We start from the raw sequence: 72,089 nt of genomic DNA, 5'->3' as shown, positions 1-72,089 counted from the left end.
ATACTTTTTAACATTGTGGTTGATATGTTAGCAATTTTGATAGGAAGGGCTAAGGAGAATGGTCAAGTAGGTGGCTTGGTACCTCATCTTGTTGATGGAGGTGTATCCATCCTGCAGTACGCTGATGATACAATCATCTTTATGGAGAATGACTTGGCCAAGGCGAGAAATATGAAGCTGGTGTTATGCCTTTTCGAACAATTGACCGGGTTAAAGATTAACTTTCATAAGAGCGAGTTGTTATGCTTTGGTAGAGCCAAGGATGAACAGGACGCTTATAGGCAATTCTTTGGGTGCGAGTTGGGGGAGTTACCTTTCTCTTACTTAGGTATCCCGATCCACCATCGAAGGCTGACGAACAAAGAATGGAAGTGCGTCGAAGACTGATTTGAGAAAAAGCTGAGTTGCTGGAAGGGCAACCTAATGTCATACGGTGGCCGATTAATTCTGATAAATTCGGTTCTCACGAGTATGCCTATGTTTCTCTTATCGTTCTTTGAAGTCCCAGTTGGTGTCAGGAAAAGACTGGACTTCTATCGATCGCGTTTCTTTTGGCAGGGTGATGACTTAAAAAGAAAGTACCGGCTAGCTAAATGGGATATCATCTGTAGACCGAAAGACCAAGGGGGTCTCGGGATCGAGAATCTTGAAGTTAAGAACAGATGTCTTCTTAGTAAGTGGCTGTGGAAACTGTCTTCTGAGACTGATGCCACGTGGGCGCAAATCCTTCGTAGCAAGTACCTCCACACAAAAACTTTGTCCCAGGTTACAGTCAGGCTGACCGACTCGCCTTTCTGGAGAGGACTGATGAAAGTCAAACAGTCCTTTTTTAATAGGACAAAGTTCATTATTGGCAACGGTGCTACTACACGTTTCTGGGAGGATACTTGGCTAGGAGAGACACCCTTGGCCATTCAATATCCGTCTTTATATTGTATTGTTCAACGACGTGAGGTGTTCGTTGCAACGGTATTTCAATCTATCCCCCTTAATATTCAGTTCAGACGGTCGCTAGCGGGCAATCGTTGGGAAGCTTGGCTTCGTCTAGTTAGGAGACTGATGGAGGTTCAGCTTTCTCAACAACCCGATGCATTACGCTGGAAGCTGGCTAGGTCTGGAGTATTCACAGTTAAATCAATGTATATTCATGTTATTAATTCGTCCTCCATTCCTACCTCTAAACATGTTTGGGATGTTAAAGTGCCTTTGAAAATAAAAGTGTTTATGTGGTTTGTCCATAAACAAGTTATTTTAACCAAGGACAACTTGATAAAGTGTAATTGGACAGGACCTACTAGGTGTAGTTTCTGTGATCGGGATGAGACGATTAAACACCTCTTTTTTGATTGCCCGTTAGCCACAGTTCTATGGTGGACGGTCCACATTGCTTTTAAGATTACTCCACCAAATTCTGTCAATGCGCTATTTGGGACATGGCTTAATGGGATTGAGCCTGACTTAGCGAGACATATTCGTGTTGGAGTTTGCGTCTTGTTGTGGACTATCTGGAATTGCAGAAATGATTTGGTTTTTAACAGAATATCACGTATTCACTTTTTGCAGGTTATTTTCCGAGCCACGACACTGATTCGTTCGTGGTCGTTACTCACTCAGACGGAGGCCGGGAGCATTTGGTTACTGGATCTCTCCGCTGGGAGATGGTAGCTCGGGATATCTTCAACCGGTTTGGATGGCGGTCATGTAATAGGATAAGCAATTAGTTTACCTATCTATCTTTAGCTAGCCGGTTGTGGCATCTTTTCTTGGCTAGTTGGTGTTTCTAGCCCTTTTAGCTTTGTGTGAGCTTTCCTTTTTGTTTTGTCAGTTGGAGACTTTGAAACCTTGTTGAAACCTGTTTATGTGGTTAATAAGATGGCCGTATGCATCACTCTGATGCAGAGGCCGGGGAGCCCCCCCTTTTCGAAAAAAAACGCGAAAGAGGGACCAAGCATTTGCTGGCGCGCTTGCTAAGCACTAGACCACTCCAGTATTCTTGTCAAAGCTGAGATAGATGGACCCTTTCATCCTTCGAAAAAACCTCATAGCCTTTTCACGCTCTCACGAAACTAGTTCTAATAGTTTGGACATACTTGTTGGTTGTCATATGGTTTCAACTTTAAATAGTTTAATATGTCAGCTAACAACATCTGTTTGCAAATCCAGTTTGATTAGATAACTTAATACAACATTTTAGTCTTTTTTCACCCAAAAAACGGTTATTGTTTTTTGGAAGTTGGATATTTTGAAAACCTATTAAAAATAGAAAATATATTTTAGAAAATGTGTTCAGTATTCGGTGTCGGCTAGTTTCCCGTATAAACTGGTCAATTCTATTCTTCTTAATGAAAAGGCAGAGCTCCTGCCGGTCGCTGGAAAGAAATATGTTCCATATGTGTTTTATAAAAAAAGTCCAGTATATATTAAAAGTTAACCGTATATTAAAACAATATTTAGTGTGTATCAAAAAAATGTTCTTCGTATAATTTAAAAAGTTCATTGCATATTAGAAAATGTTCAATGTATATAACAAAAATGTTCGACATTATATAATATTGTTCAGTGTGTATGTATACAATAATTTTCAGAGTGTACTTTTGAAATCTTCAATGTATAGTAAAAAGTTCAGTGTGTATTTGAAAAATATGTTCACCATATATTTAAAAAAAGTTTATCATATATTGCAAAACCTACATAAAAATAGAAGTGTGCAAAAATAAAAGAATATGAAGAAAACCAAATATCTGAAAAGAAGATAAAAACAAAACAGAAAATCTGGCATAAAGAAGCGAAACAGCTGAAAAAGTCCGGTTGGTCTGGAACCGAACTTCAGCAAAGCTGATCGTCGACCGGGCATTATGTGTCTGAAGCTAAGAGATTAGAAGTAAATCTGGCTCTGCTTAGACACAAGAGCTATAGTGGTGTACTGGTCGGCACGTGCGTGCTGTCCGTGATTGGTCTCAGACGGGTTGGACCAAAAGCTCGTAGCTCGCGAGTTTAATGAACACTCGATAGCTCGGCTCGTTAAGCTCCTGACTCGCTCTTGAGCAGAGTCAGTTATAAGTTTCAACTTGTTAAACTTAGCGAGCTTAATGAGCAAGTTTCGAAAAGGGTATATTCGGGAAAAAATAGAAACACCCCCGCCCTCCTCTGGCGACACGGGGGGGGGGGGGGGGGGCGGAGGGGATTCCTCCAGCGCCGCCGCCAGGTTCTCTCCCTCCCCCCTTCTCGTCTCGCCGCCGCCGGCGAAGCCCGGGCGGGCTCTAGTGAGGGCGGCGGCGGGCGGCTTCCTGGGCAACCTCCACCCCTCTCCTCTCCTCGTTGGGGCGCGGTGGCACGCGCCAGATCCGCGAGGCCCAGTGGTTGGGAGCGGCGGCGGTCCACGGCGGGCGGCGGGCAGGGCTCTGCGGCGGCGTGGAGGCCCAGGCGTTGTCGGCCGGGGCTGGCGGGCCAGATCTGGCCGCCGCGAGCCTGCGGGCTGTTGTCGTGTTCATCCTCGCCGCGGGTGGTGCAGCACCCGCAGCTCGTGGCGGGTGTGGCGGTGGTGGATGGGGCTCCCGGCGGTCTTCCGGCGGTGGCGTCGATCCGAGTGGCCTTCGATCCCTCTCCTCGTCGTCTTGGCGTTATTTCCGTCGAAGAGTTGGCCTCTCCCAGTTGTAGTCCATCATTGTATCGCGTCCGGTGCAGCAGGACCGAGCTCGTCGAGCCCGTGCAGCAGGACCGAGCTCGTCTCGCGATCGGTGCGGCAGGACAGTCGATGGAGGCCAGTTTTGGCTGACCTATTGGTTCTCGACGCTGAGGACCGGCCAGGGGTGCGAAAGACGGGGCCTTTTAGCTTGTCTCTTTGGTTGGGTAGCGGCGGGTTTCGGGTGAGGGGTGTCAAGGTCTTGGTTGCCGGGGCGGCGGCCCTGGTGGTGATAGCGCGGTGCTCATGGGCAGAGTGTTGGGGATCGTAGCAGAAATTAAAAAATTTCTACGCATCACCAAGATCAATCTATGGAGTAACTAGCAACGAGAGAGAGGGGAGTGCATCTTCATACCCTTGAAGATCGCGAGACGGAAGTGTTGCAAGAACGCGGATGAGGGAGTCGTACACATAGCGATTCAGATCGCGGCAGAATCCGATCCAAGCACCGAACAACGGTGCCTCCGCGTTCAACACACGTGCAACCCGGTGACGTCTCCCGCGCCTTGATCCAGCAAGGAGGAGGGAGAGGTTGAGGAAGAGGGCTCCAATAGCAGCACGACGGCGTGGTGGTGGTGGATTGACAGTTCTCTGGCAGGGCTTCGCCAAGCTCACGCGGAGGAGGATAGGTGTTGGGGAGGGGAGGGGCTGCGCCTTGGATGTGGTGTCGCAGCCCTGCCCTCACCCCTCTATTTATAGGGAGAAGGGGAAAGGGGGCCGGCCCCTCTAGATGAGATCTAGAGGGGGGCGGCGGCCAAGGGGGAGGTGGCTTGCCCCCCAAGCAAGGGGGGGTGCCCCCTTTTAGGGTTCCCCCCAAACCCTAGGCGCATGGGCCCTAGGGGGTTTGGCGCCCAGCCCACTTAGGGGCTGGTTCCCTTCCACCTACAGCCCATAAGGCCCTCCGAGGCAGGTGGACCCTCCTGGTGGACCCCCGGAACCCCTTCGGTGGCCCCGGTATAATACCGGCATACCCCCGAACACTTCCGGTGACCGTATGATGACTTCCCATATATAAATCTTTACCTTCGGACCATTCCGGAACTCCTCGTGACGTCCCGGATCTCATCCGGGACTCTAAACAACATTCGGTAATCACATACAAACCTTCCTTATAACCCTAGCGTCATCGAACCTTAAGTGTGTAGACCCTACGGGTTCGGGAATCATGCAGACATGACCGAGACACCTCTCTAGCCAATAACCAACAGCGGGATCTGGATACCCATGTTGGCTCCCACATGTTCCACGATGATCTCATCGGATGAACCACGATGTTGAGGATTCAAGCAATCCCGTATACAATTCCCTTTGTCAATCGGTACGTTACTTGCCCGAGATTCGATCGTTGGTATCCCAATACCTCGTTCAATCTCGTTACCGGCAAGTCACTTTACTCGTTCCGTAATGCATGATCCCGTGACTAACTACTTAGTCACATTGAGCTCATTATGATGATGCATTACCGAGTGGGCCCAAAGATACCTCTCCATCATACGGAGTGACAAATCCCAGTCTCGATCTGTGCCAACCCAACAGACACTTTCGGAGATACCTGTAGTGCACCTTTATAGCCACCCAGTTACGTTGTGACGTTTGGTACACCCAAAGCATTCCTACGGTGTCCGGGAGTTGCACGATCTCATGGTCCAAGGAAATGATACCTGACATTAGAAAAGCTTCAGCAAACGAACTACACGATCTAATGCTATGCTTAGGATTAGGTCTTGTCCATCACATCATTCTCCTAATGATGTGATCCTGTTATCAATGACATCCAATGTCCATGGTCAGGAAACCGTAACCATCTATTGATCAACGAGCTAGTCAACTAGAGGCTCACTAGGGACATGTTATGGTCTATGTGTTCACACATGTATTACGATTTCCGGATAACACAATTATAGCATGAACAATAGACAATTATCATGAACAAGGAAATATAATAATAACCATTTTATTATTGCCTCTAGGGCATATTTCCAACAGTCTCCCACTTGCACTAGAGTCAATAATCTAGTTACATTGTGATGAATCGTACACCCATAGAGTTCTGGTGTTGATCATGTTTCGCCCATGGAAGAGGTTTAGTCAACGGATCTGCGACATTCAAATCCGTATGCACTTTACAAATATCTATGTCTCCATTTTGAACATTTTCACGAATGGAGTTGAAGCGACGCTTGATGTGCCTGGTCTTCTTGTGAAACCTAGGCTCCTTGGCAAGGGCAATAGCTCCAGTGTTGTCACAGAAGAGAGTCATCGGCCCCGATGCATTGGGAATAACTCCTAGGTCGGCAATGAACTCCTTCATCCAGATTGCTTCATGTGCTGCCTCCGAGGCTGCCATGTACTCCGCTTCACATGTAGATCCCGCCACGACGCTTTGCTTGCAACTGCACCAGCTGACCGCCCCACCATTCAAAATATACACGTATCCGGTTTGTGACTTAGAGTCATCCAGATCTGTATCGAAGCTAGCATTGACGTAACCCTTTACGACGAGCTCTTCGTCACCTCCATAAACGAGAAACATATCCTTAGTCCTTTTCAGGTACTTCAGGATGTTCTTGACCGCTGTCCAGTGTTCCATGCCGGGATTACTTTGGTACCTTCCTACCAAACTTACGGCAAGGTTTACATCAGGTCTGGTACACAGCATGGCATACATAATAGACCCTATGGCCGAGGCATAGGGGATGACACTCATCTTTTCTTTATCTTCTGCCGTGGTCGGGCATTGAGCCATGCTCAATTTCACACCTTGCAATACAGGCAAGAACCCCTTCTTGGACTGATCCATATTGAACTTCTTCAATATCTTGTCAAGGTATGTGCTTTGTGAAAGACCTATGAGGCGTCTTGATCTATCTCTATAGATCTTGATGCCTAATATGTAAGCAGCTTCTCCAAGGTCCTTCATTGAAAAACACTTATTCAAGTAGGCCTTTATGCTTTCCAAGAATTCTATATTATTTCCCATCAATAGTATGTCATCCACATATAATATGAGAAATGCTACAGAGCTCCCACTCACTTTCTTGTAAACATAGGCTTCTCCATAAGTCTGTGTAAACCCAAACGCTTTGATCATCTCATCAAAGCGAATGTTCCAACTCCGAGATGCCTGCACCAGCCCATAGATTGAGCGCTGGAGCTTGCATACCTTGTCAGCATTCTTAAGATCAAAAAAACCTTCCGGCTGCATCATATACAATTCTTCCTTAAGGAAGCCGTTAAGGAATGCCGTTTTGACATCCATTTGCCATATCTCATAATCGTAGAATGCGGCAATTGCTAACATGATTCGGACGGACTTCAGCTTCGCTACGGGTGAGAAGATCTCATCGTAGTCAACTCCTTGAACTTGTCGATAACCCTTAGCGACAAGTCGAGCTTTATAGATGGTAACATTTCCATCCGCATCCGTCTTCTTCTTAAAGATCCATTTATTTTCTATCGCTCGCCGATCATCGGGCAAGTCTGTCAAAGTCCATACTTTGTTTTCATACATGGATCCTATCTCGGATTGCGTGGCTTCAAGCCATTTGTTGGAATCTGGGCCCGCCATTGCTTCTTCATAGTTCGAAGGTTCACCGTTGTCCAACAACATGATTTCCAGGACAGGGTTGCCGTACCACTCTGGTGCGGAATGTGTCCTTGTGGACCTACGAAGTTCAGTGGTAACTTGATCATGATCGTCATCATTAACTTCCTCTCTAGTCGGTGCAGGCACCACAGAAACATTTTCTTGTGCTACGCTACTTTCTGGTTCGAGAGGGGTCATCTCATCAAGTTCCAATTTCCTCCCACTTACTTCTTTCGAGAGAAACTCTTTCTCCAGAAAGGACCCGTTCTTGGCAATGAAGATCTTGCCTTCAGATCTGAGGTAGAAGGTATACCCAATGGTTTCCTTAGGGTATCCTATGAAGACGCATTTTTCCGACTTGGGTTCGAGCTTTTCAGGTTGAAGTTTCTTGACATAAGCATCGCATCCCCAAACTTTAAGAAACGACAGCTTAGGTTTCTTTGCAAACCATAATTCATATGGTGTCGTCTCAACGGATTTTGACGGAGCCCTATTTAAAGTGAATGCGGCAGTCTCTAAAGCATAACCCCAAAATGATAGCGGTAGATCAGTAAGAGACATCATAGATCGCACCATATCCAATAGAGTGCGATTACGACATTCGGACACACCATTACGCTGAGGTGTTCCAGGCGGCGTGAGTTGTGAAACAATTCCATATTTCCTTAAGTGTGTGCCAAATTCGTGACTCCAATATTCTCCTCCATGATCTGATCGTAAGAACTTTATTTTCCTGTCACGTTGATTCTCAACCTCACTCTGAAATTCCTTGAACTTTTCAAAGGTCTCAGACTTGTGTTTCATTAAGTAGACATACCCATATCTACTCAAGTCATCAGTGAGGGTGAGAACATAGCGATATCCACCGCGAGCCTCAACGCTCATTGGACCGCACACATCAGTATGTATGATTTCCAATAAGTTGGTTGCTCGCTCCATTGTTCCGGAGAACGGAGTCTTGGTCATTTTTCCCATGAGGCATGGTTCGCACGTGTCAAATGATTCATAATCAAGAGACTCCAAAAGTCCATCTGCATGGAGTTTCTTCATGCGTTTGACACCAATGTGACCAAGGCGGCAGTGCCACAAGTATGTGGGACTATCATTATCAACCTTATATTTCTTGGCATTCACACTATGAATATGTGTAACATTATGTTCGAGATTCATTAAAAATAAACCATTGACCAACGGGGCATGACCATAAAACATATCTCTCATATAAATAGAACAACCATTATTCTCGGATTTAAATGAGTAGCCATCTCGCATCAAACGAGATCCAGATACAATGTTCATGCTCAAAGCTGGCACTAAATAACAATTATTGAGGTTTAAAACAAACCCCGTAGGTAAATGTAGAGGTAGCGTGCCGACGGCGATCACATTGACCTTGGAACCATTCCCGACGCGCATCGTCACCTCGTCCTTCGCCAGTCTCCGCTTATTCCGCAGCTCCTGCTTTGAGTTACAAATATGAGCAACCGCACCGGTATCAAATACCCAGGAGCTACTACGAGCGCTGGGTAGGTACACATCAATAACATGTATATCACATATACCTTTGGTATTGCCGCCTTCTTATCCGCTAAGTACTTGGGGCAGTTCCGCTTCCAGTGACCGTTTCCCTTGCAATAAAAGCACTCAGTCTCAGGCTTGGGTCCATTCTTTGTCTTCTTCCCGGCATCTTGCTTACCGGGCGCGGCAACTCCCTTGCCGTCTTTCTTGAAGTTCTTCTTACCCTTGCCTTTCTTGAACTTAGTGGTTTTATTCGCCATCAACACTTGATGTTCCTTTTTGATCTCCACCTCCGCTGATTTCAGCATTGAATATACCTCAGGAATGGTCTTTTCCACCCCCTGCATATTGAAGTTCATCACAAAGCTCTTGTAGCTAGGTGGGAGCGACTGAAGGATTCTGTCAGCGACTGCGTCATCCGGGAGATTAACTCCCAGCTGAGACAAGCGGTTGTGCAACCCAGACATTTTGAGTATGTGTTCGCTGACGAAACTATTCTCCTCCATCTTACAACTGTAGAACTTGTCGGAGACTTCATATCTCTCGACCCGGGCATGAGCTTGGAAAACCATTTTTAGCTCTTGGAACATCTCATATGCTCCGTGCTGCTCGAAACGCTTTTGGAGCCCCGGTTCTAAGCTGTAAAGCATGCCGCACTGAACCAGGGAGTAATCATCAACACGTGTTTGCCAAGCGTTCATAACATCTTGGTTTGCTGGGACGGGTGCTTCACCTAGTGGTGCTTCAAGGACATATACTTTCTTGGCGGCTATGAGGATGATCCTCAAGCTCTGGACCCAGTCCATATAGTTGCTACCATCTTCTTTCAGCTTGGTTTTCTCTAGGAACGCGTTGAAGTTGAGGTTGACACTAGCGTGGGCCATTTAATCTACAAGACATATTGTAAAGATTTTAGACTAAGTTCATGATAATTAAGTTCATCTAATCAAATTATTAATGAACTCCCACTCAGACAGACATCCCTCTAGTCATCTAAGTGATACATGATCCGAGTCAACTAGGCCGTGTCCGATCATCACGTGAGACGGACTAGTCATCATCGGTGAACATCTTCATGTTGATCGCATCTTCTATACGACTCATGTTCGACCTTTCGGTCTTCCGTGTTCCGAGGCCATGTCTGTACATGCTAGGCTCGTCAAGTCAACCTAAGTGTATTGCGTGTGTAAATCTGGCTTACACCCGTTGTATGCGAAACGTTAGGACCTATCACACCCGATCATCACGTGGTGCTTCGGAACAACGGACTTTAGCAACGGCGCACAGTTAGGGGGAACACAATTCTTGAAATTTTAGTAAGAGATCATCTTATTTAGGCTACCATCGTTCTAAGCAAATAAGATGTAAAACATGATAAACATCACATGCAATCAAATAGTGACATGATATGGCCAATATCATTTTGCTCCTTTTTATCTCCATCTTCGGGGCGCCATGTGTTGGAAATATGCCCTAGAGGCAATAATAAAATGGTTATTATTGTATTTCCTTGTTCATGATAATTGTCTATTGTTCATGCTATAATTGTATTAACTGGAAACCGTAATACATGTGTGAATACATAGACCACAACATGTCTCTAGTATGCCTCTAGTTGACTAGCTCGTTGATCAATAGATGGTTATGGTTTCCTGACCATGGACATTGGATGTCATTGATAACGGGATCACATCATTAGGAGAATGATGTGATGGACAAGAACCAATCCTAAGCATAGCACAAGATCGTGTAGTTCGTTTGCTAAGAGCTTTTCTAATGTCAAGTATCGTTTCCTTAGACCATGAGATTGTGCAACTCCCGGATACTGTAGGAATGCTTTGGGTGTACCAAACGTCACAACGTAACTGGGTGGCTATAAAGGTGCACTACATGTATCTCCGAAAGTGTCTGTTGGGTTGGCACGAATCGAGACTGGGATTTGTCACTCCGTATGACGGAGAGGTATCTCTGGGCCCACTCGGTAATGCATCATCATAATGAGCTCAATGTGACTAATGAGTTAGCCACGGGATCATGCGTTACGGAACGAGTAAAGAGACTTGCCGGTAACGAGATTGACCGAGGTATTGGGATACCGATGATCGAATCTCGGGCAAGTAACATACCGATAGACAAAGGGAATTGTATACGGGATTGATTGAATCCCCGACATCGTGGTTCATCCGATGAGATCATCGTGGAACATGTGGGAGCCAATATGGGTATCCAGATCCCGCTATTGGTTATTGGCCGGAGAGGTGTCTCGGTCATGTCTGCATGGTTCCCGAACCCGTAGGGTCTACACACTTAAGGTTCGGTGACGCTAGAGTTGTTATGGGAAATAGTATGTGGTTACCGAAGGTTGTTCGGAGTCCCGGATGAGATCCCGGACATGACGAGGAGCTCCAGAATGGTCCGTAGGTGAAGATCGGTATATTGGACGAGGTTTCTGCTCCGGTGCTCCCCCCTGGGCTGAACGCGGGGTGGAAAAACACGTCGACGGCCAGGATGAACCAAAAACGGTTCATAACGAGGGGCACGATCGTCTTTGTTGCCCCCGCGTATAGCCGTCGAGGAGCCCTGGGAGGCCCATACGGGCCCGGTTAGGTCGTATGCCTGGCCGTATACGTATGCCCGTCCGTATACGTATTTGTTTGTATGCGGCGGCCTTTCGTGCACGCGTGAAGCCGCCCGCGCGTGGGGCAGCACGTGTCACGGGTAGTTGCCAAAATTGTCCCATCATATAAATGTGGACGACAACCACCTCCGGCCGCATCACCCACCATTTCCCCCCGCCGCATCGTCTCCCTCTCTCCACTCTCCACTCCCCACTCCCTCTCCTCTCCAACCTCCTCGTCTCCCTCACCGCATCCTTTCCATCGCCATGGCGGACGCAGGAGGCGAGCGCCCCGATTGGGGCGCAGATCTGGTGGAGCAGGCGCGACAGGTCACTGCGGGCACCTTTGTGAGGGGGCGTGCCGGCGTCCAGCGCGGTGCTCCCTCCGCTGGAGATCTGGAGAAGGCGGGGGCGGGCCGCAGCGGCGTGGTCCAGCCAGATGCGCCCGCTCTGGCGAACTCCGGCGAGGCGCAGAAGGTGGAGGCGGGCTCTGGCGAGGCGCAGAAGGTGGGGGCGGGCTCTGGCGAGGCGCACGAGGTGGAGAAGGTGGAGGCCGGCTCCGGCGAGGAGGAAGCGGAGCAGAAGGTATCTGCGGCTAACTTTTAGTTGGTAGTTTTTAGATTGTAGGGTTTGTGGCCAGAACTTTGTTTGGTTAGATTTGTTAGAGGTAGGGTTTTCTCTGCATTAGGGTTTTTCTGTATTTGATTCGTGCAAGAATGGTGGACCACATATGATTATTAGATTAGGTTAGAAGTAGCCAGATTGAGGGATGGGGTTTTTTCAGATGCTTATTAGATTAGCAGTGGAATTTTTGCAATTCTTTAGGTGTTTGGAGTCAAATATATACTTCTGTATTGGTTTGGGTTGGTGCCTGCTTTAGTTCTTTGGCTTGATGATTAATTAAATGGATGCTTAGTTCTAGGGATTATGGCTGTCATAGTTGCAATTCTTAGATGCTTGATTGATGCATGTTGTCATAGTTGCAGTTATTTGAGGCTTGATTGATGCCTGTCAGGCAGAGGCTATGAGATGGGTTGTGCATGGCCTTGTGTTTTTGGAAATTGTCTACGTGAGGTGATTAGCTGGTGCATTAGTTTGGTTGTAAATATAGTGAAGGATGTGCTCTTGTACTGGGTGTTGTCATGTTAATCAAAAAGAGCTTCTCAAGGGCTGGATTTTTGTGTGCTGGATTGGGGCTTCTGAAGGAGAGGGGAACCATGGTCGAGGGGAAGGGGCAGTCTAAGCTTATTTAGTTTGTGTTAGTAGTGGAATTTTGTCGTTGCTTCAGAGATATTGACAGCATTGAACATCCTCTGCAATGCCGTTGCTTCAGAGATAAAAGCATCTTGGGGTTTTTTCAGATGCTTATTAGATTAGTAGTTGAATTTTTGCTTGTTAGAATTTAATTAGTATGAGGTTGAATACCTTATTTAAGGGGGAATTTAAGGTCAGATAGATGTCATATGATTATTAGATCTGTAGTTCAATGCTGCTGACATTTATGATTATTTGATTTGATCTGTGGTTCAATGATACTGGATGGAAACATATTTGATTTGGAATGCATTAATTAAGATGTGCCAATGAATTGATTTAGATGATACAAGATTCATCTATAGTATAATTTGTTGTTGTTTAGGTAAGTAATGAAATTTTAGATGTTTGTTGGAGATGTATGCATTTATAGTTGAAGTTGTACCTAATTAACTACTGCATTATGTTAATATGTGTAGGAGCTTTGCTGCATTATCCCAAAAAACAGTAATTTGTGCATATTAAAATTTGTAGTTGGCTTCTGTAATTAGTATATACTATATGTAAAGAGTGAAGTAAACATTCCAAGGCAGGATCCTAGCAACAAAATATACTATATGTTTCCATTAAGTAGTGTGTGGGGGGGGGGGATTCCCTCAAAAGAAAAGTGTTGGGTTAATCCAGGGAATGTCAAGAATCCAGCTTGGATTTTCATTAGCATTTATGAAGGAAAGCATTTGTCTGTTGATTGATTGCTTAGATTCTGTATTTATAAGGAAAGCATTTGGTCACTTGCAACATACCAATGTGGTTCACATTCACAATTTTGTGTGTAATGACATTCTTTGAACTGCAATTCAATTCATTGTAATTGATGTGCTTGTTTGACAATATAGCAGGAGGAGGAGGATCTTGTGGTTGTGGGCAACAAGAGGAAGTGGGACAAGACTGGGTTCTACCCATATGACTCTGATGAAGATGAGCCGTATGAGGTAAGGCCTAGTTGAAATGTTATTTGTGCATTGAGTTAGTGTGTTTATAGTATTTGAATGCATAATGTATTAATGTCAGTCATTAATGTGTGCAGTATGAATCTGGAGATGATGTGGACGAGGGGAACGTCGAGTCGTTTGAAGAGAAGGTGGTGTTGAAGATCAGGACCCAAGGACCTGGTATGTACCACAACTGGAGGACGGAAAAGTACCGCTGCCCCTTCTACAGCAAGCCCAAGCCCAGGTCTGGGTTATTGGAGCATCTGATGGAACATTGCCGGGCTACATCGATCTCCAGTGACGAGTACAAGATCAGGGCTGAGCATTCTGCCCTCCTGAAGGTCCTGAGAAACCCTAACCTCTAGTCCTACATCATGTTGATCATCAGAAGCTGGAAGCCGTACTCATCATCAGTATATTTGATGATGTTTTACTTTTGGAAAGCTGCATCTGGGTCTGAACTGGTTAAAAACTACCTCTATTAATGTAATGTAATGTATTGTGTGTCTTAACTGGATCTGTTGTGAACTGCCTGGTACCTAATGCTATCTATATATGTCTGGCCTTAACTTTATTGGTGGTGAATGCTTCCTTCATGTTTACTTGTTGTTTCGATGGTGCAATGATCACAAATGGCGCTTCAGTGTTGCTTCAGACATGCTGCAACACTTGTCTATGCTGTGCGCAAGTGCAACTTGCTGTGCGCATGTGCCAATTATACCAAATATTGAATCTGGCAATGTTCCAAATTGGCTGTCATGAATTATATTACAAGGGGTTTCGTAAAGTTACTGATAATTGTTCATCCTCACACATTCCATCAATGCGTAATTTGAATAAGCAAAAAGATCAAATGTTCCATCATTTGAACCAATGTTGCAATAACAGAGCAAATATTCCATCATCAAAGTGTGAAGGAATTAAATGTAAATTTACAAGAGTAATGTAAAACTAGTTAAAAATAATGTGTGAAAAAAAGGAATTTGAAATAAGATCAACCTTATTTTTAATAAAGTTATATAAGAGGGCATTAAAAAAATAAACTGAAGGCATTAAACAAAAGGAAAAGCATGGGCCAACCTAGCCATCTTGGAAACCTTACTTTATAAATAAAAAAATACAAAAAAATAAGAGGGCATTGAAAAATAAACAAATATAAGAGGGCATTATAAATAAAAAAAATTGAAAAAATAGAAAGAAAATATAAGAGGGCATTATAAATTTCAAAGAAAATATAAGAGGGCATTATAAACAAATATAAGAGGGCATTAGAAATTTCAAAGAAATTTTGGAAAAAGAATATTTTACAATGCCCCCCCAGAGTTATAGACCGATGTTTTGACCAGCCAGTCTAGAGGCCATTATAAATTAATAAAAAATTCAAAAAAATATAAAACCTTGGAAACCTAGCTTTGTTTGTGCAAGATATCATGTGTGCCAAAATTGAGGTGATTTGGAATTGGTTGAGAAAATGACCGCATTCCGAGGGGCCATTTGGTCTAACTTAAGCCAGTTTTTGAACATACGTGATTTTTTCCACCACCTCCAAATCACCCAAATCTTCTTGTACATGGTGACCCACATGTGCCAAACATGGTTATGAAAGAAAATTTGGAAAAATAATACTTTACAATGCCCCCTTGAGGTATAGACCGATGTTTTGACCAGTCAGTCTAGAGGGCATTATAAATTAATAAAAAATTATAAAAAAATTAAAACCTTGGAAAACTAGCTTTGTTTGTGCAAGAGATCATGTGTGCCAAAACTGAGGTGATTTGGAGGTGGTCGAAAAAATCATCGCATTCCGGAGGGGCCATTTGGTCTTAACTTGAGCCAGTTTTTGAACATACGTGATTTTTTCCACCACCTCCAAATCACCCAAATTTTCTTGTACATGGTGACCCACATGTGCCAAACATGGCTATGAAAGAAATTTTGGAAAAATAATACTTTACAATGCCCCCTTGAAGTATAGACCGATGTTTTGACCAGTCAGTCTAGAGGGCATTATAAATTAATAAAAAATTCAAAAAATGTAAAACCTTGGAAAACTAGCTTTGTTTGTGCAAGAGAACATGTGTGCCAAAATTGAGGTGATTTGGAGGTGGTCGAAAAAATGCCCGCATTCCGGAGGGACCAACTTAAGCCAGTTTTTGAAAAAAGGTGAATTTTTCCACCGCCTCCAAATCACCCAAATTTTCTTGTACATGGTGACACACATGTGCCAAACATGTGTATGAAATTTTTTTTTGAAAAAAATTATTTTACAATGCCCCCTTGAGGCATAGACCGATGTTTTCAGCAGTCAGTCTAGAGGGCATTATAAATTCAAAAAAAATCAAAAAAATACAAAAACTTGGAAACCTAGCATTTTTTGTGCAAGAGATCATATGTGCCAAAATTGAGGTGATTTGGAGATGGTCGAAAAATTGCCCGCATTCCGGAGGGACCATTTGGTCTTAAGCCAGTTTTTGAAAAAAGGTGAATTTTTCCACCGCCTCCAAATCACCCAAATTTTCTTGTACATGGTGACACACATGTGCCAAACATGTCTATGAAAGAAATTTTTGAAAAAAATTATTTTACAATGCCCCCTTGAGGCATAGACCGATGTTTTCAGCAGTCAGTGTAGAGGGCATTATAAATTCAAAAAAAATTAAAAAAAAATACAAAAACTTGGAAACCTAGTTTTGTTTGTGGAAGATATCATATGTGCAACATGTCTATGAAAGAAATTTTTGAAAACAATTATTTTACAATGTCCCCTTGAGGTATAGACCGACGTTTTGAGCATTAAATCAGGGTGTGTACAACTCTAGCTTGTTCTTGCCAAAATGCAGCATGATGGACAGGCTGCAATGGAAATAATGGTGACAAATGAAAAAAATGAAATAGACATAAAAAGCCCGCCTACTTGCCCGCTTTCACAATTCAACGGCCTGCATACGACTAGTAACCCAATCATTTATTGGGCCAGGATGCAGAGGCCCGCCAATTGTGAAAACAGGTAGCAAGTAGGCCCCACAGGGCAGGGACGGAGACAGTTAGGCAATGTGCTGCCCGCTTTAGAAAGGAACTTGAGAGGGAAAGCTTAGCCCGCTATATAAACCGGTGCTAGCTCCCCTCGCTCGGCGAGGTGGGACTAAACTCCCTGCACCCCTGGGATGTGCCCGGCGCGAAGCTCGCTTGGGCCTAATTCGGGTGGGCCGTCCCATGCCAGCCTCACCCGCTGGGTCGCTGGATGGACCGTTGGGCCATCTCGTTGTCTGCGCCTGAGGCCTGCATGCATGGGAAGGGTGGCGACGTGGGTTTGCATGCGCGGGTGGCGGACGTGCATGCATGCGAGCGAGGCGATTAAAACCTTGTTTTCACACTTTTCGATTCAACGTGGCAATTAAAACCTTGGTTTCACACTTTTTTGATCCACCCGCATGTATTCAACGTGGAAATTAAAGCCTTGGTTTCACACTTTTTTGATCCACCCGCATCTATTCAACGTGGCAATTAAAGTGGCATATGGATCGTTCGACGCGGCTAGTTTGAACGTAAGCGCGGTAGGTTCCCTTCCCTTCCCCTTTCCCTATTTAAACCACCAGCCCTCACCTTCTGCACACATCCATTTGCGCCGCCCTTCTCTTCTTCCCCAAACCCAGAGCACTCTCTGAGCGAGCCGTGAGGATGCAGTACAACGGCCCCACCTACCGGCTCCCACCGACCGTGCTGGAGAGACAGTATCCGGCCGGCGTCGTCGTGGAGAGCACGCTTCGCGTGTGGGCGTTCTCACGCTGGAGGGGTGCAAGGGGCTTTGCCCAGTGGTTCCTCCGTGCGGGCTTCGCCCACCTCCCGGCGGGCTCGCCGGTGATGTTCCAACTGGATGAAGTGCGTCCAAACTCCTGGTCTCCGCCGATAGGGCTCACCGTCACCTTCACCAACAGATTTGATGCGTACTACCTCCTCGGCAAGGTGTTTTGGTGTGGATGCGAATTCATCGCATTCACAACCCACAACATCTTCACAAACTTTGACTGTGTCTTCCCCACCCGCGACGGTATGCACACCCTCCCCTACTACATCGGCGAGGACGGGATGGAGAGGAGCACTGGAGAGGAGGCGCAGTGAAGATGGTGGTGAAGGCGCGGTCTCGTCAGCTTGACTTGCCCTAGCATGTTAGGGCAAGTTTTTTATCTTTTAAATATTTCTATTAAATCATGTTGTTGGTTCTACCGTGAACTTTATCTATCCGAACTATGTTATGATTTCTACCCGTCTATTTGATATGTTGTTGGTTATCTGTGTTTTGCTTGCTATTTCTATCTTCTTCCCTTGATATTTCTATCTTATTTGACGTCAAAACCAGCAAGTTTTGGGGTTAGCTCAGATTTCACGCGGCCCACGGGGGTGTGCTTGCGCGCTTGATGGAAAAAATTGGTGTCATTCAACTTAGCCGTTCGGGTAGCAGGGGATGTTCCGTCTGGGAAGACGGATTTTTTCGGCATGCTTGAAATGGACCCAAAAAAAATTTGAAACCCTTGTACCAACATGACAAGCATCCATGCCAACTGGAAATTGTTTTGCGACGTTGTATGGTTTTGTAGGCTATAATGATTACACGTGTAGATGAAAGGCACGAAAAAACAGTTTCAACAAAGACAACATAAATGATTTTTTACAAGTTTTATAGATGGAAACTTCTTTAGATGCAATGCCATCTCACAAACAACTCAGAAACAACTGTATGATTGATCATAAAACACATGCATTGTTGTTCAAAGAACTGTCTCATGAATAAATTGTACCATAATTGCGAACATAGTGTGAAACAGAAAAAAAATGTTTGTTTGCAACAAAATAATCCTGGTTTGGAGCTTAAACTGGTTGAAAAACAATTGAGCCTACTCCATATGGTCTTCTGCACTGCCAAAATCCAGTGACCTCTTGCGTTGCGACGTTGGAGATCGCGTCGGGCTTGGCGATGACCCATGTGCTTCAATCTTTTTCTCTTTAACATCAATGTAACCATACAACTGAAGTTGTTCTTGTTCTTTCTCCGCAAACTCTCTAGCAAGACCCTCCGTTTCTTGGATTCTCACTTCCTGTAGGAAACCATAGGAATTGTATTAGGAAGAACTTAAAAATGACGTAGCCATAAACTAGATGCATGTAACATGTAAAATTTGAACCTCTGGATCAATGTCACCCTCGGGAAAACAACCCGTAGTTCTATTGTACACAATGTATAGGTGACATGTCTTGCTGCCATTCAGATCAGAAAGCATTTTTTCTACATCATCTGGTCCTGCAATCAAGAACATTCCTTCTGGCAGCTTCCACGCAGACCCGGGTAAGAAGTAGTACAGTTCTGCTCCCAGTTTGCAACCAAAAGTATCTCTCATTTCACTCATAATGAGATCGTAGGTCACTTTGGCGGGTTCAAAAATTCTGACTTCTCCCGGGTGTTCGTCAAAGTATGCTCTCGGGACATGTGACATCTCATCATCCCTACTAACAAAAAATTCCATGACCAGCACCTAGTATCTCACATCAGAGTTAATACATTCAATGAGTAAAGGGGCAAACACAATTTTTTATGTGCATAGCAACATTGCGGTGTTGTTACCTGCTTTTGTGGAATGTATCCTTCATGTGGAGTGACTGGGTATTGTGCCATCTCAAACCTTCTCACCTTGTTATGTGGAATGTATCCTTCATGTGGTGTGACTGGGGACTCTGCCATCACACGTTTCTTATCCTGCGTATGAAACGTCGACAGTGGGTTTACACACAAATTTTAAAAGGTCATACCATATCTTGGGTATGGCATCATTGGGAGGTACTTACAAGGGGAGAATTGAAGATATGTTGTTGGGGTGGAGTGATGTGGCATTGAACGGGTGACTCTATCGCAATGTCTCGAGTGGATGGCGACTGTGCCGTCTCATGATGCTTAGCCTACATACAATCGCCGACATAAGGTTGCCACAAATTGAAGATGTTTGTATCATAGAATACGTAGGTCCTTAATATATACAATCGGTGCGAGATACTTACAGGGGGAGAAAAATTGAAGACATGTTGTCGGGGTGGCCGTGAGATCGCACGGGCTTCTAACATATGTCCTTCCAAACGGACCTTCTCCAGCATGGCCTTATAATCCATGTCCGACCGCTCCTGTAGCAGCCTGCTGTCCATATCCGAACGTGCCTGCAACACATAGGCATCCATCCTGACTCGCTCTGTCTGTATAATACTGTCCACAAGCTTCCGGTCCTTCTGCAACGTTTGATGCATTTCCTTGTAGCCAAGGAAAAACTTTTTTTCCATGTCCTCACAGTCCCGCTTATACTTTTCTTCAATCTCAAGACGCATCTTCGCCATCTTACGGGAAAACTCCTCACGCTCCTCCTTTATCATCATGTCCACGTATGAACGTTCTTTTTTGAGTTTCTTTTCTACCTCAGCGCGATCCTTTTGCACCTTCAACTCGATCTCTCGGCGCGCTTCATGCAAAGACTTGTCGTACTCCGCACGGTTGTTATGCGCCTCTGAGACCATGGTCCCTACAACAACACATATACCCATAGTATGAAAACTGTATCCACAACCTCATCCAACTAATTCCTAACAATACCACCGAGAAAATATATTCATAACCAGTTCGTACGAACAACTACTACAAACTATCAATCAAAAAGCTCTTGCATGACATCATGTACTCCAATTACACCAGAACTACTCAACTATGGCAAAGGCTGTATTTTCTAATCTCTTCGGAAATGACTTCTTGGTCGAATCAATGGAAAAAATAATCAGCACTGCAATCGAAGATGGGAGGAGCCGTGGAGGAGACCTTTTTAATCCGGCGTCGGCGTGGTCGCTTGAGAAGCGATGGCGCGATCCCGGCGATGGCTATGTGAGGAGAAACAAGGTAGATGGGGGTTGTTAGGATAGGGTTGATATGCGGTAGAATGGGAAGGTATACATCCGTGATTGTAGGGTTAATTAGTTATTTTGAAGTAATGCGCTTCGATGCAAGTTTTTTTTAACGAGCACGATCTTTTGGGGGCTTCCAAAACATGTGCACTGACCGCGGGTCCAACCACATATCACAGAAGCCCGAGCCAGAAACTTATTGTTCTCTAAAAAAGGAAGAGCAATAAATTCCTTCCAAGAATTTCCAGAAATAATTGTCAACCCATTTTCGTTGGTAATTACGTGATATGTTTGGCGCAATTAGTGGCTAACTGGTTTTTTTTGACGAATAGTGGCTACTTGGTTTGATACATGCCAAACGTTACGTTCAGATTAGTTGCATTATTTCGTTCATTTTTTACCCAAAAAATCTATACAAAGTGTTAATTGGACAATGTGAACAATGTGGCATGTACCCTGAACCCTAACCCCCCCCCCCCCCCCCACACACACAAAACCGTAAAAACATTCAAAATTTTGTCCCACATGGAAACCATTATGCATGCATTCTCTATGGGGTCATGGGATGCCATGAAGAAAGTTTGGGATTATACACGCAAGTACGATCTCTGACACGTGCATTTCCGGCCTAGCATGTCAACACCCCGAAAGCCCCCTTGAGGTATAGACCGATGTTTTGACCAGTCAGTCTAGAAAACTAGCTTTGTTTGTGCAAGAGATCATGTGTGCCAAAACTGAGGTGATTTGGAGGTGGTAGAAAAAATCATCGCATTCCGGAGGGGCCATTTGGTCTAACTTAAGCCAGTTTTTGAACATACATGATTTTTTCCACCACCTCCAAATCACCCAAATTTTCTTGTACATGGTGACCCACATGTGCCAAACATGGCTATGAATTTTTTTTGGAAAAATAATACTTTACAATGCCCCCTTGAGGTATAGACCGATGTTTTGACCAGTCAGTCTAGAGGACATATTTTGTTTCAAACTTGTGTGCAAAATTAGACATTTGACATATGCAAAAAATTGAATACAAATTTAAAAATTTACTTTGGGTATCCTCACATGGTGGAAATGTTTGGTCCAAATATTTTTAATATTTTTAAATTTTAAATTTAATTTATAATTTGAAAATTTAATGATTCAAACTTGTTTGCAAAATTTGACATGTGACATATGCAAAAAATTAGACATTTGACATATGCAAAAAAATTAAATAAATAATAAAAATTGCCAACTTGTTTGCAAAATTTGACATGTGACATATGCAAAAAATTAGACATGTGACATATGCAAAAAAATTAAATAAATAATAAAAAATGCCAGCCTACACCAACAACATTTATATGAAACCCCACGGCGTGCATACGACTAGTAACCCATTGGGCCAGGATGCAGGCCCGCGGTGAATGTATATAAGTTGCCGGTAGGCCCAACGGGGCAGAGAGAGACTGGTTAGGCAATGATCTGCCTGCTTTAGATAGGAACTTGAGATGATTAGCTCAGGTGGGTTTATAAACCGGTGCGAGCTCCTCTCCGTTGGCGAGGTGGGACTAAACTCCCACCACCCCGAGACAGTGCCCGCCGCGGCTTTGATTTGGGCCTAATTTGGGTGGGCCGTTCCAGGCCGGCCTCACACACGGTTATCAGCTGGAGAGGGGAAAAATTCCCCATTTCATCTGGCAGATACGAACCCTAGGTCTTTGCTTCTGTTCCCCATTCACTCCGTGTGCTCAAATCTCACATCTGGCGTCGCCGGCGATGGGGGACAAGAAGGGAAGGAGGTCGCGGTCGGCAAGTGATTGCCGCCGCGCTCAAGAAAAGTGGGAGGAGGCAGTTGGGAAGTTCTGTCAGGGTGATCTGGAGAAGAGGGCGAATGTGGAGGAGATCTGCAGCTGGTTTCCCAGCTTGCAGATGTTCATCGACCACGGTAGGGGTCTCATCAAAGTGCTTACGGGCAATGAGAAGAAATCGTTGTTTGGTCCTGCTCGAGGAGTTGTTCCAGTCCAGGTTTTCCTCTGGGCTATGAACGAAGCGGAGAACTCCCCGGATCCGCGTCAGCGTGCGAGGTGGTACATGTACCGCTCCCGCCGCCGCGCCCCTCCTATTCCAGTGCCAGATCTTGTCGGAGTGTTGCTCGCGGTGCCTGCTCCGGTTGATCAGTCCAATGTTCACTCTGACAGTGATGTGGAGCAAAGAAAGGATGACAGTGATAGTGAAGATGTGGAGCATAGGGAGGATGAGAGTGATAGCGAAGATGTGGGCCAGAGCAAGGATGAGAGCGGGGAAGAGGAGGTTGTTCTGCTGCTGGACGACAGTGCTGGAGAGGAGGAGCAGGATGATGTTGTCCAGGAGCAGCCGGCGGACGTGCAGATTGTGGGTCCAGGGATCCCGCAGCTCGGAGACAGGATCATGCCGATTGAAGCGGAGACCTACATCCGTATGGGCATTCGTCACTCAGAGCGCATCAGCAAGTTGAAGGACAAGAAAACAGAGTGATGGCATGTCAGTGTCTTCAGTTAGTCTATCTGTGTGAGTCAGTTTGGACCCGTTTGATAGCATACTATGTTCTAAGTTCTTTGAGAATACTTCAGTATTTGAGATTATGTTAGTTTTATTTACAGTGAGCTGTTTGGTTGCCCCTAATAAATGTGATTTTAGTACTGCAGTATTGGGAAAACTATAGTTATTTCTCTGCATGAAAAATGTAGCCCCTAATAGGATTGTTGATTGATCTATTTTGCAGACAAAGGAGCCACAAAAAAGGTGCTGGAGGTGGGAGCAAGACTGCTAGAGCGAGTAGCAAGTGAAGTGTACACAGCAAAGCAGGGGTGGAGAATCAACGTGGCAAGACTGGAAGGATAAAAAAGAAGACTCTACTTCCTGCTGAAGATGTGGCCTTTACTTTGTTGCGATGTTTTAGTAGTTGTTGCTGTTATTTTGCGGTGCTCATGAACTTTGTAAGCCTAGGATGATGGGTTAGGCAGACTGCGGGCCATGCTGGCTTTTGGTTATATAGGTTTATGCTGGCTTGAAGTGGAAATAGAGCATTATTAATGATATATGGATCAGCCAGTTCTTCAACTCTAAGGTTGCGTTAATTTGGTTCTAGATTCAAATACATAGCTTAACCCTGCAAGGTTAGCGATAAAACCCTAGAACAGTGCCCCGACATGACGCAACGTGTGTATTGTGTCCGAATTCGTGCACACCTTGCCTGGGGGACCACATTGGCCATGCCCACATGCTCCGAAAAAATTGGGGTCATCTCATGCATGCCTCCACATGAACCATGTACAAGCCGGCAAGTTTGAAAGAGGTTTTCCTTGCCGGTCCCACCAAATGATCCCAAACTTTATGCACACCCTACCATGACCATGGCATGCATGTGGGAGCAGAATTCATACACCACGGCCTCATTTTTGTTGAAATCCCATTAATAGCCATGTGTATTACATGTAAGTGAGCATGTGTAAAATTTATTAGGTGATTTGAAGGTCAAAACATTAACTTGTCATATATGCAAAAAAATGTGTATTGAATGCAAGTGAGCATGTGTATAATTTAGTGTGTGATTTGAAGATCAAAACACATGGCAATATGCCAAAAAAAAGTGCCCACCTACCAGAGCAGGAGGATTCATACACCACGGCCTGCATACGACTAGGAACCCAGCCGTTCATGGGCCAGGATGCAGGCCCGTGGTGCAGAATATCTCTGCTGCTAGTAGGCCCCACGGGGCAGAGGGGCCGAGAGTTAGGCAATGTACTGCCTGCATATGATAGGAGCTTGGGAGGGGAGTCGCAGCCGGGTATATAAACCAGTGCGGCGCTCTCTCGCTTGGCGAGGTGGGACTAAACTCCCACCACCCCACGGTTGTGCGCTGCGCTGTGCCTTGCGCGGCTCTGCCTTGGGCCCAATTCGGGCGGGCTGGCCCAGGGCAGCCTTACCCGCGCACTGATCTGTTTTATATTCTCTTTGTTTTTCACTTCTTAACTCCAAAATTTATTTTTCTTGTTTATATTTCTAATATTTAAAATCAAATCTCTTTTTTCTATATTATTTCTAACAGTGTTTACTAAAATTAAAAAAATATGCCAAATTTTGTTGTGTTTTATTTCATTTGTTTGTTCTCGTTTTTATATTGATAATATTTACGAAATATAAACTAAAATGGTGTGTTTTATTTCAATTCTTCATTCTAATATTTCTTATCTTTATTATATTTGAAATGTTTTTAGTTTGTAAAATAAAATGTTCTGTTTTATTTCACTTCTTCATTCTAATATTTGCTCTCTTCTTTATATTTGAAATATTTTCAAAATGTAAGATAATATGTTATCTTTTATTTCACTTCTTCATTCTAATAGATCTTATCTTTTTTACATTTGAATTGTTTTTTAAAATCCTAGTAAATGCATCGAGTGTCGGAAATCGATGAGAATTGGCATGCATGATGTCCATGGTCATCCCGTTGTGTGAAAAAAAATTGGGGCCATTTGGTTGAGTCCAGAAAAACAACGTCCTTCGGGCTCCCCCTACGGCAGACCCGAATGATGGTGATTGCACATGTGCTATGTGCTGGCCTGCATGAAATGACACCAAACTTTGGCACCATGTGAGGATGCCCAATGTAGGCCCCCATGCAACATGTGAGCCATTCCTGACACCAAACGAACGTTGCGTCACGTCCGGGCAGCGTTTCGGGTTCTTTTCGCCGGCAAAATCCTAGTAAATGCATCGAGTGTCGGAAATCGATGAGAATTGGCATGCATGATGTCAATGGTCATCCCATTGCGTGAAAAATTTTTGGGGCCATTTGGTTGAGTCCAGAAAAACAACGTCCTTCGGGCTCCCCTACGGCAGACCCGAATGATGGTGATTGCACATGTGCTATGTGCTGGCCTGCATGAAATGACACCAAACTTCGGCACCATGTGAGGATGCCCAATGTAGGCCCCCATGCAACATGTGAGCCATTCCTGACACCGAACGAACGTTGCGTCACGTCCGGGCAACGTTTCGGGTTCTTTTCGCCGGCAAAATCCTAGTAAATGCACCGAGTGTCGGAAATCGATGAGAATTGGCATGCATGATGTCCATGGTCATCCCATTGTGTGAAATTTTTTTGGGGCCATTTGGTTGAGTTGAAATAATTATTTGATATCAAAATTTTCTAATATGAAAAAGAAAAGAAAAAAAGTACATGAAACGAGCCACTCATCGCTCAAAGAGAGGAGCAGCTGCGATTTGTTACATAATTCCCGGATCGGAATCTACAAAAAAAACCTCGAGCGTGGGAAGCCTATCCCTTTAATTTAGGAGCACGTACTGCCTCTCCTCAACTAAGGAAGGCAAAGATCACGGGCGTTCTATCCCTGGTGGTTACGACGACCTAGGAGATCCTCCTCCTCCTATTTAGTCTCGGCATCGTCTTTCATGTCGTCTACGACGGCTCCTACCGCCGAGTCGACGACAGCTGCGTCCCTAGCATCGGCCCAACCCTAGCAAGATCGTCGAGAACATCCAGGTCGTCAGCGCGTGCTGGACGTCGTGGACGAACTGCGTCCATGTTACAACGCCGACAACTTCCATCTTCATCGAGCGATCCAGTATGTTGGCAACCGTACCGCATCGATGATGCTTTTCTTTGTGCGTGTGTTAGATTCGATAGGACTAAGATTAATTAGCGCATAATCTTCGCATTACATCTGTTGGAGTAGATGTTTTTTGTTTGTGCGTGTATTAGATTAGATAGGCCTATGACACTAGATTTGTTTGTGCGTGTATTTGATTAGATAGCCCTACGATTGCAAATTAGTTTCTGCATGTTGTTTGCTGTCTTTCACTTGTAGGTTGGATTGATGAATAAACAACAATATTTTATCAGTGTTAGTTATAGCATAGTCACTTTAAGTTATAGCAATGCCCTAAGACATGCATGTTGCAACTATGAGACGTCGACTAATATTGTATGTGATGCACGTTTGTTTGATGCAGGTTCCAGTATGCATAATTTCGTTTTTTTCTTTTCAATTTACTGTTAATTAGGCACTGTCACCGATTCTTATATCTATTTGTACAGTACCATATGAAAATAAATGATTAGATAAATTATGTTGCTTTTTATTATGAAACTAATTGGTTAAATAAGTACTTGTTAAACTGTCATTTTATGTGCTGCATGTGTCTCTGCTGAATGTTTCAGTATGAATAAATTATGTTGTATAGTTTTCTATCTACTGTGGGATAGTGTATTCCATTATTATGTTTTATGCAACAATATGTTAGGAAAAAAGTTGATTACATAATTTATGGTACTAGTATATTTTTTAACAGGATGGATGAACTCAACGGAGAAATTGTTTGCGCCGTAGAAAAATGGTGCAAACTTATTGCCGGTCTATCTTCCGGTCAACGGGCCGCACTTGCCGAAACACCACTCCGTAGCATGCTTCAGATACCTTCGCTGAAGATGCGTACACTGTTGATCCGGTACATGGTTGAGATATTTGATCCTAGCAAGGGCAGATTCATTGTACAAGACTTGGTTGGCGAAGTGTCTCTCGGTGCCGTGGATGTTGAGTGCATCTTGGCCTTGGAGAACCACGGACTGTCGGCAGAAGGTATTCTCGGTGAGGAAGGTGAGGATGTTAAAGATCGAGTGCCGCCTCAATTCCTGAGCAAGACCACAGGTAACATAGTCATCGATGATTTGATTGTGGACATCACAAAAAATAAATCTGCCGACGACGATTTCCTTCGGAGAGTTGTCCTCGTGTTGCTTGGAACAGTTCTTGCTCCCATGTCGAGCAAGACTGTACCAAAGCAATATTACGCATTGGTGGACGATGTGAAGCGTATATCCAAGATTAATTGGAATGCATTCACCCTCCGGGTTCTGCTGGACTGCCTTCGCAACGTGAGGAAAGGCAAACACCTCCGCCAATGGCCGAGAGGGAACTTAGCTCTCCTGCAGGTACAACTTTCAGACTTGTACCATTGCAAAAAAAATATGATTGCTAATTTACCTGCTGTATAGTACTAATTGTAATTTTTCATATTCATGCAGTACCTGTACTGGGAGAAGGTTCAGCCTCTGGAAGGTGAATGCGCATTCAATCCTAGCTTGTCCATGGAACCTCTAATGAGGAATTGGACTGAAGCTGCAGCCTCAAGGAGAGACAAGTTTGATTATGACCAAGGCCGTGGCCGTGGTAACATCAAGGTAATTCATTACGTTGGGTACTTCTTAACTTTTATATAACATAATTAGTTGTATTAATATTTTTATTGATCACATATACTTGTACTTCACATGCAGATTGAAGACAACATAACCAAGGAGTATAGGGCGCAGGAGCGCAAAGTACCCGAACCAGAAAAGCCAAAAATGAAGCCCGCCGTTGGTGCGGCAAAGAAGTCCAAGTTAGCCTCAAACGCGGACGAGATGATGAACCTCATCATGAAGCGGTGTATGGATTACATACGCAGCCAAATGAAGGAAATACCAGAACAAGTAGCCGAGGTGACACACCCTTAATTCTATGTTTACAACATTTTTGAAGTTGCAAAACCGTGCCGACATTAATTAATATTTTTTATGTAATGCAGAGATTGTTAGAGAAGTTGAACCAAAATGGTGTGATGTACAAGCCAGCGGCTGCTGCGGCTTCCGGCAACAACGATGCCGACCTAGAAGTGGATTCCTTTGAGAATGGTCCGCCAGAAAAAAAAGAATTCGTGTACAAGGATGACTCTGACGGTCTAGAGCCGGTGATTGATTTGACACAGCCTGACGAGCCTGTTGTAAACCAGAACAACGATGATGAGGAAGTATGTTTTCATTTATTTGTCTTCATTTATCTCAATTATGCATCTTCATTTTCGTTAACTGAACCTATCACATTATTTTTTTGTTAACTAGAAAACACCTGCCAAGTTAAATGTTGACAAGACAACGAAGCCTACTGATGAGTGCGGCGCAACACCGGAGAACCCTTGGATTGTAGGTAATTCTCCTCGAGCAGAATCGTCCGACATTGACATTTCTGCAAGTTCTATCGACAGGATGGTGGGTAAGAGCAAGGGGAAAAAGTCTGCAGCAACCGCAAAAGAAGACGATGTTATATCCGGGAAGCGCCGACGGACTGTTCCCAAGAAATTTGAATCCCCCTTTAAACTTGACAAGCCCGGCAAGCGAAGCGCTCGCGGTACTAAGCCATCCGGCAACACTACCGTAACTAGAGGTACCGTTAGTAGCTATCTGAGTGCTTAATTTACTACCATTTCATGTACTCACTGTTCGTGACGTTCGTAATTTATCATGCAGCTCTGTTTAGTGACAATGACATGGAAGGCTCTGTTAAGGACGATTTGACACCGGAACTCATCGATGCTGCTGTTGCGTTTGTGGAGGCAGCTGCTCGGTGTGAGAAGAATATGACAAAAAGAGTTTACTACAATGAACGTGGCACCTCTGTGACTGTGGAGAGTATACGACATGTACTTGAGCATACATGGCTGGCGGATGACGTAAGATCTATTACCATGTCCTGCTATTTAAGTGCATAATCTAGGTGTCACCTATGAAAATAAAATGTTCTATTATTTTACGCAGATTATCGATGCTTATCAGACACATTTGGCTCTGCGCGTTTGTCATGATCGGCACCTCTGTCCAGCCTGGAGGTCCAAATACCTTGTTGATCGTGCTAAGGCACGAGACAACCCTAAACCATCGAAATACAACATGGATAGTGCGCTGAGCAGAGCTGGAGCAGTACGTAGGGTTCTGGACGAGTATACCGTCCGTGATAAGGTACGATATGTTCTTACTAGTTCATTAACACTCATTTCAACAAGCATAATTGCATCTGATTACAAATGTGTTCCACATTTCAGTCGTTTATCCCGTTGAACGTCGGCAATACACACTTGATCACCGTGGTGATGCACAACCGCAAGAAAGAATTCCGAGTTTTTGATTCGCTCTATCCTCTCGAGTTCTCTCTCGACACTGTGAAAGCACTGGTACTCTCCCCGACATTGAGCATTCTTCATATGAAATGTCATATGGTTTCTCACTACTACTTTCTTTCAAATAGCGACTAGCAATAGCAATTGATATGGAAGAGGCAAACCGTATTACACCTGGCAAATATCCAGACGTCACTAAGTGGCCTATCATACCTCAGATCGACATGCCACTACAAGAGGACGGGTGAGTTATGGTTCATCATTTTCTACTTACGAAAGACATGTTCGTGTGCACGGTGACTAATGTTTGCATATATATTAGGAACTCTTGTGGCCTTTTTGTGATTGAAGTTATGGAGCATTGGGACGGGGATCGATGGACCGCCGATTTTACCCAGGTAATTTGTCCTCTCTGCTCGTACACTTGTACAATTGTCGTATAATACCAACTTCTATTCATTAAACCTTGTTCTAAAAATTGCAGGGCACGGTTAATGCAAGGAGAAGGCGTCTCATCGCCGAGTTGGTTCTCTCACCTACCAACACGCTCGAATGTGTGAAGAACAAAATCCGCGACATCGCAAAGAAAAGCAAGGCGTGAAGACATCATACATGATTCAAGATTCTAGTTTCAGTCGTTTGTTTTAAGTCCGGAAGCACGTTTCCCGGAATGGACAACTTTGATTTTCTATCATTCATGTAATAAGCACGATACCATGGATTTTGTGTGGATTTTTGGTCGCTCACACATACTTGTGTATGTGTAATGCAGTCAGACTATACGTTTCGTACCAATAAATTTTTGCTTCCCTTCATTTGTTCTACCTTAATGTTTTTTGCTGCTGTGTTCATTCTTTTCTTCCATGGAAGAGTAATTCATTTCCTTTTTACTTTTGCATATTTTTTTGATTTGATTTGGCATTATTCAACAATAAGAAAAAAAGTTGATAAATTCCTTTTTGTTTGCCTGAGAATCAACCTCGGCTGTCGTGCCATCCGGTGTGGGATCCCGCGCCCGAGACAACGACAGATCCGGTCCCAGCGCGGGCGACCCAGTCGACGAGCGCCAGTTGGCGCGGGGGGACGCGCCAGGTCCGGTCCCGCCCGACCGCTCGGTGGAGACAGCCCGCGTGTCGGACGCAGACGGGCCACCCGTGGATCCTGCGGTTGGTGGAGTAGGCAGATCCGCCGGGGATCCCGTGCGCATGATTGCCGCTGGATCTCTCGGGATCGGCATCCACAGGTGGATCTTCCTCGTGTCTTGCGCCAGACTCCCTTGGCGTTATGTGTTGCTTCAAATCTCGTTGCATAGTTTTTTGCTGCATTTTTGTTAGCCTTTTCCTTTTCTGCATCATGAAGATCAAGATCAGTAGCACCATCAATCACATGATCAACTACTATTTTGCCCCCTTGATCAGTACGATTTAGAGCTCCGGCGGAAGCAAAATAATTTCAGTGCTTAGCCAAGAACCCGCATTAGGATGCAGGTTAAACAAGGGCAAACTATTTCGAAAGTGATATAATTTATTGGTTAATATAATATACTTAGACCTTACACAAATGAACTGGCCACAATGCAGATAGGACTTGATCATTCTGTTCAACAATAAACCACAAAACATACTTAAAATTCATCACAAATCTCCTTCAGCTTCTTGATCTTATCAACGTACCCATGTTTCTGTTTGAGAAAATCTGCAATAATATACTCAAGTTTTTTCTTCTCTTGCTTCAGCTGGTCCCTCTCTCTCATCACTTGGTCTCTCTCTAGCACCACCCGGTCCCGGTCTTTCTCAGCCTTTACCCTCAGGACCTGATGTAGATTGGCACAACCATGATCTGCCATCTTATTCTTCTCCAGCTCCTCTTTGAGATCGCTAAGTGACAATCTTGCATTGCCCAACTGCGTGAGAGCATCCTCCTTATCAGCCACCAGTTTAGCAAAGTCCATTTTGAAAAATCTCAGCTCTTCCTCCGTCCTCCTCTTTTCTCCAATTAACATGCATTTTTCTTCAGCATTCTTAATATTCTGTCTCAGCTTCTCGTCATACATGCTCCACAGTTCTCTTAGGCAGAACTTCGTAGCCACTGACCACTCCGGGTCTACCCATTCCACATAGTTACATTTCACTTCTTCCTACAGTATGAAAAAATATGGTCTCAATCATATATGCACAAATGCAATACAATTACATGCAATGCACTAAAAATATGGTCTCAATCATATAAACACAAAATGTAGCATGCAATGATATACATATATATATATATATATATATGGATCAATTAACTACAAGTATATGCTATTATGTGCTAAAACAAATATTAGACCGTAAAAAACAACATAAATGCGGACTTTGTAAATGCACAAATTAATTGAAATGTATGCAATTTTGGGCAGAACAATGGATTACCGCGAAGTAAATCGAGCACGAGGTAATTTAAACATATATTTACAGTACGGAACAACATACCTTCTGACCACAGGCAAGAAAACGTCTGCCAGTGTCCAAGGAATCAAAAGCAACTAGCCTGACGCAAGGTTCTCGATGCAGACAACGAGAAGACAGATCGTGAGCAATGCCACTCCATTCATAGCAAGGGATAGTCGTAGGAAGCTAAACGAAACAACAGAGATAATGCACAAATCAACGCCCTGCGTTAAATACCGGAAATGAAGAACCCTAACTCTAAGCCTAGCACTATTTGGAGATTATATAGTAGGAGCGTACCTGCGGGCTAGTCACGGATTCGCCATCCGAAGAAGAGCTCGACTCGTCGCTGCACGAAACCATGGCGTAACGTGACCGGCGGCAAGACGTGGATCGGTGGCGGCAGCGGCGGCGGCGGTTGCAGTGGATAGATAGAACGCGCGTGGAGATCGCGAGGGAAGAACCGCCCCGACCAGGTGGCCAGCGCGGCCCATTTAAACGGGCTGTAATCAAAATAAAAATTGTTCAATGGGCTCGGCAACGGGAGCGGCCGTGTGTCGCGCCGTCTTACGGCATCCATCACCCCCCCTCCACGTCATCACGACAAGCGGCCCGAGTTACACTACAAGCCATAAAATGGTGGGTTTTTCTTTTCTTTATAAGGGGAAAATGGTGGGTTTTTGGTACGAAGTCTATACTATAGACCAAAGTGAGCTGGTATCTTCTATATCTAAATGGTGGTGAACCAAAGGAGTCAAAAAAAATTAATTATTACCACACATAATTACATCTTCTATATCTAAACAACTAGCCACCACTAACTATTTCTCTTAACATGCAAGTTTGCCACCTCGTCATTCAACATGTATGGAGAAAGGTCCACCACAACATGCAAACAAAATATTCCCGCAACAACATATACATGTTACACGTAACCATTTCTCTATGAATATATTGCAAAACATTCCCGCAACAACATGCCAGGTATCGTCTAGTTTTCTAATATAATATAACTACAGTGGACAACACAAAAGATGCCATCATTACAATGGCTAAAATGCTATCCATTTTCCATGATTAAAGTCCCTAGTGACCGCCTCCTGTTTAGTCCATATATGCTACAAGCACTATCTCAAGGTACTGGCCTCTTGCAATAGTATATATCATGTATCATGTATGCAGTAACACATTGTAAACACCTCACTATTAGATCACTGGATTCATTGTAACATAACTTTAGCAACTGTTCTACTCTTCTTCGCCCACCACGCTTCTGCACACGATAACAGGAAAAGTTAATGAATGACAAGTTAAAAACAATTATAACCTACAATGCATACAAAACTTACTTCTTATTTAGTTTGCATTTCTTGCTGCGTTTAGTGTGCCCTAGCAATTTGCATGCGCCGCACCTGATTCTGATCTCGTCGTACGAAAGTGGCCTACCATTTTTCGACATAGGGCGGTTCTCATCTACCTTAGTTGCACCTTTCATTGATACTTTAATAGGATCATGAACTTCAACTATGTTGCCTTCACCATCATCTACATATTCAATTGCACAAGTACTAAGATCAGCCATTTTCTTACTCAAATTTTCCTTTAGCTGATCATACTCATGGCTCTTAGCTATCACGGCCTTCAAACTCTCCTGTAACTGATCCCACAAAGTTGGGTGTTTGCATGCTGCATGCATAGCTTCTGAAGCCAACACACTGACCTGGCTATATTTCATTCTTTCAGCTGCTCCAGTCCATCCAAATCCCAACAGATCACTTGTGCGCCTGGCGGGCAGTCCCAACCTTGCGTCTTTCGTGAACCGCACAAGAACTAAACACTTTGGTATTTCAGATATATTCAAGTACTTCAGTACATGGAATATGTGCTTGCAAGGTAGACCCTTTCGAATCATTCTTCTGCAGCTGCACCTTATAGTTTCTGCGGAATTTACTGGAGTGTACTCCACCCAAAAACGGCTCTTCCAGTTATTCTTCCAGGCCACGATGTACTGCTGTGATCCGTCTCCGAGCTTTATTTCTACAATCTCCATGCCACCAATTTTCCTAAGATCTGCTTGCAACATATAGAAGTTTGCTGGAGTGAAGACGTGAGAAGCAGCTATCTCAAGTTCCCTCGAGCTAGTTACTGGCACCGGTAAACTCTGTGAGGCCGTGCAATCATCTCGTGCCTCATTCTCACGGATACGTACAACGGCGTTCTCATAGTGCAAAATCATATCCACCAGGGTCATTTCACCGTCTAGGTGGAGGTGAAGGCATGAGTTTAGACTTTCACTCCTCTGGTTGCTTTTCATGCCAAGCCAAAAACCCTCTGTCAGATAAGCCGCGGCCCACAGTCTCCTCTTCTTATACATCCGTCTCAACCATGTTACTGTTTTTTCCGACTGCCATCTTTTGGAAAACGCGTGCCATCTCTCCTCAAACGTGGCCGTGGACGTGCTGTAGTACAGAAGAGTTCGGAACTCCTTCAAGGACTTGTGACTGAGGTGAATCTTCATATTTTTTTCTATATGCCACGTACATATACGGTGCCACACGTCTGGCAAGACTTGGCGAATTGCCTTCATCATCGCAGCGTCGGCATCCGTGATAACACTCATAGGCATCTTTTGACACATGGACCTCAAAAAAGTCTCCAGCAGCCACACATATGTCTCTTCGGTCTCGTCCGAAACTATGGCACAAGCAAAAACAGTGGTATTCCGGTGATTGTTAAGACCAACAAAGGGTATGAATGGCATACCATACCGGTTCATCTTGTACGTGCTGTCAAATACAAGCACGTCGCCGAAGTCCTCATAGTCATGACGAGACTGGGAGTCACACCAGAACATCCTATTCAGATGTCCTTCCTTGTCTAGCTTGTACTCGAAAAAGAAGCTAGGATCCCTCTGTTTCCTACTGACCATGATGCCTATGACTGTGGCAGCATCACCTTTTGAAAGCAGCTTCCTCTTCTCCCTGGCGCAAAGGTTGTATATTTCACGCCTGGTAAAACCAACACCGCCGTACCATACATGTTTGCTGATGAAGCAATCCATCATGTCGTGAATTCTAATCCCTGCAGCTCCCATGGACATTATCTCATGCTTCTGGTACTCTTTGATTTTTCTGTGGGACCAAAGAAAAGGTACCTCGTCCGGTCCTGCCAAGATATGGCTATGCTTGTCCTCAAAACTATCAACATACCAAACCCCACGCTTTTGGTCAAGCTTCACGGTCAGGTGCGCTTCGCAGTGGCAGCGTGTCTCGGGTCTGAGCCTACGGCTGTGTCCTTCCTCGGTTAGCAACCTGTTGTCATGTTTTCCTTGTCTGGAACAAACAAACCGCCTATAACGCATATGACGTGACTCGGTTTTGCTATACCTGACCCTATTCTTTCTAATGCTGAAACCATTATCTCTAGCATAGCTGTTGTAGAAATCATACGCAGCCTCGTGAGACGTAAAAGTCATTTGTATTATCTGCATGAACATATCCCTCTTATCATCTGCACTAGCAGTATCTTGGACATTCTTTTTACCCTCAACTTCTGTCACCTACACAATCATAACATAGCCATGAAAACAATTTTCTATGGTATAACATTACTTCCATACAACATTGATTACATACATACCTCACTCATGATGACCGACAATTGCGACTCCCCAGAATCAGATGCAGCTAATGATTCGACATCAAGGCCTGTCTCCGCGTCGGATTCACCGTAATAGTCGTACGCATTATGACATTCGGAAATGAGCTGAAAAATATAACACAAATACATAAGTACTTATCATATAATATTCCAGGATTAATTCAATTTGCATGCATGCCAACAAAAAATTCCACTTCCATACCTGACTAATGTAATCTTCATTCGAGATCTCCGAGTTGTTTTCCTCACCATCATCATGCTCATTGTTTTCCTGACCATCATCATGTTCATCCATCTATAAATTTTCAAAATATAATATTGTCGGATGCCACCAAAAAATTACAACATGATAATGCCACTCACATTAAGATCTTCCAATACGTTCCCATTCTCTGACCTATCTCCACGATCTGAATTTTCATCATCTGACCAATCTTCTATCCAGTCTTTCATCAGTTCTCCAAACTCCATGTCATACATCATATCAGTTAACTCATCTTCCGCCATTTCCTACAACAATTAATATGTATCATCACATGTGCAAACATTATCAATGCTGACATATACAACACCTAGCGCACGATCACGGATGTTAAATAAACTACACCAACCGGAGAGCGCCCCAACCGAAGGCGTTCAGATCGTGCACACAACCGACGCCAACGACCTCTGATCGCCCATGGATCCTCCCCCCTCTCCACACCGAGCGGCGTTAAGGTACGTCCCACGAATCCAGTACGTGATCACTTTGGATCGCGAGAACCAGCGCTACCCGTGATAACATGCGCCGCCAGATTCCTAGCCCACGGCACCATTCGTGATTACTTTGGATCGCCGGATACCTAGGTAAGCCGCCGCATCAAATAACGGAGTCGTCGTGCACACAACCGACGGCAACCGTCGCTAGGTTAACCCTAGAAAGAAGAAACCCACTTTAGCCCGCGTGATCACTGTGTATATCACGACGAGCAGCACTACCAGAACAAGATCTGCGATGGCCTGGACCGCCAAAAATCTAGGTTGCCCGCCCCGCTAGGTTAACCACTACGACGAAAACAACGGCAGTTCGTTTGATGCTGCCGCGAGCGAGACAAACGTGGGGAAACGGGATGCGGTACCTGCAAGCGCTGGAGGTTGACGACGGTGCCGCGCGCGCTCTCGGACGAGATCGCCGGCGATAAGATCGCTGCCGCCGATATTCCTAGAGAACCTCACCAGAATGATGGAGGAGCTGCGTGAATGATGGATCTGCGTGATTGATTGAGCTGCGTGATTGATGGATCGGCCGTCGGCAGGTCTTACCTGGTCGTGGGGTCGTGTCATCCTTTTTTTTCGGGATGTCACCGTATACATACGTATGGGTCATACGGGTTATACAGGGCTTGGATATGGGCTACGGGGCTTGGATATGGGCAGCGGCGGGCCGGAGAAAAAATAGATGGCGGGGGTCAAGAATACCCCTAGGAAATTGAGTTAGGGGGGTGCACCGGAGCAAGCCTCATTGGACGAAGGGTATTGGAGTCCGGAATTGTTCCGGGGGTACCAGGCTATGGCCAGCATGTCCGAAAGGGGTTTCGGAGGCCCCGGCAAGCATTGGGGGGCCTTATGGGCCAAGGGGAGGGGGCACACCAGCCCACTAAGGGGCTGTGCGCCCCTCCCAACCCCTCTCACGTAATGTGGAGAGGTGGGGGCGCCTCCCCTAGGGAAGCCACCCCTCCCGGCTTGGGGGGCAAGTTTCCCAGGGGTGGGGGCGCCCAAACCCATCTAGGGTTTCCCCTGTGGCCGCCGCCCCTCCCCTAGGGAACCCTAGGGCGCCTCCTCCACCCCCTTCCCCCTATATATAGTGAGGGAGAGAGAGGGCAGCCGCACCCTTTGCCTGGCGCAGCCCTCTCCTTCTCCAACTCCTCCTCCTCCTCCTCCGTAGTGCTTGGCGAAGCCCTGCCGGAGAACCACGAGCTCCATTGCCACCATGCCGTCGTGCTGCTGGAGTTCTCCCTCACCTTCTCCTCTCTCCTTGCTGGATCAAGAAGGAGGAGACGTCCCCGGGCTGTACGTGTGTTGAACGCGGAGGCGCCGTCCGTTCGGCGCTAGATCGGATCTTCCGCGATTTGAATCGCCGCGAGTACGACTCCATCAACCGCGTTCTTGTAACGCTTCCGCTTAGCGATCTTCAAGGGTATGAAGATGCACTCCCTCTCTCTCGTTGCTAGCATCTCCTAGATTGATCTTGGTGACACGTAGGAAAATTTTGAATTATTGCTATGTTCCCCAACAGTGGCATCATGAGCTAGGTCTATGCGTAGATTCTATGCACGAGTAGAACACAAAGTAGTTGTGGGCGATGATTTGTTCAATTTGCTTACCGTTACTAGTCTTATCTTGATTCGGCGGCATTGTGGGATGAAGCGGCCCGGACCGACCTTACACGTACTCTTACGTGAGACAGGTTCCACCGACTGACATGCACTTGATGCATAAGGTGGCTAGCGGGTGTCTGTCTCTCCCACTTTAGTCGGATCGGATTCGATGAAGAGGGTCCTTATGAAGGGTAAATAGCAATTGGCATATCACCGTTGTGGCTTTTGCGTAGGTAAGAAACATTCTTGCTAGAAACCCATAGCAGCCACGTAAAACATGCAACAACAATTAGAGGACGTCTAACTTGTTTTTGCAGGGTATGCTATGTGATGTGATATGGCCAAAAGGATGTGATGAATTATATATATGTGATGTATGAGATTGATCATGTTCTTGTAATAGGAATCACGACTTGCATGTCGATGAGTATGACAACCGGCAGGAGCCATAGGAGTTGTCTTAATTTATTGTATGACCTGCGTGTCAATGAAAAACGCCATGTAATTACTTTACTTTATTGCTAACTGTTGGCCATAGTAGTAGAAGTAATAGTTGGCGAGACAACTTCATGAAGACACGATGATGGAGATCATGGTGTCATGCCGGTGACGAAGGTGATCATGCCGCGCCTCGAAGATGGAGATCAAAGGCGCAAGATGATATTGGCCATATCATGTCACTTTATGATTTGCATGTGATGTTTGTCATGTTTACATCTTATTTGCTTAGAATGACGGTAGCATAAATAAGATGATCCCTCACTAAAATTTCAAGAGATGTGTTCCCCCTAACTGTGCACCGTTGCGAAGGTTCGTTGTTTCGAAGCACCACGTGATGATCGGGTGTGATAGATTCTAACGTTCGCATACAACGGGTGTAAGCCAGATTTACACATGCGAAACACTTAGGTTGACTTGACGAGCCTAGCATGTACAGACATGGCCTCGGAACACAAGAGACCGAAAGGTCGAACATGAGTCGTATAGTAGATACGATCAACATGGAGATGTTCACCGATGATGACTAGTCCGTCTCACGTGATGATCGGACACGGCCTAGTTGACTCGGATCATGTATCACTTAGATGACTAGAGGGATGTCTATCTGAGTGGGAGTTCATTAAATAATCAGATGAACTTAATTATCATGAACATAGTCAAAAGGTCTTTGCAAATTATGTCATAGCTTACGCTTTGGTTCTACTGTTTAAGCTATGTTCCTAGAGAAAATTTAGTTGAAAGTTGATAGTAGAAATTATGCGGACTGGGTCCGTAAACTGAGGATTATCCTCATTGCTGCGCAGAAGGCTTATGTCCTTAATGCACCGCTCGGTGTGCTGAACCTCGAGCGTCGTCTGTGGATGTTGCGAACATTTGACATACACGTTTTGATGACTACGTGATAGTTCAGTGCGTAATGCTAACGGTTTAGAATTGAAGCGCCAAAGACGTTTTTGAAATGTCGCAGAACATATGAGATGTTCCAAAGACTGAAATTGGGATTTCAGACTAGTGCCCACGTCAAGAGGTATGAGACCTCTGACAAGTTTCTTAAGCCTGCAAATTAAGGGAGAAAAGCTCAATCGTTGAGCATGTGCTCAGATTGTCTGAGTACTACAATCGCTTGAATCGAGTGGGAGTTAATCTTCCAGATGAGATAGTGATGGTTCTCCATAGTCACTGCCACCAAGCTATTAGAGCTTCGTGATGAACTATAACATATCAGGGATAGACATGATGATCCTTGAGCAACTCGCGATGTTTGACACCGCGAAAGTAGAAATCAAGTAGGAGCATCAATTGTTGATGGTTAGTAAAACCACTAGTTTCAAGAAGGGCAAGGGAAAGAAGGGATACTTCATGAAACGGCAAATCAGTTGCTGCTCTAGTGAAGAAACCCAAGGTTGAACCCAAACCCGAGACTAAGTGCTTCTGTAATGAGGGGAACGGTCACTGAAGCAGAACTACCCTAGATACTTGGTAGATGAGAAGGCAGGCAAGGTCGACAGAAGTATATTGGATATACATTATATTAATGTGTACTTTACTAGTACTCCTAGTAGCACCATGGTATTAGATACCGGTTCAGTTGCTAAGTGTTGGTAACTCGAAATAAAAGGCTACGGAATAAACGAAGACTAGCTAAAGGTGAGATGACGATATGTGTTGGAAGTGTTTCCAAGGTTGATGTGATCAAGCATCGCATGCTCCCTCTACCATCGAGATTGGTGTTAAACCTAAATAATTGTTATTTGGTGTTTGCGTTGAGCATAGACATGATTGGATTATGTTTATCGCAATACGGTTATTCATTTAAGGAGAATAATGGTTACTCTGTCTATTTGAATAATACCTTCAATGGTCTTGCACTTAAAATGAATGGTTTGTTGAATCTCGATCGTAGTGATACACATGTTCATGCCAAAAGATATAAGATAGTACCACATACTTGTGGCACTGCCACTTGAGTCATATTGGTATAAAACGCATGAAGCAGCTCCATGTTGATGGATCTTTGGACTCACTCGTTTTTGAAAAGATTGAGACATGCGAACCATGTCTATTAGTATATATGCATGAAAAAAGTCCATACAGATGGATCGTTTGGACTCACTTGATTTTGAATCACTTGAGACATGCAAATCATACCACATGGGCAAGATGACTGAAAGGCCTCGTTTTCAGTAAGATGGAACAAGAAAGCAACTTGTTGGAAGTAATACATTTTGATGTGTGCAGTCCAATGAGTGCTGAGGCATGCAGTGGATATCGTTATGTTCTTACTTCACAGATGATTTGAGTAGATGCTGAGTATATTTACTTGATGAAACACAAGTCTAAATTATTGAAAGGTTCAAGTAATTTCAGAGTGAAGTTGAAGATCGTCGTGACAAGAGGACAAAATGTCTGTGATATGATCATAGAGATGAATATCTGAGTTACGAGTTTGGCACACAATTAAGACATTGTGGAAATTGTTTCACAACTAATACCGCCTGGAACACCATAGTGTGATGGTGTGTCCGAACATCATAAATGCACCCTATTGGATATGGTGCATACCATGATGTCTCTTATCGAATTACCACTATTGTTTATGGGTTAGGCATTAGAGACAACCGCATTCACTTTAATAGGACACCACATAATTCCGTTGAGATGACACCGTATGAAATATGGTTTAGAGAAACCTAAGCTGTCGTTTATTAAAAGTTTGGGGCTGCGACGCTTATGTGAAAAAATTTCAGGCTGATAAGCTCGAACCCAAAGCGGATAAATGCATCTTCATAGAATACCCAAAACAGTTGGGTATACCTCCTATTTCAGATCTGGAAGCAAAAGTGATTGTTTCTAGAAACGGGTCCTTTCTCGAGGAAAAGTTTCTCTCGAAAGAATTGAGTGGGAGGATGGTGGAGACTTGATGAGGTTATTGAACCGTCACTTCAACTAGTGTGTAGCAGGGCACAAGAAGTTGTTCCTGTGGCACCTACACCAATTGAAGTGGAAGCTTATGATAGTGATCATGAAACTTCGGATCAAGTCACTACCAAACCTCGTAGGACGACAAGGATGCGTACTACTTCAGAGTGGTACCTAATCCTGTCTTGGAAGTCTTGTTGCTAGACAACAATGAACCTACGAGCTATGGAGAAGCGATGGTGGGCCCAGATTCCGACGAATGGCTCGAGGCCATAAAATCCGAGAGAGGATCCATGTATAAAAACAAAGTATAGACTTTGGAAGAACTACTTGATGGTCGTAAGGCTGTTGGGTGCAGATGGATTTTAAAAGGAAGACGGACAATGATGGTAAGTGTCACCATTAAGAAAGCTTGACTTGTCGTTAAGATGTTTTCCGACAAGTTCAAGGAGTTGACTACGATGAGATTTTCTCACTCGTAGCGATGCTAAGAGTCTGTTGGAATTATATTAGCAGTTACTGCATTATTTATGAAATCTTGCAGATAGGATGTCAAAAACATTGTTTCCTCGACGATTTTCTTGAGGAAAGGTTGTATGTGATACAACCAGAAGGTTTTGTCAATCCTGAAAGATGCTAACAAGTATGCAAAGCTCCAGCAATCCTTCTAAGGACTGGAGTAAGCATCTCGGAGATGGAATGTACGCTTTGATGAGATGATCAAAGATTTTGGGTTTATACAAAGTTTAGGAGAAACTTGTATTTACAAAGAAGTGAGTGGGAGCACTATAGATTTTTGATGAGTATATGTTGTTAACATATTGTTGATCAGAAATGATGTAGAATTTCTGAAAAGCATACAGGGTTATTTTAAAAGTGTTTTTCAATGGAAAACCTAGATTAAGCTACTTGAACATTGAGCATCAAGATCTATAAGGATAGATCAAAAACGCTTAATAGTACTTTCAAATGAATACATACCGTGACAAGATTTTGAAGGAGTTCAAAATAGATCAGCAAAGAAGGAGTTCTTGGCTGTGTTACAAGGTGTGAGTATTGAGTAAGACTCAAGACCTGACCACGGCAGAAGAGAGAGAAAGGACGAAGGTTGTCCCCTATGCTTTAGTCGTAGGCTCTACAGTATGCTATGCTGTGTACCGCACCTGAAGTGTGCCTTGCCATGAATTAGTCAAGGGGTACAAGAGTGATCCAGGAATGGATCACATGACAGCGGTCGAACTTATCCTTAGTAACTAGTGGACTAAGGAATTTTCTCGATTTTGGAGGTGGTAAAAGAGTTCGTCGTAAAGGGTTACGTCGATGCAAACTTTGACACTAATTCGGATGACTCTGAGTAGTAAACCGGATTCGTATAGTAGAGCGGTTATTTGGAATAGCTCCAAGTAGCGCGTGGTAGCTGCATCTACAAAATGACATAGAGATTTGTAAAGCACACATGGATCTGGAAGGTTCAGACCCGTTGACTAAAAACCTCTCTCACAAGCGAGATATGAACAAACCCCATGGGTGTTGGATTCATTACAATCACATAGTGATGTGAACTAGATTATTGACTCTAATGCAAGTGGGAGACTGTTGGAAATATGCCCTAGAGGCAATAATAAAATGGTTATTATTGTATTTCCTTGTTCATGATAATTGTCTATTGTTCATGCTATAATTGTATTAACTGGAAACCGTAATACATGTGTGAACACATAGACCACAACATGTCCCTAGTAAGCCTCTAGTTGACTGCTCGTTGATCAATAGATGGTTATGGTTTCCTGACCATGGACATTGGATGTCATTGATAACGGGATCACATCATTAGGAGAATGATGTGATGGACAAGACCCAATCCTAAGCATAGCACAAGATCGTGTAGTTCGTTTGCTAAGAGCTTTTCTAATGTCAAGTATCGTTTCCTTAGACCATGAGATTGTGCAACTCCCGGATACTGTAGGAATTCTTTGGGTGTACCAAACGTCACAACGTAACTGGGTGGCTATAAAGGTGCACTACAGGTATCTCCGAAAGTGTCTGTTGGGTTGGCACGAATCGAGACTGGGATTTGTCACTCCGTATGACGGAGAGGTATCTCTGGGCCCACTCGGTAATGCATCATCATAATGAGCTCAATGTGACTAATGAGTTAGCCACGGGATCATGCGTTACGGAACGAGTAAAGAGACTTGCCGGTAACGAGATTGAACGAGGTATTGGGATACCGACGATCGAATCTCGGGCAAGTAACATACCGATAGACAAAGGGAATTGTATACGGGATTGATTGAATCCCCGACATCGTGGTTCATCCGATGAGATCATCGTGGAACATGTGGGAGCCAATATGGGTATCCAGATCCCGCTATTGGTTATTGGCCGGAGAGGTGTCTCGGTCATGTCTGCATGGTTCCCGAACCCGTAGGGTCTACGCACTTAAGGTTCGGTGACGCTAGAGTTGTTATGGGAAATAGTATGTGATTACCGAAGGTTGTTCAGAGTCCCGGATGAGATCCCGGACATGACGAGGAGCTCCGGAATGGTCCGGAGGTGAAGATCGGTATATTGGACGAAGGGTATTGGAGTCCGGAATTGTTCCGGGGGTACCAGGCTATGACCAGCATGTCCGAAAGGGGTTTCGGAGGCCCCGGCAAGCGTTGGGGGGCCTTATGGGCCAAGGGGAGGGGGCACACCAGCCCACTAAGGGGCTATGCGCCCCTCCCAACCCCTCTCACGTAACGTGGAGAGGTGGGGGCGCCTCCCCTAGGGCAGCCACCCCTCCCGGCTTGGGGGGCAAGTTTCCTAGGGGTGGGGTGCCCAAACCCATCTAGGGTTTCCCCTGTGGCCGCCGCCCCTCCCCTAGGGAACCCTAGGGCGCCTCCTCCACCCCCTCCCCCCTATATATAGTGAGGGAGAGAGAGGGCAGCCACACCCTTTGCCTGGCGCAGCCCTCTCCTCCTCCAACTCCTCCTCCTCCTCCGTAGTGCTTGGCTAAGCCCTGCCGGAGAACCACGAGCTCCATTGCCACCATGCCGTCGTGCTGCTGGAGTTCTCCCTCACCTTCTCCTCTCTCCTTGCTGGATCAAGAAGGAGGAGACGTCCCCTGGCTGTACGTGTGTTGAACGCGGAGGCGCCGTCCGTTCGGCGCTAGATTGGATCTTCCGCGATTTGAATCGCCGCGAGTACGACTCCATCAATCGTGTTCTTGTAATGCTTCCGCTTAGCGATCTTCAAGGGTATGAAGATGCACTCCCTCTCTCTCGTTGCTAGCATCTCCTAGATTGATCTTGGTGACACGTAGGAAAATTTTGAATTATTGCTACGTTCCCCAACACCATGTTCATCATTGTCACCGGCATGACACCATGATCTCCATCATCGTGTCTTCATGAGGTTGTCTCGCCAACTATTACTTCTACTACTATGGCTAACGGTTAGCAATAAAGTAAAGTAATTACATGACGTTTCAGTTGACACGCAGGTCATAAATAAATTAAGACAACTCCTATGGCTCCTGCCGGTTGTCATACTCATCGACATGCAAGTCGTGATTCCTATTACAAGAACATGATCAATCTCATACATCACATCCTTCTGGCCATATCACATCACATGACACTTGCTGCAAAAAAAAGTTAGACGTCCTCTAATTGTTGTTGCAAATTTTTACGTGGTTGTTATAGGTTTCTAGCAAGAACGTTTCTTACCTATGCCAAAACCACAACGTGATATGCCAATTTCTATTTACCCTTCATAAGGACCCTTTTCATCGAATCCTATCCGACTAAAGTGGGAGAGACAGACACCCGCTAGCCACCTTATGCAACTAGTGCATGTCAGTCGGTGGAACCTGTCTCACGTAAGCGTACGTGTAAGGTCGGTCCGAGCCGCTTCATCCCACGATGCCGCCGAATCAAGATAAGACTAGTAACGGCAAGTAAATTGACAAAATCGACGCCCACAAAAACTTGTGTTCTACTCGTGCATAGAAACTACGCATAGACCTAGCTCATGATGCCACTGTTGGGGATCGTAGCAGAAATTAAAAAATTTCTACGCATCACCAAGATCAATCTATGGAGTAACTAGCAACGAGAGAGAGGGGAGTGCATCTTCATACCCTTGAAGGTCGCGAGACAGAAGCGTTGCAAGAACGCGGATGAGGGAGTCGTACACGTAGCGATTCAGATCGCGGCAGAATCCGATCCAAGCACCGAACAACGGTGCCTCCGCGTTCAACACACGTGCAGCCCGGTGACGTCTCCCGCACCTTGATCCAGCAAGGAGGAGGGGGAGGTTGAGGAAGAGGGCTCCAACAGCAGCACGACGGCGTGGTGGTGGTGGATTGACAGTTCTCCGGCAGGGCTTCGCCAAGCTCACGCGGAGGAGGAGAGGTGTTGGGAAGGGGAGGGGCTGCGCCTTGGATGTGGTGCTGCAGCCCTCCCCTCACCCCTCTATTTATAGGGAGAAGGGGAAAGGGTGCCGGCCCCTCTAGATGAGATCTAGAGGGGGACGGCGGCCAAGGGGGAGGTGGCTTGCCCCCCAAGCAAGGGGGGGGGGCGCCCCCTTTTAGGGTTCCCCCCAAACCCTACGCGCATGGGCCCTAGGGGCGCCCAACCCACTTAGGGGCTGGTTCCCTTCCACCTACAGCCCATAAGGCCCTCCGGGGCAGGTGGACCCTCCCGGTGGACCCCCGGAGCCCCTTCGGTGGCCCTGGTACAATACTGGCATACCCCCGAACACTTCCGGTGACCGTATGATGACTTCCCATATATAAATCTTTACCTTCGGACCATTCTGGAACTCCTCGTGACGTGCCGGATCTCATCCGGGACTCTGAACAACATTCGGTAATCACATACAAACCTTCCTTATAACCCTAGCGTCATCGAACCTTAAGTGTGTAGACCCTACGGGTTCGGGAATCATGCAGACATGACCGAGACACCTCTCTAGCCAATAACCAACAACGGGATCTGGATACCCATGTTGGCTCCCACATGTTCCACGATGATCTCATCGGATGAACCACGATGTCGAGGATTCAAGCAATCCCGTATACAATTCCCTTTGTCAATCGGTACGTTACTTGCCCGAGATTTGATCGTCGGTATCCCAATACCTCGTTCAATCTCGTTACCGGCAAGTCACTTTACTCGTTCCGTAATGCATGATCCCGTGACTAACTACTTAGTCACATTGAGCTCATTATGATGATGCATTACCGAGTGGGCCCAGAGATACCTCTCCATCATACGGAGTGACAAATCCCAGTCTCGATCCGTGCCAACCCAATAGACACTTTCGGAGATACCTGTAGTGCACCTTTATAGCACCCAGTTACGTTGTGACGTTTGGTACACCCAAAGCATTCCTACGGTGTCCGGGAGTTGCACGATCTCATGGTCCAAGGAAATAATACTTGACATTAGAAAAGCTTCAGCAAACGAACTACACGATCTAATGCTATGCTTAGGATTGGGTCTTGTCCATCACATCATTCTCCTAATGATGTGATCCCGTTATCAATGACATCCAATGTCCATGGTCAGGAAACCGTAACCATCTATCGATCAACGAGCTAGTCAACTAGAGGCTCACTAGGGACATGTTATGATCTATGTGTTCACACATGTATTACGATTTCCGGATAACACAATTATAGCATGAACAATAGACAATTATCATGAACAAGGAAATATAATAATAACCATTTTATTATTGCCTCTAGGGCATATTTCCAACACAGAGCCCGTGGCTCGGTGCTGCCCGGTGGCCATGGCCGTGTGGGCGGTGTGGCTGCTGGGGTGTGGCATTCGGTGACGGTGAGTGTTGGCCGGGGTGAAAACCTGTTCTATCTTCGGACGGACCAGCGGCGGCGAAGCTCGTTCCCTTCTTGAAGGCGTCGTCGCGGCTCTCATTGCCCGTCGTGATGCTTCGGAGGAAACTCTGATCCTCGGATCGGGCGGTGGCGGCGCTCCGGTGTCGTATACTTCCTGAAGGCACCGCCTTGGAGCCCACGGTTCGTCGTATGTGGCTTCATCTCCTCGCGGTGACATTAGTGCTAGGGATGGTGTTGCTGTGCTCAGCGCCTATGTATCCTGCCTTGGGTGTGTGCGTGTGTTGTGGTGGCGTGTATTTGTACTGGGCTGTTGACGATCATTGCTTTATATATAAAGCGGGGCGAAAGCCTTTTTCGATAATGAGCAAGTTTCATAATTAGCTCATTAAGCTCGTTAATACATCACAATGCATATTTGTATGTTAAGTGACAACATTTCTTGGCATTTCAACCCATCAATTCCATCTAATCGATCCAATCTAGCCCACAGTAGACAATAACTAAGCGAGGGATGATGACCTAAGTGAGGGAGCTTTTTCTGCTAGTTTTTAGCCTTTTTCTCTACTTTATTATTTTTTGGTCATTTCTTTCATTTGGTATTCCAAAAAGCCAACATTATTTGATTTTTTAAATAAAATATTTTTTGTAGTCATGAATATTTTTAAAAAAATTATGTTTATTTTTAAGGCTAGAATATTTTTATTTTTTGAGAACATTTGGCAAAAAGATAAAAATTTCAAAAAATTAATTACATTTAAAAAGAAAAAAAGCAAAAAATAAAAAGGTAAGGAAAGCATAATTTTTTAAAAATAAATAAAAATGAAACCGATATGGAATAAACAGAAAAACCAAAAAAGAACCTTTCAAAAGGTTCCTAAAGGCCGGGAAAACCAAAGCTGCATTTTTTTGAGCGAAAAAAACTCAAAGCTGCAACCTTCCTAAAACCTAAGACCGGAATCCTCTAGCACCGACCTCGCAGCTAAAGGTACACTTTCAGTTCGGTTGATCGACATTTTGTCGCAACGAGCACCGATAAATTGCCGTACATTTTGGCGGTGAAATATGAACTTATTTTAAAAAATAATAATTTTGTGACAAATTTCAAAAATAAAAAAAACGTTGTACTTTTTTTTTGAGGCAAAAAAAAACGTTCTACTACTACTACTATTCTAGCCGGCCCAGCTACTTTCCCATCTATTATAGCCCATTCGCCGTATCGTCTCCTTCCGTTCTGCAGTCTGCAGCTTCCCACGCACACAAGAGGGAGAGAAAAAAACAGGACCGCGTCCGCAGACACCTTTGCGGCTGCGCAAGCGGCAGCCAGCGGGGGGCTGGGGAGCCGGGCGCCAAGGCAGGGCAGGACCTGAGCCCGCGGGAGTCTCCGGCCGGCCGACCGGACCGCGACCTGGGCATCTGGGTGCATGCATCGCCACATCGGCCGCTGGACTGGAGGGCCAAGCCGCCAGAGGTATATCTCTAAATCTCAAACTATTTTGCTAAGTGACTAACACTAATAGGTACGTAGTTTATGAACTGCTAGTTGATGCCGGACTTATAGAATACCATTATAAGAATAGAAGATTATGCCCCTGAAATTAGAAGTGAATCGGAAAGTGCTTATTTGTTGAATGGGCGAAACAAAGCTATTTAGTCTATCTATATAAAAGGAGAAAGGAGGGTAAACACTATCTAAAAGCCTCTCTGAAAAGACTCAGCTCATCTCTAGCCAAAGCACCAATTACACTATCTAAAAGCCTCTCTGAAAAGATTCAGCTCATCTCTACCTCATCTCTAGCCAAAGCAGCAATTACACTATCTAAAAGCCTCTCTGAAAAGATTCAGCTCATCTCTAGCCAAAGCAGCAATTACACTGTCTAAAAGCCTCTCTGAAAAAGATTCAGCTCATCTCTTGCCAAAGCAGCAAATCTTTTCAGAGAGGCTTTTAGATAGTGTTTACCCTCCTTTCTCCTTTCTTCTTTCTTTTCTGTTTTTGCTGGGTCTGTGAGGCCACATTCTGTATGACACCCTGGAATCTTTGATCCTTTTCTCCCTTCTTATATTGAAAGGCAGAACTACTGCTATTGCCCGTGAAATAAAAAAAGAAGAAGCTATTTAGGCATAAATTCAAAATGACAAAGGATGGTGAAATTCGGAGATCCTTTCAACGTGCGTGGTTGGAGAAGTTTGTACTTTTATAGTACTAATAATTGTGCTAATTTCAAACTTGCGGCTGGGCACTTGGGAATACATTTCCCTTTTTATTGTTGTTTCTCTTGTACTGATGTATTGGTGTGGGGATTCAGAATACATGCGACTATTTTTTCTATGATGATGTCGATTTAGTTTAGTCACCATTAACTTTGAGCCCACCCTCCATTTTCTTCTGTGTTCGACACTGCTTGTATGTGTTTGTAGTCATATGATATTTGCTTGAGTATGCGAGAAGACTATCTGTAATGCTACATGCAAGTCGTTTGAGTCGAACCTGCAGTTTTTGTGAACTAGCGCCTCAGACCTCGATTTCTTTAGGGACAGAGGTCGAAATCCTGTCTCTTCTTCCTTCTATCATATTGATGCATGTTAGTATTTAAAGGCAAATATTTAATGATGTCGGCCTAATCTTCTGTATAATCAGTTGGTACACAGATAGTTGTTATTCTCATTACTTACCATGCTCATAGGTCTTCCTTGCAACAAACCGCTAACCTCTTGCATTCACTTCTCAAATCACAAATTGTATTCCATGGCCAAATAATTGTACTAGGAACAAACAAATGCAGTAAAAGAAGAAAGAAAAAAAAGTCAAACAATACACAATTCTACTCAGGAATTTGAGCGAAGTTCTACTAGTGAAGCGTAGACCCCATCCTTGATTCCCATTAGGGCCTCATGCTTTCCCTTTTCTGCAATTTTGCCTTCCTTGAGGACTGCAATCATATCAGCCCCTTTGATTGTGGAGAGGCGGTGAGCCACCACTATGGTGGTCCTGCTCACCATGACTCGATCCAATGCATCTTGAACGATGCGCTCCGATTCTGCATCCAGGGCACTGGTTGCCTCATCAAGTAGTAGTATCTTCGGGTCCTTTATAATGGCCCTTGCGATAGCTACCCTCTGCTTCTGTCCACCAGATAGTTGCACTCCTTTCTCGCCAACCAGAGTGTCGTATCCCTGTGGCAAGCTTGATATGAACTCATGAGCATTTGCTGCCTTGGCCACAGCCGTGACTTCTTCCTCTGTCACTTCTCCGTGTTTCCCATATGTTATGTTTGCACGGATTGTGTCATTGAAAAGTACTGGCTCCTGGCCTACCAGCCCCATCTGATCCCTCAACCAGCTAATTCTCAAGCTCTTAATTTCGACTCCATCTACTGAGATTATACCAGAATCAGGATCATAGAAGCGCTCCAGTAAAGCAATTATAGTGGACTTGCCACTACCACTTTCTCCAACTAGTGCGATGGTCTGAAAAAGGAAGGAAAAGGTGTCAACATAGAAGTTTTTGTGGTTCTGAATGATCATATGTGAAATAAATCAGCTGAAAGCTTCTTATATCGTAACACTGTAACTAGATGCATCACCTGTTTTTAAGTATTATTCTTGGTTTTATGCCAAGAGGTGGCACTTTAAGTTAGTTATCTGAATGGAAAACAATTGGCTGCAACAATGATAACAAAGACTATTAAAGGTTGCAAATCATACCTTTCTGGAAGGAATGTGCAAGGTAAAGTCACTGAATATTTGGACATCAGGGCGTGATGGGTACTTGAAACTGACGTTACTGAAATGAATGTCACCAGTGACATTTTCCAATACCAGGCCCTCGTCGTTACTCGTGTCAATTTTCGACTTCCTGTCTAGAATACTGAAAACAGAAATGGCTGAATCCCTTGCCTTTGTTGCATTAGATGCCAATGCACTTGCCTGCGAAACCCCAACAGCTGCCAAAACCAAGGCAAAGAAAACCTGAAAAACATCCAATGCATTTGTGACTGATTATTAAAAGTTGATACCCATACAGAAACTGTAACTCGAAATGATTTAGGATCTCTTACTTTGAAAACATCTGCAAAAGTAGTTTTTCCCTGACGTACAAACTGTGCACCAACATAGAAACATAGAGCATATGTAAGATACAACACTAAGAATGAGAAACCAAAACCAAGCCCTCCAACGATTCCACTTCGAATTCCCTGTTTCCTTAAAGCTTCACATTTCTTGTTATACGTTGTAACCACTCTTTTCTCTGCACAGAAAGATGCTATAGTTCTGATACTGCCAACAGCATCAGTTGCAACTTGACTTGCATCTTCATACATCTCCTACACAATAATAATAAGATCATATTATTGTGATAATCAATTCCAGGGGTCCTTAGGGTTGCTCATCCTGAATCAAATAGGAAGTAAATTTTAGAGTGTTATGTGTTACCTTAGCTTCTTCACTAAACCCTTTCAAGAACTTCACTTGAGCATAACCTTGTGCACCCACTAAAGGAATGACACAAGTGATAATCAGTGCAAGCCTCCAGTCCGCTGTAAATGCTATGACAAAGCCAGTGATCAGTGCAGCTGTAGACTGCACTATAAGGCCCAGGTTATCTCCTACTAAGCGCCGAACATTTAATGCATCAACTGAGAGTCGTGTACCAAGTGCACCACTGTAAGTGATAAAGCAGAATCTTAGTATCTGTGTAGATCTATGTATGAGAAGATAAAGTAATTGAGATCATTTGAATATGTTACCTGGAATTTGAGGGATTATCGAACCAAGCAACTTCCTGATGCACAATATTTTGAAATGACAGAGTACGAACACGCTCTATAAGCTTGCCACCAGCAATTCCAAACAAAAGGTATTCTCCTGGGATTGCAATGAAAGATGCAAACCCCAGAACTACAGATATCAATGCCCAAAAGCTAGAATCTTTCCGCAGCTTATCTGGTGGCTCGTAGAATGCTTTTATAACGCCAGACATTAGTATGCCAAACAATGGGAAAATGACTCCATGCACCGATGCTGCTATAGCACCGAGCAGAAGAAATGGTACCTCCGGCTTGTTAAGATAAAAAAGACGTCCAATTGGTGCTTTCTGAAGGGTCTTCCCATTGGAAAGGTCGTCTTTGTTCTGTTCACCTGTGATTTCATCCTCATGCAACTCAACTGATAATCCTAAGGGGTTCTTGAAGGAGTATCTGTTGCTATTGCCAAAAGAATCTTTAGTCATTGACCGTCTAATTGACAAACTAGTGCTTTTTGATAAGGAATTGGGCACTCCAGAATCCTGTATTTTACGTCTTTCATCACCACGAGTTTCTTGTAGCCTAATAAGCTGGGAGTAAGCTCCATTGGGATCCTTCACTAATGCATGATGAGTACCTGTACAATAGGATATGTTTGTGGGGTGAATGAACCATCATAGGTTGACAATAGATATATCTAGAATGGGAAAATAATGTACATTCAAGAGATTCTAACCTTGTTCAACTATTTTCCCTTGATGAACTACTGTGATGCAGTCAACATTCCTTACAGTGCTCAAACGATGAGCAACGACGAGTGTGGTTCTTTCTACCATTATCCTATTGAGTGCCTCCTGGACTATCCTCTCAGATTCCACATCCAATGCACTTGTTGCTTCATCTAGCAAAAGGATTTTTGGATCTTTAAGGATGGCTCTCGCAATTGCAATTCTTTGTTTTTGTCCTCCGGAAAGCAGAGTGCCACGTTGGCCAACCAACGTATCGTAGCCCTGGTATGAATTTAAAATGTTGTTAGCTTAAATTTCAAGAAGTTATTTGAAGCATGCAATCTTTATTTACATACATTTGGTAACTTGTCGATGAAGTTTGCTGCATTTGCAAGCTCGGCTGCTCTCTTGATCTCTTCAAGTGTTGCATCTTCTTTACCATAGATTATGTTATCTTTAATGGAGGTCATAAACAACAATGGTTCTTGGCTAACAAGGCCGATCTTCCCTCTTATCCAATCAAGATTCAGATTCTTGATGTTGACTCCATCTATCAAAACTTCACCAGCCTGTGGATCATAGAATCTTTCAACTAGGCTAATAACAGTTGACTTGCCACTTCCACTCTCTCCAACTATGGCCATTGTTGTTCCACTGGCTACTTGTAATGACAATCCATCTAATATTAACTGCCCGGGTCTTGCAGGGTAGCGAAAGTACACATCCTTTAGTTCAACATAACCCTTGATATTTTCCATGATCATGCCGCTGGTATCATCTGAATCTATTTCGGGCTTCCTCTCAATCGTTTCAAACAGTCTGTATGCTGCAGATTGACCTTCCGCAATTGCAGAAATTGATGGTGTTGCATTACCTAATGAACTGTTACAAAAATTTGTAAAGTGACAGGTTTAGGACATTTTCTATTTCTTGGCATGAAGTACAGTTTAAGCTATTAGTTCGTCACGCATTTATGCTTTACTGAGGTAACATAAGATGAAGATAGAGCAATGTAAACAGAATAATTAGTGTCCCGCGGAGGGCTTGCAAGCTGGTTATCCGATGAATTATACCCATGCACTAAAAATGTAAATCAACTGGTAAATTGATTCAAGCTCATCTGATCATGTGTTATAGGTCAAAAAGTTTATTTGAACTTATATACATGGCATGTAGGCACAATAGCATTACTAAATTAAATATTACACCTATGACATGCAACGTACTTGTAATTCTTCTTGGTGAATACTTCTTGGAAGCTTAAATTTTTCACTACCTTTGCTTGTCTCTGTTGTACAATTCTAATGATACTATGTATACCTTTTACAATTTTATTTTATAACTTACTTTTTTAATTTGATTATTGTTCATACTTAGTATAAATAGTGTAGTTGATTTGTTTACTAGACTTTAGTAGTGCTATGGTCAATATATAAGCTTGTCGTATTTATTGTTTGACAGAATGTTTTAGTTCTCACCAACACTGGAGTAACGTTAATTGAATAATTAAAACACAATGATGACTCCTAAAGAATAACAATGATTGAATCTGAAGTAGCTTCGACAATATCTATTGCAATAATTGCAATTTATACCTTATTCAAAATTGTGCTTCGTGTGGTCGATTGGATTGGTCTTTTTAGAAAGAGAGCTATATATAAATAGCAATTTAGATCATTCTTTTTTTGTTTTAAATTTATGGCAGATTTTTTTAGGATTATTATTGAATTTCTTTTACCTCAAAGGAAGAAGGCACCTTGAATCTCGTGGGCTATTTGTATTTATAAAACAATTATTAGCCTTGAGCTCAAGCATTACCAATATACATTATTTATACAAAACATAAATAAGTAAACAAATACTCCCTCCGTCCCAAAATAAGTGACTCAACTTTGTACTAACGTTAGTACAAAGCTAGTACAAACTTGAGTCACTTATTTTGGGATGGAGGGAGTAATAACTATCTAAAGGTAATCTCTGAATACAGCTTGAAAGAAACATCAACCGACATGTAAAGTTCCTTATAGATTTTACAGAAAAATATGTATTTGCAGGTCATCCGTAAGAAAAAGGTTATCTTAAAATTTTGGTACGTACTGTTTTACATTTCCTTTCATTCAAGTAGTCCATCATAAATTGAGGGTTATGTACAACAAATATTACTACTGCTCAGCAAATGTATGTGGAATGTAAAGATTTCAGAAAAACTCACGTTGCGCCATTCAATACGGCAAATAAAACAGTGACGATCTTCCCTCCGGTATAACCTTTGTCAATGATTAGCTTTCCACCATACCAGAAGGCTAGGCCATAACTGCTAAATAAGATGCAGAAGACAGAGCCCATGCCAAAACCATTGACAAGGCCTTCCTCAACAACAGTCCTGTATGCACTTTTTATGAATTTATTGTACATTTCTATAGCTTTCTTCTCACCATTGAAGGACACAACCTGTTTACATGAGAGTTGCTAAATTACTGTTTGCTATTATTTATATTAACTGAAGATAATTGATGAATAACTGATATAACTTGAACTCACTGTTCGTATAGATCCAATTGTCTGTTCAACTGTGTTTGCCGCATCACTATACGATGTTAGACGCTTGCTAGAAACCCGGGTTAGCATCTGTGCAGACACTGCACCAGCGATAGCAACTAATGGTAGTGATGTTAGCATGACAAGAGTCAGGAGCCAGCCTTTTGTGAATGCTATGATAAAACCCCCAAAGAAGGCAGATGTAAGTTGTACAAGCTTCCCTGCCTGTAAATCAGAATGCGCGAATGTCAGCACCGGCAGCACTAAGTGGGGTGCATAGAATGTACGAACTATGAAATACACTTAGGTAAGTAACACAAAAACTTATGTTGTAGTATCAATAATAATATTGATGCTTGCCATTGACTCGCACCTGTAGATCTGTGCACACTTTTGCAATGTGATAAAAAAGATTGCAATTTCTTTATTTGGTACTAAAAAGGAAGTATTACCTTCTCACCAAGAGCATCTTGAATTATGACCGTATCGCTAGACATTCTAGAAACTGCTTCGCCAGTTGTCATTTCTGTGTCGAAGAATGCAATATCTTGTCTCAGAACTGATTTCAGGTACAAAGAACGGATGCGGGCTGACTGCCTTTCTCCTGCCATTGTCCAGCATGCCACCTCTGGAAGAAATGAGGGGTGAGCCTTTTTTACTAACATCTCTACTATTAGCATATAATTTAACTAAACATATCCAATCATTAGGAATTCAATTGGTACTTCTCATGGAATGAATACATGATAGCTGATGACAATTGCTCTGTTCTGATAATTGTATCTGCATGTTCCTCACTCAAGCGAGAACAAATTTGTGTGTCATTTTGTATTAAGACGACGCCGAGAAGGTGGCGGAAACATCCCACAGCTAACTAAACACAAGCGCAGTGCTATATGATTGCACATACTTTTCCGTTTCATTGCTCACTGCTTGCCAATTTCATATGTTAGAAATGCAGTTGAGTTTTTTTTTTTCGAACCATGAAATGTAGTTGAGTTTGATATTTAAAATTTATAAGTTCATAGAGTACCAGCTCCCCATGGAGTTTTCATGGATGTATCAAATAACCTTGTTAATTATCCTCTGCAGTTTACTTTTTTTTGAAATGTTTTATATATAACTATCTTTTCATAAGTACTATTGCTTGACATCTAAAGTTTCACTGACAGGAAACATGCATTCCAAGAATTCGAATGGAAATTCCACTTACGAAGAAAGGAAGCAACTGCTGTCCCAATGCCCAGATATATGAAGTTGAGAACAACCTGGAGATCAAAAGAATATTCTCTGTTAACTCGTCTAGCCAAGCCACCCTTCAAGTTAAGTGATCACCATAAGCCGTTGTGGCACACCTTGGTGACAGCACGGAGGACAGTGCTGGTCGTGCTCTCGCCGAAGGAGTTGATGACGTCTCCAAAGAGGACCGAGATGAGGGGCTCGGACACGCCGTTGCCCACCGCCCCGAGCGAGCCGACCACCATGAGCAGCATGTCGAGGCGGTCGGCGTACCTGAACATGCCGAGCAATGGAACTTTCTTCTCCGGCCGGTCATCTTTTCCGCCGTGGGCGTGGCGTGCTCCTTCTCCACTGCTAGCTTCCGCTGTCGCGTCCATTTCCTGGCGGCTACTTGCTTTGTGCTGATGTGCTCGACGAGCCTGGCCGCACTGCGCCGTGTGTGGTTCCTGTCCCCGGGGGTGGTGGAGGCACTATATATACGCATCTTGCGGGCCGCCCAGAGTGCCTTTGACTGTTGGGCTGATTGGGTGCTCCGGGGCTGGAAGCGACCGGGAAAGTATGCCATGGAAAATTACACGGACTATGTTATGGCATGTGATTAATTATGGGAAAATTCACAACTCTTGCTGGTGCTGTGGTGCAGGTGCGACAATTCAAGATCCATAGCGTACTTTTGTGCTTTGTCAGCGTAGTCAGTTGGATGGATTGCGTTAATCTTGTGACCTGAGGTGCGCTAAGCTAGTTGGGCTCTTTGGTGTTCACAGATAATTGCTCTTGGAAAAAAGAAAGGTGACGCTACGTTTTACTTTTTGACAGTATAGTATGTTGATATGACTACGAAAACTTCAAAGGACAAATATGGATGTATTCGTGAGTATGCATTTTTGGAGCACAGTTGCTAGTCAGCACTTTTTTTTGAATAGTTCGAATATTACGTTTTGAGGTTTCAAAAAACGCAAAAGCAAATCCTGCATGGTAGTATGGATGTACTCCTATAATGTGTAAAGTTTGATGATGAAATAAGTGAACACGTGAGCTACATAAAAATGACAAGTTCATGATTTTGAAGAGGTGAAAAACGTTAAAAATCTACGTTTCTTTTGGGGTGCTCGCTGGCACCAGTGTCCCAAGGTGACTTTTTTTGTATACTAATGGAATACCACAACTATAGGTCCTTTGCGTCGACCGTGGAGGATGGGCGACAGACATTTTGGCCGGACGCAGGTTCCTGTGCAGACGTCAGCACACAACGTTTCGACCAACTATCGAGCTATCGACGCCTGGCACGGTTAAAGAACACGAGGCGTTTTGTTCCGCTCTACTACTACGGTTGCTTCACATCCAAGAAGGTGCAATCAGGAGTTGAATTGAAAACAAAAAGAGGTGCAATCAGGAGTTGAAAAGAATAAAAGAGGTGCAATCAGCAGAGAAAATTCGTCCAGCTATTCTTGAGGGCCCATTGCATGTGGGCTCAAGAACGGACGGCAGGCGTTCCTTGGGTTCCAAGCATGCACCCCGCACGTGGTCCCTTCCTTTTCCGGATGCGCCGGCCTAACTAGTCCACACACGAGTCCGTTCTTGACTTTGCTTGCGTTGGTCAGCACCTTCGACCGCCGATCAGCATTTGTTTTCCTTGGCATCTTGAGACCGGCCCTTAAAATGAACACTGTATTAACAGTGACGTGGGAATTGGCTATCCAATTATTGGTCTCTTCATATCTTGTGTCAAAGTTCGATTATAGATTTAACTATTAGTAGAATGTTAATGCATGTCACAGAAAATTACGAGTACATTGTTGGACCCGTATTTGAACATAGTTTTCGATAATATTATTTTTTTATATGTACAATTTATATTTTATTAGTTAAAATTATGGTCAAAATATGACCTAAATGCAAGGGGGACTAATAAACTAGGATAAAGGTAGTAAATGTTTGTCTATGGCTTTTTAGTCTATGATGAGCTCAACATAATAGCATATCAAAATTTTGATAAGTGAAAATATTCAAATGTGACAATACTTCTAATTAAATATTACAATCCAACTAATTTTTGAAATAAAATAATTAAAACTTGAATTCAACTCGTACATATGTTCTACTACCTCCATTCCTAAATATAAGTCTTTCTAGAGATTTCAATATGGACTACATACAGATGTATATAAACGTAGTTTAGAGTGTAGATTCACTCATTTTGCTCTGTATGTAGTTCATTGGAATCTGTAAAAGACTTATATTTAGAAATGGAGGGAGTAGTTGTCCGCTTTAACCGCCCACAGATGCTCAATCAGATATTCCTTGAGCTACTCATGAGTTGCTCAATGACGAATTTGTTAATGCATTTAGACAAACTCAAATGTGGCTGAGTTCCGATGTAGAAGTTAGATAGGATAATCCATGTTCTAAAATTTCAGACTTTCAACAACATCTTCACCCTCATCCTTCATGATCATGTTCACTGGTACAACGAGCTGCTATATAAACGGTTTTTAACCCCTTTCCGCGACGACATTCTGAACCGTCGTCAAGTGAGTGTGTGCGATAGGGGGGGTCCTTCTCACACGATCCAAAAACCGTCGAGGATAGGCCCTTCCGTCACAGACATTGGGCAAAATGAGATCGTGTGCGACGGACGAGCAATCAAACACAATTATACAGGCCTAATCGGTTCCGGTCATAAGTACATCCCACACAGTCAGTCCCTGACAAACGTTTCCGTTTGCATGTACATTCCACACAGTCAATCCAAGGAATACATTTCCGTTCTTATGTACATCCAACACAGTCAATCCAAGAAGTACGTTTCCGTTCGTATGTACATCCCACACAGTCAATCGAGGGAAAATGTTTCCGTTTGTATATACATCTCACACAGTTTTATGTATAGCCTCGTGTGTGATATCTGTAACGGTCACACACGCTCTGCCTCAGTTAACCGTTTGCTTTTATTCAACTACATCACACACGATTTGATGAAGAAAACTGTATGGCATTGGGCTATCCATCAGAACCGCTTTTACTGCTAGAACCGTTTGCAAAGTTCCATGACCCATTTAGCAGGTTTATTAGTTTATAATTAATAATTCCAGTATTACGCAAATTCACATTTCATATCGAATAGCTGTTTGCCAATTTTCATATCAGGTACATAAATATATTTTAACATCAAAGTACAATAGCTACCTGAAAACAACACAATACAACATATAGCTAGTTCACCTTCATAAGAAAAATATTAGAACAATATATTCATTTCCTCTAATCGACTGATATGACCAGCCAGGTTCGTCTTCTCCACCTCTGCTTTCAGTTCAGTAAGAACCTGTTTTGCATTGACCAACTGGGAAAGTGCCTCCCCCTTCGCCAACACCATCTTAGCAAAGTCTAATTTAAAAATCTGAGCTCATTCTCCATCTTCCTCTTTTTTCCCGCATCTTGAAATATTCTTCAGCCTTGACAACACTTTCTCTAAGCCTATCTCTGTTCTCTTCCTCATACATGCTCCAGAGCTTTGCTAGGCATATCTTCAAAGACTGTGGCCACTCTTGATTAACCCACTCCAGGTAAGAACACTTTCGATCATCCTATAATATTTAAAACTAAATCGGTAACAACTGTAGGGGAAATGGGTTTCTAGCAACATAGAAAATCACAAAATACATATTTTGAAAAACTAAAGAAACAGGTTAATTATGACATATCTTCTTAAAAAGATCAATGTGCAAATGAATTAATTGCTACTGAGACAACAACCAAATTTTGAAATATCAGAAGCTATAATTAACTGCAACAACACTACAAGTTCTTAGTCGTGTACTATAAATAACAAATTGAACATTTTATGAGAAAGCTAAATATAACTGCAACAGCACAGCGACAATGTTTGGATGACATCAAATTGATACTAACAGGTGTGTACATGCATAAATTTAGTAACATAGAGTTAATAGCACTAAGGTCGTCCACTATGTATGCCAAAACCGGTGGCAAGCCGGTGCAAAGGAAAAAAATCAAGGAACCAGACTCCGGAGCACCTAGTTGCTCCGATGCCCAGTTCCTTCGTGCCATAAAGATTTAGTATTTTACTGCTTGGCTACTCAGATGTGTGGACCAAAGTTGGCTGCACAAACTGCTGAAGCGGTGCCAAATAATTTTCTAATGGCACCGCTAATGAGATGGCAACAATTTTAGATACTAGGTAGAAATTGTGACATTGTCTTAATCACATCCAGAATAACATAGCACAGTAACAGTGTCTGAATCACATCTAACAAATGATTCGTAACAACGAGAAAGTGGGGCTAACCTTCTCTGCACATGCCAGAAACTTCCTCCCACTGTCCACAGAGCAACTAACTTCAAGCATGGAGATTAATGGTGACAGCGAGCAAGCAGATCATCAGCCACCCCGCTCCATTCGTTGCAACTGATGGTCCTATGGAGCTACAACAGGAAGAAATGACTCAATTTGACCGTCGGGTTAAAATCCTTCATTTCAAATCATAACCCGAGAGAGAGAAGAGAGGCATACCCGGGTGGTGAAAGAGTCGTCGCCGGAGGAGGAACCACTAGAGAGGTCATATAAGAAGACCATGGCGACCGCGGTGGTCGGATGCGAGACGGCGAGAGCGAGGAAGCGACTATAGCTTCGGAAGGAAGGAAGGAGGAAATAGGGGAAATGTGGCTTGTGGTCGAGGAGAAAATGTTGGGGAATGTAGCATGCAATTTCAAAAATTTCCTACGCTCACACAAGATCTATCTAGGAGATGCATAGCAACGTGAGGGGGAGAGTGTGTCCACGTACCCTCGTAGACCAAAAGCGGAAGTGTTTGAAAACGCGGTTGATGTAGTCAAACTTCTTCTCGTTCCGACCGATCAAGCACCGAACGTACGGCACCTCCGAGTTCTGCACACGTTCAGCTCGATGACGTCCCTCGAACTCTTGATACAGCAAAGTTTCGAGGAGAGTTTCGTCAGCACGACGACGTGGTGACGGTGATGGTGAAGTGATCTGTGCAGGGCTTTGCCTAAGCACTACGTGAATATGACCGGAGGCGTAAACTATGGAGGGGGGCGCCGCACACGGCTAACAACTGTTGATTTCTGTTCTAGCGGTGCCCCCTCATATATATAGGTTAGAGGGAAGGAGAGGCAGCCAAGGGGGCACCCCAAGTAGGAGGAATCCTACTTGGGTGCCTCCCAATTCGGCCTCCCCCCTTTCATATTCATCTGGAGGGGGAGGAAGGAGGAGGGAGGAGAGAAGGAAGGGGGAGGCCGAATTGCTCCCCTTCCTTTCTCTCTTCCCCTCTTTCCTCCCCCCTTATTTGGCCTAGCTACAAGGGGTGCACCATCCCCCTAGGGGCTGGTTTGTCCCCTTCTTGGCCCATTAGGCCCATGTTGTTGCCGGGGGGATGCCCGGAACCCCTTTCGGTGACCTGATATGTACCTGGTACCCCCAGAACACTTCCGGTGTCCGAATATCATTGTCCAATATATGAATCTTTACCTCTCGACCATTTCGAGACTCCTCGTCATGTCCGTGATCTCATCCGGGGACTCTGAACAACATTCGCTCACCAAATCACAAAACTCATATAATACAAAATCATCATCGAATGTTAAGCGTGCGGACCCTACGGGTTCGAGAACTATGTAGACATGACCGAGACACCTCTCCGGTCAATAACCAATAGCGGAACCTGGATGCTCATATTGGTTCCCACATATTCTACGAAGATCTTTATCGGTCGAACCGTTATGACAACATACACTATTCCCTTTGTCATCGGTATGTTACTTGCCCGAGATTCGATCGTCGGTATCTTCATACCTAGTTCAATCTCGTTACCGGCAAGTCTCTCTACTCGTTCCGTAATACATCATCCCAAAACTAACTCATTAGTCACATTGCTTGCAATGCTTCTTATGATGTGTATTACCAAGAGGGCCTAGAGATACCTCTTTGATACTCGGAGTGACGAATCCTAATCTTGATCTATGCCAACCCAACAAACACCTTCGGAGATACCTGTAGAGCATATTTATAATCACCCAATTACGTTGTGACGTTTGATAGCACACAAGGTATACCTACGGTATCCGGGGGTTGCATAATCTCATAGTTGAAGGAATATGTATTTGACATGAAGAAAACAATAGCAATAAAACTGAACGATCAATATGCTATGCTAACGGATGGGCCTTGTCCATCAGATCATTCTTCTAATGATGTGATCCCGTTCATCAAATGACAACACATGTTTATGGTTAGGAAACTTAACCATCTTTGATTAATGAGCTAGTCTAGTAGAGGCTTACTAGGGACACGGTGTTTTGTCTATGTATCCACACATGTATCAAGTTTCCGGTTAATATAATTCTAGCATGAATAATAAACATTTATCACGATATAAGGAAATATAAAATAACAACTTTATTATTGCCTCTAGGGCATATTTCCTTCAGTCTCCCACTTGCACTAGAGTCAATAATCTAGTTCACATCGCCATGTGATTTAACACCAATAGTTCACATCTTTATATGAGTAACACCCATAGTTCACATCGCCATGTGACCAACACTCAAAGGGTTTACTAGAGTCAATAATCTAGTTCACATCGCTATGTGATTTACACCCAAAGAGTAGTAAGGTATGATCATGTTTTGCTTGTGAGAGAAGTTTAGTCAACGGGTCTGTCACATTCAGATCCGTATGTATTTTGCAAATTTCTATGTCTACAATGCTCTGCATGGAGCTACTCCAGCTAATTGCTCCCACTTTCAATACGTATCCAGATTGAGACTCAGAGTCATCTGGATCGGTGTAAAAGCTTGCATCGACGTAACCCTTTACGACGAACTCTTTGTCACCTCCATAACCGAGAAACATCTCCTTAGTCCTCTTTAGGTACCTAAGGATAATTTTGACTGCTGCCCAGTGATCTACTCCTAGATCACTATTGTACCCCCCGCCAAACTCAGCATGGCATACTTTATAGAACCTTTGGCTAAGGCATACTTTCATTCTCTCTCTATCTTCTGCCGTGGTTGGTTTTTGAGTCTTACTCAACTTCACACCTTACAATATAGGCTAGAATTCCTTCTTTGACTGATCCATTTTGAACTCCTTCAAAATCTTGTCAAGGTGTGTGCTTTGTGAAAGTCCTATTAAGCGCCTCGATCTATCTCCATAGATCTTGATGCCCAATACATAAGTAGCTTTACCGAGGTATTTTATTGAAAAATTCTTATTCAAGTATCCTTTTATGCTATCCAGAAATTCTATATCATTTCCAATCAGCAATATGTCATCCACATATAATATCAGAAATGCTACAGAGCTCCCACTCACTTTCTTGTAAATACAGGCTTCACCGTAAGTCTGTATAAAACCATATGCTTTGATTACCTCATCAAAGCGTATACTCCAACTCCGAGATGCTTGCACCAGTCCATAGATGGATCACTGGAGCTTGCACACTTTGTTAGCACCTTTAGGATCGACAAAACCTTCTGGTTGCATCATATACAACTCTTCTTTAATAAATCCATTAAGGAATGCAGTTTTGACATCCATTTGCCAGATTTCATAAAATGCGGCAATTGCTAACATGATTCGGACAGGCTTAAGCATCGCTACGAGTGAGAAAGTCTCATCGTAGTCAATTCCTTAAACTTGCCGAAAAACCCTTTTCGTGCGACAAGTCGAGCTTTGTAGATAGTAACACTACCATTAGTGTCCGTCTTCCTCTTGAAGATCCATTTATTTTCAATGGCTTGCCAATCATTGGGCAAGTCCACCAAAGTCCACACTTTGTTCTCATACATGGATCCTATCTCAGATTGCATGGCCTCAAGCCATCTGTCGGAATCTGGGCTCATCATAGCTTCTTCATAGTTCGTAGGTTCGTCATGGTCTAGTAACATGACTTCCAGAACAGGATTACCGTACAACTCTGGTGTGGAACATGCTCTGTTCGACCTACAATGTCCAGTAGTAACTTGATCTGAAGTTTCATGATCATCATCATTAGCTTCCTCTCTAGTTGTTGTAGACATCATGGGAAACAGATTTCTCTGATGTGCTACTGTCCAATTCGAGAGAAGGTACAATTACCTCATCAAGTTCTACTTTCCTCCCACTCACTTCTTTCGAGAGAAACTCCTTCTCTAGAAAGGATCCGTTCTTAGCAACAAATATCTTGCCTTCGGACATGTGGTAGACGGTGTACCCAACAGTTTGTGTTGGGTATCCTATGAAGACGCACTTCTCCGATTTGGGTTCATGCTTATCAGGTTGAAGCTTTTTCACATAAGCATCGCAACCCCAAACTTTAAGAAACGACAGCTTAGGTTTCTTGCCAAACCACAGTTCATACGGTGTCGTCTCAACGGATTTAGACGGTGCCCTATTTAACGTGAATGCAACTGTCTCTAATGCATAACCCCAAAATGATAGTGGTAAATCGGTAAGAGACATCATAGATCGCACCATATTTAATAAAGTACGGTTACGATGTTTGGACACACCATTACTGTTGGGGAACGTAGTAATTTCAAAAAAATCCTACGCACACGCAAGATCATGGTGATGCATAGCAACGAGATGGGAGAGTGTCGTCTACGTACCCTCGTAGACCGTAAGCGGAAGCTTTATGACAACGCGGTTGATGTAGTCGTACGTCTTCATGATCGACCGATCCGAGCACCGAAGTTATGGCACCTCCGCGGACTGCACATGTTCAGCTCGGCAACATCCCACGAACTCACGATCCAGTAGAGCTTTGAGGGAGAGCTTCGTCAGCACGACGGCGTGATGACGGTGATGATGAAGTTTACCGATGCAGGGCTTCGCCTAAGCACCGCTACGATATGACCGAGGTGGATTATGGTGGAGGGGGGCAGTGCACACGGCTAAGAGAGAGATCAATGATCAACTTGTGTGTCTATGGGGTGCCCCCTCCCCCGTATATAAAGGAGTGGAGGAGGGGGAGGGCCGGCCCTCTCTATGGCGCGCCCTAGGGGAGTCCTACTCCCATCGGGAGTAGGATTCCCCCCTTCCAAGTTGGAGTAGGAGAGGGAAGGAAAGAAAGGAGGGAGGAAGGAAAGGGGGGCCGGGCCCCCTCCCAATTCGGATTGGGCTTGGGGGGGGGGGTGGGCGTGCCCCCTCCTTTGATCCTTTCCCCTCTTTTCCACTAAGGCCCAATAAGGCCCATATACCTCCCGGGGGGTTTCGGTAACCTGCCGGTGCTCCGGTATATTCCCGATCTCACACGGAACCATTCCGATGTCCAAATATAGTCATCCAAAATATCGATCTTTATGTCTCGACTATTTCGAGACTCCTTGTCATGCCCGTGATCATATCCGGGATTCCGAACTACCTTCGGTACATCAAAACACATAAACTCATAATACCGATCGTCACCGAACGTTAAGCGTGCGGACCCTACGGGTTCGAGAACTATGTAGACATGACCGAGACACGTCTCCGGTCAATAACCAATAGCGGAACCTGGATGCTCATATTTGTTCCTACATATTCTACGAAGATCTTTATCGATCAAACCGCATAGCAACATACGTTGTTCCCTTTGTCATCGGTATGTTACTTTCCCGAGATTCGATCATCGGTATCTCAATACCTAGCTCAATCTCGTTACCGGCAAGTCTCTTTACTCGTTCCGTAGTGCATCATCCCGTAACTAACTCATTCGTCATATTGCTTGCAAGGCTTATAGTGATGTGCATTACCGAGAGGGCCCAGAGATACCTCTCAGACAATCGGAGTGACAAATCCTATTCTCGATCTATGCCAACTCAACGAACACCATCGGAGACACCTGTAGAGCACCTTTATAACCAACCAGTTACGTTGTGACATTTGGTAGCACACAAAGTGTTCCTCCGGTATTCGGGAGTTGCATAATCTCATAGTCATAGGAACATGTATAAGTCATGAAGAAAGCAATAACAGTAAACTAAACGATCAAGTGCTAAGCTAACATAATGGGTCAAGTCAATCACATCATTCTCCTAGTGACGTGATCCCGTTAATCAAATGACAACTCATGTCTATGGCTAGGAAACTCAACCATCTTTGATCAACGAGCTAGTCATGTAGAGGCATACTAGTGACACTATGTTTGTCTATGTATTCACACATGTATTATGTTTCTGGTTAATACAATTCTAGCATGAATAATAAACATTTATCATGATATGAGGAAATAAATAATAACTTTATTATTGCCTCTAGGGCATATTTCCTTCAGTCTCCCACTTGCACTAGAGTCAATAATCTAGATTACACAGTAATGATTCTAACACCCATGGAGTCTTGGTGTTGATCATGTTTTGCTCGTGGAAGAGGCTTAGTCAACGGGTCTGCAACATTCATATCCGTATGTATCTTGCAAATCTCTATGTCTCCCACCTGGACTTGATCCCGGATGGAATTGAAGCGTCTCTTGATGTGGGTTCTCTTGTGAAATCTGGATTCCTTTGCCAAGGCAATTGCACCAGTATTGTCACAAAAGATTTTCATTGGACCCAACGCACTAGGTATGACACCTAGATCGGATATGAACTCCTTCATCCAGACTCCTTTATTTGCTGCTTCTGAAGCAGCTATGTACTCCACTTCACACGTAGATCCTGCCATGACGCTTTGTTTAGAACTGCACCAACTGACAGCTCCACCGTTCAATATAAACACGTATCCGGTTTGCGATTTAGAATCGTCCGGATCAGTATCAAAGCTTGCATCGACGTAACCATTTACAACGAGCTCTTTGTCACCTCCTTAAACGAGAAACATATCCTTAGTCCTTTTCAGGTATTTCAGGATGTTCTTGACCGCTGTCCAGTGATCCACTCCTGGATTACTTTGGTACCTCCCTGCTAAACTAATAGCAAGGCATACATCAGGTCTGGTACACAGCATTGCATACATGATAGAGCCTATGGCTGAAGCATAGGGAACATTTTCCATTTTCTCTCTATCTTTTGCAGTGGTCGGGCATTGAGTCTGGCTCAACTTTACACCTTGTAACACAGGCAAGAACCCTTTCTTTGCTTGATCCATTTTGAATTTTTTCAAAACTTTATCAAGGTATGTGCTTTGTGAAAGTCCAATTAAGCGTCTTGATCTATCACTATAGATCTTGATGCCCAATATATAAGCAGCTTCACCGAGGTCTTTCATTGAAAAACTCTTATTCAAGTATCCTTTTATGCTATCTAGAAATTCTATATCATTTCCAATCAACAATATGTCATCCACATATAATATTAGAAATGCTACAGAGCTCCCACTCACTTTCTTGTAAATACAGGCTTCTCCAAAAGTCTGTATAAAACCATATGTTTTGATCACACTATCAAAACGTTTATTCCAACTCCGAGAGGCTTGCACCAGTCCATAAATGGATCGCTGGAGCTTGCATACTTTGTTAGCACCCTTTGGATCGACAAAACCTTCTGGTTGCATCATATACAACTCTTCTTCTAGAAATCCATTCAGGAATGCAGTTTTGACATCCATTTGCCAAATTTCATAATCATAAAATGCGGCAATTGCTAACATGATTCGGACAGACTTAAGCATCGCTACGGGTGAGGAAGTCTCATCGTAGTCAACCCCTTGAACTTCTCAAAAACCTTTCGCAACAAGTCGAGCTTTGTAGACAGTAACATTACCGTCAGCGTCAGTCTTCTTCTTGAAGATCCATTTATTCTCTATGGCTTGCCGATCATCGGGCAAGTCAACCAAAGTCCACACTTTGTTCTCATACATGGATCCCATCTCAGATTTCATGGCCTCAAGCCATTTTGCGGAATCTGGGATCACCATCGCTTCTTCATAGTTCGTAGGTTCGCCATGGTCAAGTAACATGACTTCCAGAATAGGATTACCGTACCACTCTGGTGCGGATCTTACTCTGGTTGACCTACGAGGTTCGATAGTAACTTGATCTGAAGATCCATGATGAATATCATTAGCTTCCTCACTAATTGGTGTAGGTGTCACAGGAACCGGTTTCTGTGATGAACTACTTTCCAATAAGGGAGTAGGTACAGTTACCTCATCAAGTTCTACTTTCCTCCCACTCACTTCTTTCGAGAGAAACTCCCTCTCTAGAAAGGATCCATTCTTAGCAACAAATGTCTTGCCTTCGGATCTGTGATAGAAGGTGTACCCAACAGTTTCCTTTGGGTATCCTATGAAGACATATTTCTTTGATTTGGGTTCAAGCTTATCAGGTTGAAGCTTTTTCACATAAGCATCGCAGCCCCAAACTTTAAGAAACGACAACTTTGGTTTCTTGCCAAACCATAGTTCATAAGGCGTCGTCTCAACGGATTACGATGGTGCCCTATTTAACGTGAATGCAGCCGTCTCTAAAGCATAACCCTAAAATGATAGCGGTAAATCAGTAAGAGACATCATAGATCGCACCATATCTAGTAAAGTATGATTACGACGTTTGGACACACCATTACGCCGTGGTGTTCCGGGTGGCGTGAGTTGCGAAACTATTTCGCTTTGTTTCAAATGTAGACCAAACTCATAACTCAAATATTCTCCTCCACGATCAGATCGTAGAAACTTTATTTTCTTGTTACGATGATTTTCCACTTCACTCTGAAATTCTTTGAACTTTTCAAATGTTTCAGACTTATGTTTCATTAAGTAGATATACCCATATATGCTCAAATCATCTGTGAAGGTGAGAAAATAACGATACCCGCCGCGAGCCTCAATATTCATTGGACCACATACATCAGTATGTATGATTTCCAACAAATCTGTTGCTCGCTCCATTGTTCCGGAGAACGGCGTTTTAGTCATCTTGCCCATGAGGCATGGTTCGCAAGTACCAAGTGATTCATAATCAAGTGATTCCAGAAGTCCATCAGTATGGAGTTTCTTAATGCGCTTTACACCAATATGACCCAAATGGCAGTGCCACAAAAAGTTGCACTATCGTTATCAACTCTGCATCTTTTGGCTTCAACATTATGAATATGTGTATTACTACTATCGAGATTCAACACAAATAGACCACTCTTCAAGGGTGCATGACCATAAAAGATATTACTCATATAAATAGAACAACCATTATTCTCAGATTTAAATGAATAACCGTCTCGCATCAAACAAGATCCAGATACAATGTTCATGCTTAATGCTGACACCAAATAACAATCATTCAGGTCTAAAATTAATCCCGAAGGTAGATGTAGAGGTAGCGTGCCGACGGCGATCACATCGACTTTGGAACCATTTCCCACGCGCATCGTCACCTTGTCCTTAGCCAATCTTCGCTCAATCCATAGTCCCTGTTTCGAGTTGCAAATATTAGCAACAGAACCAGTATCAAATACCCAGGTGCTACTGCGAGCTTTAGTAAGTTACACATCAATGTATATCACATATACCTTTGTTCACCTTGCCATCCTTCTTATCCGCCAAATACTTGGGGCAGTTCTGCTTCGAGTGACCAGTCTGTTTGCAGTAGAAGAACTCAGTCTCAGGCTTAGGTCCAGACTTAGGTTTCTTCTCCTGAGCAGCAACTTGTTTGTCGTTCTTCTTGAAGTTCCCCTTCTTCTTCCCTTTACCTTTTTCTTGAAACTGCTGGTCTTGTTGACCATGAACACTTGATGCTCCTTCTTGTTTTCTCCCTCCACGGCCTTTTGCATTGCGAAGAGCTCGGGAATTGTCTTATCCATCCCTTGCATATTATAGTTCATCACGAAGCTCTTGTAGCTTGGTGGCAGTGATTGAAGAATTCTGTCAATGACACTATCATCCGGAAGATTAACTCCCAGTTGAATAAAGTGATTACTATACCCAAACATTTTGAGTATATGTTCACTGACAGAACTATTCTCCTCCATTTTGCAGCTGTAGAATTTATTGGATACTTCATATCTCTCAATTAGGGCATTTGCTTGAAATATTAACTTCAACTCCTGGAACATCTCATATGCTCCATGACGTTCAAAACGTCGTTGAAGTCCTGGTTCTAAGCCGTAAAGCATGGCACACTGAACTATCGAGTAGTCATCAGCTTTACTCTGCTAGACGTTCTTAACGTCATCAGTAGCATCTGCAGCAGGCCTGGCACCTAGCGGTGCTTCCAGGACGTAATTCTTTTGTGCAGCAATGAGGATAATCCTCAAGTTATGGACCCAGTCCGTGTAATTGCTACCATCATCTTTCAACTTTGCTTTCTCAAGGAACGCATGAAAATTCAACGGAACAACAACACGGGCCATCTATCTACAACAACATAGACAAGCAAAATACTATCAGGTACTAAGTTCATGATAAATTTAAGTTCAATTAATCATATTACTTAAGAACTCCCACTTAGATAGACATCTCTCTTATCATCTAAGTGATCACGTGATCCAAATCAACTAAACCATAACCGATCATCACGTGAAATGGAGTAGTTTTCAATGGTGAACATCACTATGTTGATCATATCTACTGTATGATTCACGTTCGACCTTTCGGTCTTAGTGTTCCGAGGCCATATCTGCATATGCTAGGCTCGTCAAGTTTAACCTGAGTATTCTGCGTGTGCAAAACTGGCTTGCACCCGTTGTATAAGAACGTTGAGCTTATCACACCCGATCATCACGTGGTGTCTTGGCACGACGAACTTTGGCAATGGTGCATACTCAGGGAGAACACTTGTACCTTGAATTTTTTAGTGAGAGATCATCTTATAATGCTACTGTCAATCAAAGCAGAATAAGATGCATAAAGGATAAACATCACATGCAATCAATATAAGTGAATGATATGGCCATCATCATCTTGTGCCTTTGATCTCCATCTCCAAAGCACCGTCATGATCACCATCGTCACCGGCGCGACACCTTGATCTCCATCGTAGCATCGTTGTTGTCTCGCCAACTATTGCTTCTACGACTATCGCTACCGCTTAGTGATAAAGTAAAGCAACTACAGGGCGATTGCATTGCATACAATAAAGCGACAACCATATGGCTCCTGCCAGTTGCCGATAACTCTGTTACAAAACATGATCATCTCATACAATAAAATACAGCATCATGTCTTGACCATATCACATCACAACATGCCCTGCAAAAACAAGTTAGACGTCCTCTACTTTGTTGTTGCAAGTTTTACATGGCTGCTACGGGCTGAGCAAGAACCGTTCTTACCTACGCATCAAAACCACAACGATATTTCGTCAAGTTAGTGCTGTTTTAACCTTCAACAAGGACCGGGCGTAGTCACACTTGGTTCAACTAAAGTTGGAGAAACTGACACCCGCCAGCCACCTGTGTGCAAAGCACGTCGGTAGAACCAGTCTCGCGTAAGCGTACGCGTAATGTCGGTCCGGGCCGCTTCATCCAACAATACCGCCGAACCAAAGTATGACATGCTGGTAAGCAGTATGACTTGTATCGCCCACAACTCATTTGTGTTCTACTTGTGCATATAACATCTACGCATAAACCTTGCTCGGATGCCACTGTTGGGGAACGTAGTAATTTCAAAAAAATTCCTACGCACACACA

The 72,089-nt window shown here is 43.8% G+C and overlaps 3 protein-coding genes and 2 long non-coding RNA genes across 7 annotated transcripts; 2 read left to right on the top strand and 3 right to left on the bottom strand.

Moving 5' to 3' along the window:
* Positions 1-27,078: 27,078 nt before the first annotated feature.
* LOC109738219 (uncharacterized) lies at positions 27,079-30,159 on the top strand. The gene is made up of 11 exons (XM_073511867.1): positions 27,079-27,558; positions 27,652-27,807; positions 27,904-28,107; positions 28,194-28,415; positions 28,507-28,792; positions 28,912-29,114; positions 29,200-29,400; positions 29,484-29,612; positions 29,687-29,802; positions 29,881-29,956; positions 30,043-30,159. The coding sequence occupies exons 1-11, from the start codon at positions 27,079-27,081 to the stop codon at positions 30,157-30,159; spliced, it is 2,190 nt and encodes a 729-aa protein (XP_073367968.1).
* A 3,079-nt stretch (positions 30,160-33,238) lies between these two features.
* LOC109744383 (protein FAR1-RELATED SEQUENCE 5-like) lies at positions 33,239-35,638 on the bottom strand. Its single transcript, XM_045234249.2, has 4 exons — positions 35,630-35,638; positions 35,377-35,549; positions 33,403-35,322; positions 33,239-33,263 (listed from the first exon to the last, which is right to left on the bottom strand). Exons 1-4 carry the CDS (start codon positions 35,636-35,638, stop codon positions 33,239-33,241), a joined length of 2,127 nt encoding a protein of 708 aa, XP_045090184.2.
* Positions 35,639-35,660: 22 nt separating this feature from the next.
* Positions 35,661-36,137, bottom strand: LOC141021000 (uncharacterized). Its single transcript, XR_012180997.1, has 3 exons — positions 36,014-36,137; positions 35,853-35,921; positions 35,661-35,755 (listed from the first exon to the last, which is right to left on the bottom strand). It is a non-coding gene; the product is annotated as an uncharacterized lncRNA (long non-coding RNA).
* Positions 36,138-48,503: 12,366 nt separating this feature from the next.
* LOC141042413 (uncharacterized) lies at positions 48,504-57,399 on the top strand. Of its 2 annotated transcripts, XR_012205101.1 has the most exons (3): positions 48,504-48,743; positions 55,853-55,927; positions 56,456-57,399. It is a non-coding gene; the product is annotated as an uncharacterized lncRNA (long non-coding RNA). The 2 variants fall into 2 exon arrangements; XR_012205100.1 differs by lacking the exon at positions 48,504-48,743 and having other exon boundaries at positions 55,841-55,927.
* Positions 49,960-56,918, bottom strand: LOC109744385 (ABC transporter B family member 11). 2 transcript variants are annotated; one of them, XM_020303497.4, is made up of 12 exons: positions 56,639-56,918; positions 56,497-56,551; positions 55,736-55,911; positions 55,287-55,508; positions 54,958-55,196; positions 53,102-53,627; positions 52,754-53,027; positions 52,021-52,654; positions 51,707-51,935; positions 51,331-51,597; positions 50,978-51,241; positions 49,960-50,740 (listed from the first exon to the last, which is right to left on the bottom strand). In XM_020303497.4, exons 1-12 carry the CDS (start codon positions 56,897-56,899, stop codon positions 50,099-50,101), a joined length of 3,789 nt encoding a protein of 1,262 aa, XP_020159086.1. In that variant the 5' UTR covers positions 56,900-56,918; the 3' UTR covers positions 49,960-50,098. The 2 variants fall into 2 exon arrangements, with proteins under 2 accessions (XP_020159086.1, XP_073366720.1); XM_073510619.1 differs by having other exon boundaries at positions 56,497-56,599; positions 56,660-56,899.
* Positions 57,400-72,089: the final 14,690 nt, after the last annotated feature.

Source organism: Aegilops tauschii, chromosome 3 (assembly GCF_002575655.3).
Source record: "Aegilops tauschii subsp. strangulata cultivar AL8/78 chromosome 3, Aet v6.0, whole genome shotgun sequence".
Classification (NCBI taxonomy): domain Eukaryota; kingdom Viridiplantae; phylum Streptophyta; class Magnoliopsida; order Poales; family Poaceae; genus Aegilops; species Aegilops tauschii.
The sequence above is the reverse complement of the archived record's forward strand: the minus strand, read 5'-3'. Positions and strand labels throughout refer to the sequence as shown.

Coding starts and splice junctions, on each gene's coding strand:
- LOC109744385 (XM_073510619.1), bottom strand. CDS start 56,899: ATGGACGCGACAGCGGAAGCTAGCAGTGGAGAAGGAGCACGCCACGCC. Junction 55,912..56,496: donor AGCAGTTGCTTCCTTTCTTC/GTAAGTGGAATT, acceptor CATTTCTTCCAG/AGGTGGCATGCTGGACAATG. Junction 51,242..51,330: donor CTTTTGCAGATGTTTTCAAA/GTAAGAGATCCT, acceptor GATGTTTTTCAG/GTTTTCTTTGCCTTGGTTTT.
- LOC109738219 (XM_073511867.1), top strand. CDS start 27,079: ATGGTTGAGATATTTGATCCTAGCAAGGGCAGATTCATTGTACAAGAC. Junction 28,793..28,911: donor CGGCAAGCGAAGCGCTCGCG/GTACTAAGCCAT, acceptor TTTATCATGCAG/CTCTGTTTAGTGACAATGAC. Junction 29,401..29,483: donor AGTATACCGTCCGTGATAAG/GTACGATATGTT, acceptor TCCACATTTCAG/TCGTTTATCCCGTTGAACGT.
- LOC109744383 (XM_045234249.2), bottom strand. Junction 35,323..35,376: donor ATTAGAAAGAATAGGGTCAG/GTATAGCAAAAC, acceptor TGTTTGTTCCAG/ACAAGGAAAACATGACAACA. Junction 33,264..33,402: donor TACGACGAGATCAGAATCAG/GTGCGGCGCATG, acceptor TATCGTGTGCAG/AAGCGTGGTGGGCGAAGAAG.